Below are 72089 nucleotides of genomic sequence, written 5' to 3'. Positions count from 1 at the left end.
ATTATTCTTCCTGCCAGGTAATTCACTTGAGTCACGAATACTCATTTATTTCAATAATCGATATGAGAAAAACAAGCCTATGTCCTCTTCGGTGTTCCACACTCATTTTTGAGGTTGCCCATGACTCAGTTTCCCCAACGGTCTTCTCTGAGAACTTCCAAGGAAAGCTGCAAGGAGAATGTGTTCTTCCTGATGGTCAGTTTGTCCTGCGTGTCATTCCTTGGCTTGGAAAAGAAAGAGCACTAATTTGAGAAGGAAGTTACTCTTCTCCTTTGGTAGGAATGTGGATAGAGTCGGGAACAGTCACCTCTGGTACTTTTGATTAATTTATGGGCCATCATCCTAATATTTAGTGCTAAATTTATTGAAGACTTACTATGTGCCAAGCATATTGCTAAGTGCATTGCATGCATGCAGTGCATTGACTTCTTTAAGGCTCACTGCTATGATCATCCCATTTTTGTAGATAGTAAGACTGAGTCTTGAAGAGGTTCAGCAAGTTTCTCAATGTCATATACTTAACAATTTGTATAGGCAAGACTCTACCCGGGTCTGTCTGATTCAAAGTCTACACACTCCACAGCCATGCAATATTGCTTTTCAGTCACTCACTCGCTCTCTCATGGAAATAGTTATTAAATGGGAAATTATTAACTGCACCAGCTTTTTTGTTAGGGCAGGAAGTGGAGTGCATTTGTAGTTGTGTAAGTCCAATCTAATGTAAAATGGTATTTCTTCAAAATGTTGAGCTTATTTTATGTCCACCAAAATCTTGAACTAGGAAAATGGAGACTTTTCCTATAATGGAAAATTGTGCCCCTTTTTATAATTATTAAGGGTTGGAGTGCAACATTAAAGAGTCTGCATTCCAAAAAATATCTTAGGTCCATTTTTCTCTGAATAGAGACAGTCTCACATTCAATTATTTCATGCCAAGTGCTTTACTTATTGACAGAATATGTTTATGAGTGACCCTCCCATCCTTCCCACCAAAAAGGAACCAGTTTTCAAGAGGAATAAGAAAGATTTCAATGGCTAAAGCCAACACACACCTCTGCCTTGGTAATGATAATGCAAGTCTTCTATTTCCAGTCAGAGCTGAAAGATTGGTAGGTTCTGCTAGATGAAGCCATAAGGCTGCTTTTCTTGGTGCACGGATGTGTCTGTGGTGTATCTTTCTAGGATCTCCTTGCAACTTATCTTTTTATCATCTCATTAGCATGGGAGGCATTTGATCATGTTTTGTCCCAAGTTACAGAAGGAGAAAAGGAGCCTGAGAGAGCTTGGGTTTCATGAATCACCCAAGATCTTGAAGATCCTTGACTAGAACCTGAATGCATTAGCTAGGGTTCTCCAGAGAGGCAGGAACCACTTTTATATATTTATATATGTGTTTGTGTGTGTATATTTTATACACACACACACACACACACACACACACACATACACACCCATACGTACGTAAACTGGAATTGGCTCATGTGATTTCAGAGGCTGCCAAGTCCCAGGATCTGCAGTTGGCAAGCTGAAGACTCAGGAGGCCCATGGTATAGTTTCAGTCTGAATGCTGCCGGCTGGACATGCAAGAAGAGCTGGTATTTTAGTTGAGTCCGAAGGCAGAGATGAAATGACGTCCCTGCTCAAGTGGTCAGGCAGGAGAACTTTCCCCTTACTCGTGGAAGGGTCAGGCTTTTTGCTCTGTTCAGGCCCTCAGCTGCCTGGATGAGGGCCACCTCCATTAGCAGGGTAATCAGCTCTACACACTCTACCAGTTTATATGTTAATCTCATGCAAAAACACCCTCACAGACACACCCAGCGTACTATTTGACCAAGTATCTGGATACCTCATGGGCCAGTCACGTTGACACAAAAATTAACCATCGAGCTGAGTCTCTGGCTCCATGCCTGTGCCGTATGTGTTCAACTGTGCTCCCTTTTAATGCCCCCCCAACACACACACATATAGTGCAGTAATATAGTAGCCGCAAAACAAACATAAGAGAGATAAAAACAAATAAGCAGATTTTGGGGGGAAGAATATTCTCCTAAATAAGAAAGGAACTCAGAAACAGGATTGCATCTAAACATATGACTTTATTGAAATTATTTGTCATAGCTTAACATTCACCTGCATATCCTGGCCATACACAAGATACAGACACAGGCGTTTTAAAAAATTGGCAATGGAAATCACAACAGAGATTGCTTGTACATTTTAATATGTCCCGAATGTGAATCAATACTTTAGTAAGTTCCTGATTCGTTGCATACCTTGCAGTGACCCAGGGGCCTTTCAGCACTCCAAGTGGCATCCAGCCCGCTTGCCTTGGCCTGGCTGAGAAAACCACAGCTCACGCCTTGCTCCACACACTGAGCAAGAAGACGAGAGGGGACTGGGTGAGAGAAAACACTCCGGGCAGCACCGACTCCGTTTAGAAAGCCCCGGGACAATTGCGGGGTAATGTGTCTTGACTTCTGACACTGTTAAATGCTCTGCTACTACTTTTCTTTCCATTTCTCACCTTCCTGAAGTAGGAGGGAAATGAGGGGAAAGGGAAAATTTGGCAGAAACTCTACCTCGGAGAAAGAAAATCTTGTTTGAATCAAGGTCCTACACTGAGGAGCCCTCATTACATTTGCTTTGATAACTGGTTAACTCTTTTTTAACTAGCCCACAAAAACTTGCGGAGGTTGGTTGGGAGGAGGGGCTAGGAATGCGTAGTTTGCAAGACGCGTGTAAGGAGGGAAACTAAACTAAAAGAAAAGCCAGTGCCTGTATATGAAGGAGGAAGCAGGAGAGAGTCCCGTGCGCAGGACTAACAGAGTCCAGTGGTTTTAGGCAGCTGCGTAGAAGAGTGCATTGAACCTGACGTCTAATCTAAGAGTTTAGGCCGTTTTCTCTTGAGGTCCGTTGAATCCTAAAGTGCTTTGGGTTTGCACTAGTCTTGGGAACCTTTCATCTTCTCTTATTCTCCTCTTGGCTAAGAACATGAGGACATAGAGGTATTTGAAGCTAAGTTGAAAACAAGTCTTACTTCCTGGCTATAAGAAGAAACTTCTTTTTTAACAAGGATACGTTTATTTGATTGCAACGAGGGGACATGAAAATGGCGTCAGAGATGGGAGGTCACCCTGAGCTGGACTCCTCACTGGAAGTTGGGTGTCTTCAGTGATACCTCTGCCGGGGATTGAGTGTGTGCGTGTGTGTAGACGTGTGCTAATAATACGCTAGCAAGTACCAGCTGAGACGGATTGAATCTTTATTGGTTTAGTAATCCAGTGAGACGGGGGATCTATTACAAAATGGGCTGAACAGTTCTGGGGGTCTTGCCATGCAGCAGAAAACTCCCAAGAGCTCTAAGCCTCCACCTATAATGCTTTGTTTTGTCCAATTGCGAAAACTTTCTCTCTAATGCTACTGCCCACTTAAGTTTCTCTGATTAGGAAATTCATTTTGTGGCACTAGATTTAATTATACATGATAGGCCATTGTCGCAAAATAAACTGCCCACGGGAAGAGTTTTATTCTCTTCCTTTTGGGGAAACTAAGGATTTTTAAAGTACTTAGATGATACTTAAGTATAAAGGTCAAAATATGGGTTCTTCTTGATCTCCTGAAGGAGTAGGAGTTTACCAGAATAAACTTGTATAAGTGAGTGTGTGTGTGTGTGTGTGTGTGTGTGTGTGTGTGTGTGTGTGTGAGAGAGAGAGAGAGACAGAGAGAAAGAGAGCGAGCGAGCACAAGAGAGGGAGAGAGAGAGAGCACAAGAGAGGGAGAGAGAGAGAGCACAAGAGAGGGAGAGAGAGCGAGCACAAGAGAGGGAGAGAGAGAGGAAGATGAACTTGGGATAAAAGTTACTAAGGGGGAAGACAGAAGCAGTTCTAGTTAGGGTTGGCAGGAGAAGGACCGATGTTGTAGTGTCAGTTATTTAAAGTGAAGTCAATTCAGAAAACCATCTGTACAGACTTACTTGAGCAATGAAAAGAAAGAGAAGCAGCAAGCACATGATGTGTGTGTGTGTGTGTGTGTGTGTGTGTGTGTGTGTGTGTGTGTGTGTGTGTGTGTGTGTGTGTGTGTGTGTGTGTGTGGTATGGGGAGGGTCTGGAGTGGGGAGGAATCCTCAGGATTAGGGGAAATACAGCGGTCTGTCTGGGTTACTTTTATTCCACATTCCAGGGAGGAAGGCCTGGTATCTGTGTACATGTCTATAGGGTTGCTGAGAAAACAAGACTTAAGCCATATTGAAAGAAAACTCAATAATGCATTTTTCCAAGACTTGGTGTTCCCAATTTTAGAATATCTGGGACTAGGGTAAAGCTGTGTGTCTTCCTGTATTTTTATCCCATGACTCACATCTGTGATTTGTTCCTTTAACTATTGAAAACTGGGGGTCTGGTTGGCAGACCTTTTTTTGTTTGTTTGTTTATCTCTAGTGATGGGTATATTTGTTTCTAACCCTGCTCGCAGTATTATTTTATTTACTTTTAGTAATTTTTAAAAATTGAAGTATAGTTGACTTACAACATTACATTAGTTTCAGGTGTACAACATAGTGATTCTTTATTTTTATGATTAGCAGTGTTATTTTAAATTTAGCGTTTGTCTCCTTCTGAAGGAGTAACATCTTCTAAATGGAATAATAACAACAACAACAAAAACATCAAAAGCAGTAACATCTGCTGCCATCTATCGAGCTTTAATTATGTGCCGGGCACAGCATGAGGGGGTTTGGAGTATGGTAGTCAGCAACCCAGACTCTGTCTTTAGACTGCTGGATTCAAATCCTGACTCCATGTTTTACTATTTAGGGAGCCATGGACATTTTACCTAGACCTTAGTCTCTTCATCTGTAAAATAAGTTTAATATTACTTTCTAGTCTTATGAGAATGGAAAGAAATGATGCAGGGAAACAGCTTGCACTGTGCCCTGCACATGGTGAGCATGTTACACATGTTAGCTATTTACTGTTTTTCTTTATTCTTAGTGTTTTATTTAACCCTCACAACCACACTGAAGGATGTATATTATTATGCCCATTTTACAGATAATGAAGCAGAGACTTAGAGAAGTTGAGTAATTTATACAAGTTTATGCATCTTGTAAATAATGGAATTGGGGTTTGAATTTGCATCCATCCTTACAGTGGCTATTTGCCCTTTGGCTAGACTACTCTATAGCCTGATCTCCTGTGATCTGACTTTTGAAGGCAGCACACATCTCTTGGCAAATCAGCGCTATGGCAAGAAGAAGATTATTTACTTACTCCTATGTATTGGTTACTAAAAATCCAAGCACTTTTCCTACACTAACTCTAATTATTTTACAGGAGTTCTAGGAAGTTTACACTCTTATCCCATTTGGGACTACATGAATAAATGAAACTGAGAACATTATAAAATATTCTGTTAACTGTAGGCTCCTCAGGAATGCCTGTCAAGCTCCTGTCTCAGGGCCTTTGTACTTAGTGCCAGGAATATTTTCCCTCCAGGTAGTCATATGGCTCATACCCTCAACTTCCTCAAATTAGTGATGTCTTCCTTGACTGTCCTATTTAAATTATGAACACTATACCTACCCTTGTCAGTTCCTAAACCCCTTTGTTGACTTACTATATTTTTTACATCACTTAGCCTCAAATGACAGTCTATATGTTACACTTATTTGTTTACTGATGGCATATCTCTCCTCATTAAAAAGTTAGCTCCACAAACAAGGGACTTTTGTCTCTTTTGTTCACTGTTGTAATCACTTTACATAGAAGAGGGTCATACAAATAGAAGGCACATGACATCTGTTTCTTTTTTTTTTTTCTTTAATTAATGAATAAATAGATGTTACCTCACATTTTCCAGTGGTGGTAAACTCTAGGACCTGAGTTTTCTAGTTGCTGTACCAGCATATTTTCTATTATATGTAAGAACTTGAGATTTTAAGTTATTTGATACTGGAGTCTTCAGGCAGTCTACTTGTAATTATCCGTGTAATGAATTTTTTTTTTTTTTTTTTGCAAAAGGGTGCCATGGAGGGCCAGGGGGGCACAGCTAAGTCATCATTTGAAGCGGACCATTAAATACCTGTAATCCACACAGAGCTGGGTGCCTCCTGTTCTGTTTCCACACTGTGCCACGTTCAGATAAACACCAGTCCAAAACTGACATTTTTATCTTTAATGGTATCAAAAATTGCTATATTTTTTACTCCACTTAACAGACACTCCAGAATTTTCTAAAATGTTCCACTCTTACCTCATATACATACTCTCTGCCCACCAAATAAATTCCCTCTCACATTGCCCCAAAATATTTTCCCTAAAGCTCTTTCTTCTTTTTTTCCATCTGCCTCCGTCCGACCTTCCAGATGGAATCTGTGCTTTTTTGCGAGTGGTTCCTTTCTCTTCCCACTGAATTCCCCAGCAGGTCTGTGCTCCTCTCCATTATCTCCTCATCCATTCCCCGGTCCTCCACAAAGGGTCAAGACATCTGGGAGACCCAGTATCTGTAGGAGAGTTCAAGGGAGTAATAGTGATAATTACTCAAATTCATTTTTTTTTCTTCTGTCATATATACTGAAGCCTATTAGGTTTCCTTGAGCACTTCCTCTCCCTTTATTTAGAAGAATGCAGTAATTTGTTAGGTCTCACCAAGACTTGTGCCCACCAGCTTGGTGATAACCTGGGTAGCAACTGAAATGCTTTGTGGACATACTCCTCCGACAGATGGGGAGGGCAGGTGGGAAGAAGGTTTGGAAGTAGGAAGTTGGAGAGAAGATTATATGTTTGTCTTATAGCATTCTCCTGTCCTAGAAAACTTAAAATGGTTTATGTGAGCTCAGACTAACCTAAACATTTTAACCTGTCAATCATAACATGTTTGTTGACCTAAGATGGACAGATAGTAAGATAATTGTTAGAGGGAAAAGTTCTACTCCCATCTCTGTTATCTTGGCATTAATTTCAGGGTTTTGTTTTCCAACTTGGCTAAATAACGCTGAAAAAATAAATGCACTCTGATCATTTTAGCTCTTTAAAGGGTATATATGTTTTTAATGTTCTTTAATTTGTTTATGACAGGGATTCCTGACTCCTCTGGCTTATCTCCTTAAACAGCCTCTTTCCCTATCCTATCTCACTGTTTGGTTTCTTTGTCTGTGTTTTCTATTTAGCAGTCCTCATTTCTGAAGTTGTCTTTGTGTGGCTCTTGCTTTTTTTGCAGAAAATGAGGAGACAGCAATTAGTAAGCAAAGTAAAAGGCACAACCTCTGAATATGTCTTAATTCCTGGGATGGCATGGACTGAGGCCCCTGTCTCATGAAGTTCCCTGATTTTATCTGTCAGGCCAGGGGCACCTTGCTGGTGTTCCTAAGGACACCTCATACCCCTGGCAGAGAAATGGTCCAGAGTTGAAAACACCTGTGGCCAATATAATTTCAGTTTACAAATCTCCTAATTCACCATATGATAGGTTTGTTACGTATCAGCTTGGGTAGGCCGAACTATATTTCCTATAATTCCCTTTCTTTTAGGGTGGCCACATTAAGCAAATAAAAGATCAGGGAACTCAGTTAAATTTGAATTTTACATAAACAATAACTTTTTGTATAAGTTTGCCCCATGCGATATTTGAGACATACTAATTTTTTTTTAATTGTTTATCTGAAATTTGAACTTAACTGAGTGTCCTGTATTTATCTAGCAACCGTACTTCCTTGTATATCTCTGGTTAGGTTGGACCACAAGGAAGATTCTGGGAAGATTTGGAGGGTGGAAAGGAAGCAGCAGCCATTTTGTATTCACATATGTTTTTGCTGATCTGCTGACTTGTCTCATTGATGTGAAGCAACAGGGGCATCTGAAACTTCTCTACCTTTTCTTGGATCCTCCTTCAGCTTCCCTAGCTCTCAGACAGTGTTATGTGTTTAGCTCTCCAGTCAAGGGCCCTGACTTCTACAGGATAACCTCAGCACCAAGGTCAGAGACAACAAGAACTGACATGGGTTGCAGTCCAACCTGGTGAGGTTCCTGGTCATGCTTGTGAGTTCGCACCTGACCTTGACCTCCCCCAATTTATACCCATTGTCCTGTCCCAACTGCCTGCCCAACTTCAAGCTCCAGCACCAGACCCAGAGATAGCAGATTTACAGAGACTGCTTAGCCAGCTCTGACAGTTGGGTAAAGCCAGTCCCTTGCAGCAAATCAGCCGTTCTCATCGGAACTTCAGAAAGAATCCAGGTCAAGGATTTTGCTAAGTGTCTTTGGCCATTGCATACTTCTGTTCCACATAATCAGCCTCAGTGTCCAGAAATGATTCTTTTTCATTAGCAATCATCATACTAACATGCCAAGATGAGTACTGTTACCTTGAGGTGTCATGTATCTCTGAGGGTATGAGGATTTTTGTAAGGGAAAAGAGGAGTAACAGCAGACTGACCATGTCAGAGTTCTACCTTTTTTTTTGCAGAATCATGTGCATTATTAAGCCAACTTTGTCAAGTCTGTCTTTCCTTGTAATTTTCTTCAGACAGATTATTACGTCCTGCCCTCATTTGCATGTTTGTCACAAAGGAACCGTAAAGGTAAAATAAGGAACTGGGAAACAAATACACAGGGTTCCATTTACCTTGCTCACTCATAGAGGTTGATGGCCATTCCTCAAGGCAGTTTCATATTGAACACAGTAACCTGTGGTCCCTGTATCATTTCAGATCATGTCACCAATGTGAGGTACGGAATCCTGGGTGTTTTGTATGTATGCCTTATGACATTGATATATTCAGGTACACAGTATGTGAATGGTGTTGAGGGAAATGAATACTTTAACACTAGAGGCATAGATCCAACATATTAAAAGGAGACTCAGCTGTTAAACATGTGAAAAAACAAAACAAAACGTGTATACTCTATGGTTATTTATCTTTCTACAAAACAACCACTGAAATGCTGCTTCTGATTCAGAGGTCTCTGATCCTTTCCTTCCACTTTAAAGTGATGGTATGTGTTAACCATTAAACCTTTTCTCTCCTCCAATTGCTGACTTACATTTGCAGTAGTCTTCTTTCAGATGTCTCCTAAAGTCTGGGCCAAGTCCACATAAAAGTTCCAGAAAAAGAAAAGATATACAAAGGGAGGAAAATAAAACCCACAAAGCTACCTTGAATTCCAGAGAAATCAGAAAGTATCCCTTTCCCATATGATTAGCTATTAACACCGGGTGCTATAATTACCCTGTAGACCTGTACATCATTTGCTGGACCACAATATTTTTCTTTCTTACAGAACCCTCTTTCTTAAAGACACATTTTTCTGTTGATGACGGCATGAGTTATTCATCCAGAGACTTTCCAGAAAAATGCTTTATTTCCAAGAGTTAGGGAAAAGCCTAGGTGATTCCACCATAACATACTTTTTTGTTTTTCTTTTTGTTTTGGTCTTTCTCCCACCCCTCATAAACATGATGTGAACTTACATTTAACTTGACTGAAATTGGGAAATCATGCAAACCTTAATGGGGGCAAACAGTGGCTCCTGTGTGGAAAGAAAGATGACCCACGAAGTGAGTCTGCAAATTTTCAGCTTTCCGTGTTCAGGCATCCAGTTGTCCATTTGGCCTCACTTTTCCCATTCTTTCTGCTTCTGTTCTTAGAACCTGAACCTTGGGTTTGGAGAGAATCCTTACTTTAAATTCCCCAGAGTTAAGTAGCACAAATACACCTTCTTGGCAAGGTTGGATTTCTCGACCTTGATTATATCACTATTTACATGTTTTAATTAATAAGAGGTTTTTAAAAAGCCAGTGTAGGCTTTAAAAGCATCGTATTCACTTTAATTCGTTTATGCAAGAAGGAAGCATTAAGGTACTTCTGAAAGGTGAATTCTGTTGTTTTAATTAGAACATTATATGATGTGTCAGAGTTGCATTTTCCCCATCAGGTTGGCTGTCAAAGGATCGAAAGGAAGAAACAAAACAAAATCACACCTGAAACTGATAGCAATGGATTATCAATAAAGAAAATGTAATAAACTAAATAGAAACCACCTTTGAAGTCTGGCAAAGAAGTGATTGCAAGTTTAAACAGAATTGGTTTTACAGGGTTTTGCGCTTATGCATCTCTGTAGTAGTTTCACTTTGACATGGGGTAGTGTCTGTGGTCAGAGCCTTCATGCAATAAGGAATTGAGAGAATGAAGGTGAGGAAGTCTCGATAAACTAGAACTTGACCTCAGTCTTTGTGGAAAGGAAGCAAGGGAAAACAGAAGAAGTGGGAGTAAAGGTGGAGAGGGAACTGGAGAGAAAAGCCGGACTCCCCCTCAGCCCTCGACTTTGTGTCTCTTTGCGGCCCGCAGGCAGGTGGTGGGGGGGGCGGCATCCTCACTACCCTCAGGCTTGCTTAGTCTTCCTCTCCCTGCTGGCGTGAGTAAGGGCGAGTGTCTGTGTGGAGGTGCCTGGCCCCACCATTGCCCACGATATCTTTGAAAAAGGCTATCTGCAGGTTTAGATTGGAACCTGACGTGCTTTATTTGGATCATCAAAGTCAGTCTGGGTTAACTGACTGCAGGAGGAGTGCTCTGGCCCTAAGAACTCATTGCACGAAGAGCGATGCCTGGTACGATGCCCAGTTGAGCCTCTTGGCCTCTTTCTTCCGGTGAAAATTGATTGTGTGATCTTTTCAGTGAAATAATATAATGTATTCAAGGGTTACATACGTGTTGCCACAATCAACAGATGATACTTTTTAAGTGACATATTTGTTTTTTAAATAAATGTGTCAATATAATTTCAACCTATTGTCCAAGAAATGGTTACTTCTCCTTGCCAAGGGTTAAATGGAAGCTGTGGAGTTCTTACAGTGGTATTAGCATGGCGTTTTGGCAAGGGTCATAGGTATGCTGGAATCCATCCTAAACCACAGCCACCATTCACCGTGCATTTTCTAATACAGGTATACACAGGAAGGGCACTAGTGACTGGAAGAGGACTACTTCACTGTTGGCCCAGCTCACATCTGAACTCCAGCTCACAATACTCTGCTAAACTGGATTGTAGAATGTGATCTAAGGGATATTTTCCATCTTCCTAAGCTCAAACTCGAATCTGTTAACTGCAGATTGCGTGATGAGACAGAAGGTAGGCTGGACGAGCCAGTCTCAAGTGGAGAGATAAGAGATACAGGCAGTACTTCTAGGTCATCTGTGCACAAGAAAGAGGAGCGCCCCCGTGCCCCAAGAGAGAATTACATCAGTTTGTTTGGCCATTTATACAGTAGTGACTAGATAGCTAGACGTTTGGGCTCAGTTAATCCCGTGGAATCTAAGTCATAGTAAATTCTCTTCTCAGAGGGGATAGGGAGAGAGTAAAATCTTGAGAGTTTCATTCTCTGGAAGTCTATATGACATGTTCCTCAGAAAATGTGCTGGATGTGACCATTGACTAATTCTCTTGTCTATATAGCATATATACATATATATATATATAAAATTATATACAATATGATTATGCCTGTGAAAAATATTTGAAAATAGAAGGAATGATACTAACCCACAGAGTGTTGATAGTTTATCATAAGAGACAAAACATGAAAGATAAAAAATAAAAAGTTAAATGAAATTTCTTAAATTTCTCACAAGCTGTACTTTGATTCTGGGAAGTCTCTCTTAATTTTTCTCATTCTTTCTAACTCCCTAGTAACCACTCTTTATCCTTTAAGATTTTCCATATTATAATTTAGCCTAGAGGTTCCCAATAGAGGACAGTTTGTCCCCTTGGAGACATTTGAGGATGTCAGTGACATTTTTTGGTTGTCACAACTGTAAGTATGCGTTAAGGGGGTATTGCTACTGGCATCTCGTGGGTCCAGGGCAGGGATGCTGCTCCACATTTTACAATGTACAGGAGTCTCCATAACAAAGAATTATTTGGCTTAAAATGTCAATAGTACTGAGGTTAAAACCCCTGATTTTTAGCCTGTGAAATAATCTCTCCACTATGGCCTCTTTGGATCAATATCTCTCATAGATAAATCTCTGGTCATTCTTTTTATTCATAATTCCATATATTTGCTTGGACATAATATAAATAAATACCCATTGATACATACATATACATGGATATGTAAATATATGTGAGTGTATGTAAGAGAGTATATTTGACTTTTATTACGTCAGTACTGTGAGATGGATGTATTTTTCTTTCTAAAAGGGTACACCAACTTTATACTTGGGGAAGGGGAAGTAGAGATGAATCAGTTATTTCAGAAATGCACTTGAGCATTAACTGGACAATGACAGCCTCCCTTCTCTCATCATACGGCACATCTTCCCTGGATAGTCTTCTAGTCATTACGAAACCCTAGTTTTTATTGCTGTTTTAATTAGTACTCCTGGATATCCTGTCCATACATGTGAAAAACAACATTATTCCTTCTCTGACAGGGTAAGCTTAACGTCACCCTGTCACCCTCACCCTCCAGTGAAAGGTTAAGAGACAGACTTGCCAATAGCCATAAAGTAAGTCCTGACAGGCTGAGATTTCCATTTACACTTTCAAGAATTAAATCATCTGTTCGTACTAGGAACTAGAAATATGCACGGAAAATCCAATTTTACTTTGACATTATTTGCCTAACTTCCTTTCATATTCTTAAGCTTTATTTTCAAAAATGTACTTTTTAAAAATTAATTAATTTATTTATTTTGGCTGCATTGGGTCTTTGTTGCTGTGCATGGGCTTTCTCTAGTTGTGGCGAGCGGGGACCACTCTTCGCTGCGGTGCACGGGCTTCTCATTGCGGTGGTTTCTCTTGTTGCGGAGCACAGGCAGTAGGTGCATGGGCTTCAGTAGTTGTGGCACGTGGGCTCAGTAGTTGTGGCACAGGGGCTTAGTTGCTCTACGGCATGTGGGATCTTCCCCGAAAAGGGCTCAAACCCGTGTCCCCTGAATTGGCAGGTGGATTCTTAACCACTGTGCCACCAGGGAAGTCCCTCGAAAATGTATTTTAAAATTATTTTATTGTTTTAAAAATGTGACATGTTCATTACACAAATGCCAAACAAAAGGAGAAGTCAAAACAAACAAAAACTGATTTTCCCCAAATTAACCATTTCACATGTGTTCCTGACTGTTCTCTTGACTTATATACAAAGAGATGGACAGATAATGTATAGATACAAGGAAAGAAGGAATGTTACTATATAGGAGACATCTTCGTGGATTACCTTTAATTTTCCTTGACTTTAATAGAAGAAAAACTGAAGTAAAGCTGGTGAATTTCTAAGCTACAGGTAAATATTTCATAAACACTGATGAGATGAGTTCTTAGAATGTTTCTCTAAGACAGAAGTTTTCAACTTTGACTGTACACTGGGATAATTTGAGAAGCCTTTAAAAATCTAAATACATGTACCCCCCAAAAATCTAAAGACTTTTTTTTGAAGAGCAATTAAATCAGAATCTCAGGGGGTGAGATGCAAGCATTTAGTGTTTCTTAAAGCTCTCAGGTGATTCCAGTGGGCAGCCAAGGCTGTGAACCGTTGCTCTAAGATTAAGAAAAAAATGAACATATTTCAGACTTAAAATCCGTACATCTTTAAAAATTTTTTGAACTTAATCAGTTGAGGTAGTGCTAGGTAATACAAGGAGTTTAACGCTCTTACACTTTCTCCCACTGTTCCTGCTGCCTCCCCATTTTTGTGGTCTATAGCATTTTTGTCAGGGTTTATTGCATTTATTCTGTATGCCACCAAAATTCTCTCAGAGGAGTAGCCAGAGAGGTTTCCAGGATGGGGAAGGATATTCCAGAACAAGAAAACAGCCACCTAGGCATAAAAGAGGGTATCATGGAAGAGTGAGGTCAGGCAGTGGATTGTACATGCAGGGAGAAGTCTCAGCCCAAAGAGACTCTGTGGGGCTTCTTTTTCCATTACTGATGAGTTAATTACGTTTACTTTGTGAAATAAGAAAACTAATCATTAGCTACATCTTAGACATCTCTCAAATTAATTATTTTAACTTTGGGAGATAGGAAAATTAATCAATGACTTCATCGTAGATATCTTTATTTGACAACTTTGAAGTGGTCATCACCTATGCTCTTTTTTTGGACAGGTTATTTTTACCTGTTTTAGGCCTCAGACCCCTTTAACTCTTGATGAACGCTGTAGGAATTCTCCTGATTGACAGGTGGGGTCGAGGAGCACTTGTTCACAGAGTCCTGAGCCACTGAGTCAAGTTTAAACGGTTCACAGACCTCAGGTTAAGAATTCCAGTTTTAAACATTTAGCTTTGCCTGTTCTCTTCTTTGTTTATTCACTAACTAAATTGCATTAAGGTCAATGGGACCCTCCCAGCGTAGGAATAGGTTTCTGATTGAGGAGGAAATGTAGGAATATATTACTATGTGTGCTATTTTCAAATGTATCTTTTTTTTCTTCTTTTTTTTTTTTTTGAGCAATGCTAACTTGTTCTCATCACAAAATATTAAAACACTCACAAAACGTGGCTGGAGGACTTTCCTGGTGGCACAGTGGTTAAGAATCCGCCTGCTAATGCAGGGGACACGGGTTCGAGCCCTGGTCCGGGAAGATCCCGCATGCCACGGAGCAACTAAGCCCGTGCGTCACAACTACAGAGCCTGCGCTCTAGGGCCTGCAAGCCACAACTACTGAGCCTGCGTGCCTAGAGCCCGTGCTCCATAACAAGAGAAGCCACAGCAACGAGAAGCCCACGCGCCGCAATGAAGAGTAGCCCCCGCTCGCCGCAACTAGAGAAAGCCTGCGCACAGACAAAAAAAACAAAAACAAAAGCAAAACGTGGCTGGGGGGCTCTGGCAATTAGAGCTGCAACAAGACAAGTGGAAAGGCCTTCTCTAGAAATAGCAGCTAAAATGCAGCTTAGGATCCCAGGTAGTTATGTCTAGAAAAGCAAAGATGGGCCACTTGTGGGGATCCAGTTAGTCCAGGGAATTTTCAAAGCTGTGCAGGTCTTTCCTGGACATTAGAAGTTACTCACTTCATCTTCCTGAGTCACCTATGACGCAAGTAGGTTGTGATCTGTGGAGAGTTGGGGCACAGATCTCTGGAGTGTGTCAGAATGCTAAAAAGCTTCCAAAATTAAGGCTACTAATACTTCTATTCCTTTCTTTCATTACTGTCCCTTTCACTCCCACCTTGAACCACTGGGCAAGACTAGGAATTGGTGCATTCAGGCTCCATGGCAACTTCCAGACAACTGTCCTACCTTTCTTTTTTTTGAAGATTCTGCCACTATTGACACAGCATTCTTCCAACCTTGAGGATGTTATCATACCTTCCTTTGTAACTTCAGAACAGGTCAGTCTTTCTCTTAATCGTAACCACTAAAATCATCCTTGGTGCCTTTATAGCGTTCTGGGCTCACTGTTACTTTATTTCTTCAGGCCCAGTGCTCTCTCCATGAACCGTTCCCAAATGCGGCTGCATCTTAGATCCCATCATTGTCAGAATTGCCCCACTTAAAATATCTCAGAATATGAAAATCCCTCTCAGAGCATGACCTCCTTTCCATTTGTATTTTCCACCCCATCACTCATGCTAGGCCATCTATTTATTCTTCGAATAATGAAATCTCAGTGGCTTAACACAGCAGAAGCTCATTTCTCATTCGCACAAACCTAATGTGGGTCAGCAGGGCCTCCATCTGGGATCCAGGCTCCTTTCACCTTGTGACGTTGTCTTCTCACTCAATACATGGCTTCTAAGGTCACCTCAATAGTGGTAGAATGGGATGGAGGAGACACAGCAACTTTTTCGCTGCCTCACCCTGTAAGAGATGCACCTCATCTCAGCTCAAAGCCCATTGAGTTGAGCTGATCACCTGGCCTCCAAAAAGGTGTGGTGGAGGCTGAGAGATGCACTGAGCCTGGGGGGTATTTGGTGGGCACTGGCTGTCTCTGCTGCTCCCATTATGCTTTCCAGTCTCTTGAGGTTTTCCCTGAATGTCTCCTTCATTTTAGCTCCACATACCTCCTTTATCAGTTGGACTCCTGAGGCCCATTGTGTCATGAAAAAGCTAACTCTTCAGAATCCATCAGAACTTTCTTCACAAATTTCCCTGTTTTTGCCTTATTATTCCCATGTCCCACATCTCCAAGTAGCCTCCAGAGTGCACTGTCTCCTCTTCCTTCTGTGATCTTCCAAGTGGGGGCAATGTAATGAAATCATGTTGATTTGATCCAAGGGAGATTAATTCCACGCAATTTCAGGTAGTTCACAATTGTTCATTATTCATCTCTAGTTGACTACTTATTCTGTGACTGTGTAGACCTTCTTCATATCTTTAAACTGCTCTCTAATCCATGTCTCTTTAATTTTAGCCTATGGATTAGTATTCAATGTTAACGAAAGGCAAAAGGTCTGTGGCCAATTTGATGTGCTCTTCCTCAACCCTTGTATTCTCAACATTTTCTGTATCTCTGTCCATCTTCTCTTCTTCTGCCCCTATCATATAAGAAATATTCCTCTTTCCTTTTGCTAAAACAAGTTCCTTCATTTGTCCTTTTGATCAACTTCCATACCTTTACTAATCCTATGATGCCTTGTTCTCTTCATATTCAGACTGTCTTAATTGTTTAAGCTTTTGCTTTCCATGGACTTCTCTAGCTGCACACATGCTGAATGTTTGCTTACTCTTGATTTTTTTCTTTACTTTTTACTTCAGTATCCCTTTTAGCTAGTGCCCTGTCTGTCACCTCTTTACCAATGTCAAAGTTTATAATAGAGAAGTCTGTACCTGGTACTCTTGCAAAATAGCTTTACCTCTAGTTGCCAACACCTCCTCTATGTGAAAACTACACATTCAGATGGTTCTTAGTGGCCTCCTAATCACCAAATCCAACAGTGTTTCACCATTCTTGATATAATTCAAGCTTTAGCAAAGTTTAATACTTTTTAAAAAAATTTTTTTAAAATTTATTTATTCATTATTTTTGGCTGCGTTGGGTCTTCGTTTCTGTGCGAGGGCTTTCTCTAGTTGCGGCGAGTGGGAGCCACTCTTCATCGCGGTGCGCGGGCCTCTCACTGTCGTGGCCTCTCTTGTTGCGGAGCGCAGACTCCAGACGCGCGGGCTCAGTTGTGGCTCTCAGGCCTAGTTGCTCCGCGGCATGTGGGATCTTCCCAGACCAGGGCTCGAACCTGTGTCCCCTGCATTGGCAGGCAGATTCTTAACCACTGCGCCACCAGGGAAGCCCAATACTTTTGATTACTCTGTTATTCCCTCTTTCCCTAGCTTTTGTCACACTGTGTATGCATATCTCCCCTTCTGCTTTAGTGATGAATTCTATTTGTAGTTTTTTTTGGATTATCTAATTGCTTCCCTTCTTTCTCCTACTAAAATAATGCCAGTGACTCTGAACTCTATTTCTCTCAGATAGATTGAAATTTTACAGAGTCATTATCCATACTGCGCTGTATTTCAAACTGAATGTTTTGCAGAGGATACTCCGTAAGGTATCCAATGCTTCACTGCCTGAAGCTAAATAGAAATTCCTACCTTTTCTGTTTTTTATTTTCCTGAAACATGTGGTCTTCAGCTAATTCGTAACAGTCTGAGGAAAATCCCACCATTGCATCCTGGATCTTGTGACCTGTGACCCACAAGGGAAGCTTTGGAACCGTGATGTTTTGATGTATGAAAACCAAATCCAAATAAAATAAAACTGAAGTGAAGAATTATTATCTGGAGGTTAGCCATCAGCTAGTCTGCTTATCAGCTCAAAATTGTTGGAGAAAGATTTGTCATGGACCCAATGTCAAGTCTATAGAGTTGAAAGGAAATACAGAATTGGCTATTGTGCTGAAAGCGATAACTAATCAGTATTAATCCAAGAAGAACAAGTGGAAGTGTTGGTCCTTTGTGACACTTGAGAGCTCCTAATAAGAATGGTTTGGCAACATCTTCTTGAGGATTTTTATTTCTTTCCAGGCACCTTATCTGAGGTTTTGGTTGCTATTAGGACAGAATCTTTTGTGAAATTATATTTTTCTTCATAATTCAAAATTTTGTCAGAATTTATCCATCTGTGGGTTTATTTCCATTAATAGCCTTGAAAATAAGTTGAATCTGTTTAATCTCCATTTTAGGGTGTTTAGTTTTGAGTTCCAGTAAGTTTTTCTTAATTATGAATTTGATTTACTGTTTCTTTTGCTAATGTTGAAACTGTGCATTTTTTCCATTCTTGGAAATAACTGTAATTCTTAGCTTCTATATTTGTCATCTGTCCTTTCACTAGATTTGGTCCTTTGTCCTTTACCTCTTTATTGTGGAAGAGGTTACCAAGCTTGTTTTGAAATAACTGATTGGAAATCTCTGCTTTTAAACCTTCTGTCGTGAAGATTTTTGTTTCACCATTGTGATTTTAGTTGCTGTGCTTTCCTTCCTTGTCTGTCTTGTTTTTTGTGCGTGTGTTTTTTTGTTTTATTTTGTTTCAGCTTATTGCCTTTATAGCTAATTTTTTTGGTCTTTCTGATTCATCCTTTCCTTTAATATTATTCTGTCTGCTACTTATGGATTTTAATCTTTGCTTTATAGAAGACAATTCTTTTATACTATTGAGTATTAATTTCTGGACCATATCTTTTTCAGAAGTATGTATCTTCTGAGTTTTCATGAGCTTTTCTTTTATCTTATTCTAAGGTTCCCCCGGTCCTTAGGTCCCGGTTAGTTGTTTTCCTTTTATTCTCTCCCATCCTTAAATGAAGAGAGTCTGTTCTCATTTAGAGTTTGTAAACACACGAGGTGTGTGCAGTGCTCTAGTCTATTCTCTCTGATATTAAAAAGAGAACTTCCAGCCTAGGACCCTGCCCTAAATGAGCTCTCATCTAGAAGCTCTGCTATGCAGAGGTAAGAGGTTCTTCCCTGCCTGAGTCTCTAGAACACACATAAATTTAATGTCTTTGAAATAGGTACCTTTTCCATCAATACCTACGGTGCCCTAACTGTGAACATATTTTGTAGGATGCAGCGAAGAAGTCAGTCGCTGCTCTGTGTACTCCTCGCCCCATTCTGGCCTCATTTCCTTGGAAATACAGTCCCCAATGGATGCAATAATGGAAGAGTTTGTGGGAAAGAGGAAAAGAGGACACAAACAGATTTCTTAATATTTCAAAAAGTAGTATTACATAGTGAAATTATGACTTCCTAATTTTGAAATTGGTAGCTATTTTTCCTCTCAGAGAGTAGCCAAAATGGCAGAAATACAAAGTATATCCATTCATTCCTTCTTTTATTCAGGCAAGGAATCTTTTATCACATGTAAAGAGCCAATTTCCCCCCTATTTTGTCTCTGTTCACCTTGTGTTTGATAACATTTCCTTTCAAATTCAGAAATTTTTTGTCCAGCAATTTGGGATTTCTATGTTAATTGTGAGCTCACTACCTTTTAGGTGGGAGGGGATAGAGAGTCTTTTTAAATATTTTTACAAGAAAGTTGGTAGAGGCAGTATCAAGATGGATACATGTCATTTAGAAACTAAAATCCAATATGTTTTCAATCACATTAGACACTTCTGTAAAATAGATTATGGTTTCTGCTGTGGAGCTGCTCATTGGAATCATCAGAATTTTGGTTGCTCCAGAGATGATCACATCCATCTTCCACGTTCCTGGAACAACTTACCCTAAGTTGCCTTATGGATATGTCTCTATAAAATCGAGGACACCAAAATGACTGACTCCCTCTTGGGCAGCTGCTCCATCTCCCACATCCCATTTCTTCCCAGGGCTTGGTTCTAGGTCTGCAACCCGTGGTTAGATGGAGACGAGGCCCACGCTTTCTGGGGTAGCACATGTAGATCCAAATGCAGGGAGGCCTGTCCCCCACAAGCCTGGAGGCACTTGAGGGCTCCAGCCTTCCCACTCCACCCATAGCAGACCATTAACTCTGCTAATCCCCTTGTCTTTCAATGGCCTGGGTGCTGAGCAACCTGTAATAAGACCTGGGCTTTTTTACAGGGTGCTCCTGAGAAAGGCCCCAGTGCTTTTAGGAATAATGGGGGTTTTACCCACAGGCTCACAGGCCTCATCAACCCAGCCTAACCAAGGTCTGAGAATCAGGCCTTGGAATAATATCCAAATACAAAGATTTCATTTACACTAACAGAGTTTCTAGTACTTTAATAAATATGACTTTTCATTTTTCTCCACACTTTAAAGAAGGCTTGCAAGGATCTGTGAAAAGATAGGCTATATTAATAACTGAAAGAGATAATTTTATATCCCCATATATAATATATCTAGGTAGAGCTTGTGTATGTATGTTTTACGTTTTCTAACTGAAGATCCCGTATAATCCATTGAAACTAACCCTGTTTTCCCATTTTCTCAGAGGGAGAAATGATTTTGGCTGACCCAATAGCAAAAAACTATTTGCTTGTATGTATGTGAACTTTTTGGAGTTTAGGAAGAGATTTTTTTTTTTTTTTTTTGTGGTACGCGGGCCTCTCACTGCTGTGGCCTCTCCCGTTGCGGAGCACAGGCTCCGGACGCACAGGCTCAGCGGCCATGGCTCACGGGCCCAGCCGCTCCGCGGCATGTGGGATCTTCCCGGACCGGGGCACGAACCCGTGTCCCCTGCATTGGCAGGCGGACTCTCAACCACTGCGCCACCAGGGAAGCCCAGGAAGAGATTTTGATAGTGGTGATATTGGTAGTGGTTGGTGACAGCTTTTCTGCAGGCAAGTCAAAGTGGGATAGTAATTTCCAAGACCAGATATAGAGCACTAAGTATCAACATTTTTAGGAGGAATTTGAGGAATCACCCACATTCTTCAGGTAAGGTGGAGGTAAGATGAGGAATGGCCTGCAGAGATCTGTCACTGGGGCAGGAAGAATCAGCACCTTGTAAATCACCAGTGAGGCAGCTCATTTGCAGACAAGAGCAGCTCATGTGTAACCCAATGGAATTGGTTTTATTATGCTCAGGGATCTGCTTCTTGGAAAAGGAGGGTGCTTCTCAGAATCCTTACCAGGACTGGCAGGGGCTTCTATATATTGCAGCTGAGCCTGCTGGCAAGAGTGGTTTTCAGGTCAATCTTCTGTGACATGAGCAAGTTGGGCTGGATGCTGAATGACCTCGAGTCATTCTGGCTGTACAGTGGCTATAAATCTTCCCTTTTTTTCTTATACTTTTTTTTTTGTTTGTTTTTAATTTTATTTATTTATTTTTGGCTGTGTTGGGTCTTCGTTTCTGTGCGAGGGCTTTCTCTAGTTGCGGCAAGTGGGGGCCACTCTTCATCGTGGTGTGCGGGCCTCTCACTATTACGGCAGAGCACAGGCTCCAGACGCGCAGGCTCAGTAATTGTGTTGCAGAGCACAGGCTCCAGACGCGCAGGCGCAGTAATTGTGGCTCACAGGCCTAGTTGCTCCGCGGCATGTGGGATCTTCCCAAACCAGGGCTTGAACCTGTGTTCCCTGCATTGGCAGGCAGATTCTCAACCACTGCGCCACCAGGGAAGCCCCCCTTTTTGTTTTTAGTAGCCAGCTCCTTACTTTATCCTTCTCTGTCCTTCACTGCCTGGGATTTTGAGGGCATCTCCCAATGTCCTCTTGTGTTCTGAATTGATATGATGAATATTGGTAAAGAGAACATAATGGAGAGATATAACAGTGCACCTGGACATCAAAATTTGCTTTTCATGTTCCTGGGCCTTTAAAAGTTCTAGTTAGTAAAGGTCTCAAGAAATATTATAGAAGATGGCCCAAATATAAAACAACACACACACACACACACACACACACACACGAACAAAACAAAAACAAGACAAAAACAAAAAAGCCCCCAACTTTTCTACCAGTTTTTCCCCACCATTTGTATCCACTGGAAAACACTTCTTCTTAAACTTCAAGTCACCCCAGTAGTTGTACTAGTTAAATATTAAGCATGTTTTATTCATGCTTTTAAAATACTATCTTTGATTTTATATTTAATAGACAAATGCACATATGTGGATGGATATGTGTGTGTGTGTATATATATACACACACACACACATATGGATTAACTGTATTTTTTTTTTTTGTGGTACGCGGGCCTCTCACTGCTGTGGCCTCTCCTGTTGCGGAGCACAGGCTCTGGACACACAGGCTCAGTGGCCATGGCTCACGGGCCTAGCTGCTCTGCGGCATGTGGGATCTTCCCGGACCGGGGCACGAACCCGTGTCCCCTGCATTGGCAGGCGGACTCTCAACCACTGCGCCACCAGGGAAGCCCTGGATTAACTGTATTCTTAATAGCTCTCTGTCTTGTATCACCACTTAAGTTTTAAGTTCCAGGTCTGAATCTTACTCTGATTAACCCCCCCTTTAGCCCTTTCATAGTGATTAATATAAACAATACACCAGCTGTATAAGAAACTTAGAGAATGTAGCAGATATTGTTGGTTAACTATGTTGGTTAACAATGATTTCCACCTCTTCCCTACTCCTTTTAAGCAAAATTAGTTGCATTTTTGTTTTGTGTGGACTGTTTAGGAAAGGACATGTGGTACCGTTGTGGCCAATGAGAAGTGAGAGGAAGTATGCCTAAGGAGCTTGTAGGAAGCGTTTTGTGGCTAATTAAGAGAAGACATAAGCAAGAGAAGCCTTGCCTTCCACTGTTGGTCATTGCTGTGTCTGCTTGTGATGGTTGGAACCTCAGCAGCCATATTGTAACACAGAGGGATACAAGCTGAGAACAGAGCCAAACCAGCATGATAAGGATGGTAGAGCAGCAAGATGGAAGGTGACATATCTTTGATAGCATCTTTGAATCCCTTAATGGTCCAGTCCTAGATCTTCCCTGAGAACTTCTTGACATGTAAAATAATGAGGTTTTTTGGCTTAAGTTTAGAGTTTTATTTTATGGAAATTGAAAGCGTCCTAACTGATTGGACGAATGAAACTTACTTAAGCCGTGTGTGTGTGTGTGTGTGTGTGTGTTTGTAGATAATAAAAGAAGAATCTTGTGGTTACTTTGTTCACAAAAAGTAGGTCATCCAGAAATTAAAATATGAAGTTCTATATAATGATTATAACCCCTTCTCCCAAAATTGTTTATGTTGCTGGTGGCAAACAGGTTAAGGAAAATAATGATGTTCTTTAGGTAGAATACAGCTGGGATTTTAAAGCAACAGAGAACTAGGAACTAGAATAGAAAGAGAAGCATCTCTTCTCTTTTTTTACCTGCATACGGAAAACTACATTTCTGCTGCTGTCCAAGAAAGCCCGAGTTAAACCAAACACTTCCATTTTCATGGTGCATATTAAAAAGTAGGAGTATGTTTAGCTGTGGTAATCCTTGTTATCTGTGCGTCTCTTTCTTCTTGGGATTTTTGCAGAGTAATGATCTAGCTCCTTAAGACATAATACCATGTGAATGAATTTGTGACACACCATAACTTTGAATTCACTGGGGTGAATCACAGAGGTCCTGATGGAACTCAAGAATTTGTGTTTAGTTTCTACGTTCAGAGTAGAAACAGTGAGAAGTCACCCACCAGCGTTAACACACCCTCTCTCTAGAGTCCTTCTCAGACCCCAAGTCATCTGTGGAAGAAAAAAAGGTTGCTACTCAGTGATGCTGAAAACTGAGAATGGTATTTTAAGGGAGACCTAAACCCAATTTGAATTTACTTTCATTACTTTTACTCTACTACTGAAATGTACTTATACCTATATAGTTTACCTGGGAGGTCTGGCAACGGTGAAAGGTAAAAGACATTTGTAACCACATGAATCATTATTTCTCAATTAAGTGTCACAAACTCCACTGTTCTACCATAGCACTGTTCAAAGGGCAGTAATTAAGTTGTGTCATAGTTACCATGAAAGTCATCATAGGAAATATGGTCTTCCTGGTGATTAGATGGATTTGGGGTTCAGGAGGTGGTGACCTTTATCAAAGACACCTGACCCCACTAGAGTTACACATACAGAAACCATGACTCACACTCTCTAATAATCATTAATCTACATTCTTTCTTTTCTTTGCATATGTTGGACAAATAACTTTTTTGACGGACAGAAGAGGCTGTTGTCCATACTAATAACATGCAAAATCAATGATATCAATAATTTAGTAAGGAAAATTATAACCGCATTTGAGTGTAATAATGATTAAGCATAACTCAAACCCTAAACAGAGTTATAATTGTGGATGTTTCTAACCTCTGTCCAACCATCACAGTCTTTCCAAAAGGTACAAAATGATGAAAACATTTCAGTATTACTAAAGGCACAGACACACTAAAGATACCAAGGTATAAAGCAGATTCACTCTTTTATATGCAGGGAGATTTGCATATGCTCAGTTCATTATACTTATGACATTTAATATTGTTGAGTCGTATCACCATTTGTCTCCCCTGGAAACTGTGAGCTTTTGTTGCAGAGACCACTGCTTCTTCAAATCTGTATTCTCAGAACTCAGCAAGGCCATTAATAAATGGGTGCCAGATAAAATGATGAGTGGGCTAATGGATGAAGAGCTGCAGATCACGACAGGAACTGCAAATGTAGGCTTGCAAAGAAATTTCTATTTTTCTGTAGGGCTATTTTGAGAGTTTTTGATAATTGCTTTAAAGTAAGATTCTAGGTCAACTCTACCCTAGTAATATAGAACATCAGGAGGACATGTAAATTTATTATATAAATTAGTTATTTCATTTTTATTTAATTTGTGATCTTCATTTTATGAGTTGTTAAATGTCTTATGTATTGGAGTTTCTAATTTGTTTTCCTTTTTAAAAAATTTTGTGTGCTTCTAATGGTAAAGAACAAAATTAAATAACAGTGAACACTGTTTATAATTACTTAAAAAGAATTTTGATTATGATAATGACATGGGCAATGTGTATTTTCCAATACCACCAAGCAGTGCTCCAATTCTCAGAAGAATTGGGTGCCCTACTGACTGGGTGTCTTACAATTCAACTCACTTCTGACACTACCTGGGATTAACATCAGATCTCACAGGTAAGGGCTCAGCCCCACAGACTGTACCCACTTCAGTCACCAGTCTCAAGTCCAGGCTATAAATAGGAAGTTCCTATGACCCCCTCCTCAGATTTGATTAATTTGCTACAGTGGATCAAAGAACTCAGAAAAACATTTACTTACGTTTACTAGTTTATTTTAAAGGGTATTATAAAGGATATAGATGAACAGTCAGATAAAGAGGTACATAGGGTGGAGTCCAAAAGGGTCCTGGGCACAGGGGCTTCTGTCCCCCTGAACTGGGGTGCACCACTCTCCTGGCATTTGGATGCATTCACCAACCCAGAAGCTCTCAGCCCCATCCTTTTCGGTTTTATGGAGGTTTCAGTACATAGGCACAGTTGATTAAATCGTTGGCCACTGGTGACCGATTCAACCTCTAGCCCCTCTTCCCTTCCTGGAAGTGAGGGCGTGGGACTAAAAGTTCCAATCCTCTAACCATGCTGGGTTCCCCTGGCAACTGGCTCTCATCCTTAGGAGCTTTCCAGAAGTCAGCTGGTTAACATGAACTCAGGTGTGGTTGAAAGGGGCTTCGTATGCATAACATGATAACTTCATTGCTCTTATCACTTCCAAGGGTTTTAGGAGGTCTGTGCCAGAAACAGGGACAAACACCAAATATATACTTCTTATAAATCACAGTATAACAACATGATAGTGACAAGAAATGAGAACTTTATTGTGAGGAAAGTGGATGTCAGTAGAAATGAGTGTGGTTTACTTCTTAGCCAAGTGCTTTCTACTTCGCTGGAGACTTCATGCTGAACTGTGCTCACTTTAAGGAGACTTCATTTCAAATATGTGTATGTTTCCAAGGGACAGCAGAGGTTGAGATCTAAATGATTATAGTAACTGACATTGAAATGAGCTTTAGAGCTCCGAAAGTCTTTTGAGATCCATTGCTTCATATCACCCTTACGGTAGCCAGGTGATAGAGATATGTCTGTGACGTTCCCCCAGACAAGCTGTACATGTAAAGAGTCAGAGGTCAAATCTAGCGTTTTGGCTAAGTATGCAAATTGTAAAATATGTTCATTTTTCTCTCAGAAATGGTTATGTTTCTTGCAAAAGCTCTGTACTTAAAAAAAAAAAACAACTTTTCATGGAGTTTCTTGAGCATTAAGACCTCTTAAATGGCTTCTGAATCAGAGTTGATTTGCCATAATTTTTAAGGACTGAGACTACTATATTAAAAAAAAAAGTTTTATTACCTCTTAAAGGACCCCAAAGCCAAGAAAAAAATACTTCGACCTTTCACTTTGATGGCTACGGGCTGAAATACGGAATAACAGAATCTAACAGAGTTTGGAAGTCATTCATATTCAATACGCTATACCACTAAATTCAAATCTACAAATACCAGGAAGCAGAAGAATTTTTGTTACATCCCTTATCCTCTCATTGATTTATGTCTTCTTGAAGATAATAGTCATTACTAAAAAGGAATGCAAAGTAAATATGTAACTTTTATGTTTTCTATTCATTTTGGGTATATGTTCCACTCTCATAAAATGTAAGTGGCTGGGTAGAGATGAATTGCTATTCTTGAAAATTCCTTACGTAAAAGTACATTTTTCGGTAAAGGCCAGTTCAGTAGTGGAAAGTTATCTTTGAGTCTAGAGTCCCCATGTAGTGCATCCAGGTGTGAGGATATGGGAGAATTGTTTGTGCCGAACTGTAGCTGGAAAATGTAAGAAATGTAATGTCAAGGAAGAGAGGAGTACGTTGGTGAGGTTACGAGTTTTCTATCCTATTGGGATTTCTTTGTCATACGTAGAGATATGCACATTGCAGTGAAATGCAAATTAATTCAGCACAACATAGAGTTTAAAAGTGAGAGCTAGGGAGCAGGATGTCTTGGTTTGCATTTTGGCTCCACAGCTTAGTTTGTTTGAACCTCAGCAAGTTATTTAAACCTCTCAGCCTCAGTTTACTCATTTGATAAATGGGAGTAATAATAGTACCCGAGGAATACATGAGATAATGCTCGTAAAATGCTAATAAGAGCCATTACCATTACTATTGTTGTTAATATTTCAAATTTTTTTACATTTCCCTGATGGGAAATCAACATAGGTATAGGAAGTAATGATTCCCATTCTATAATTTTTTCTACACTTTGTATTTCCATTTCACTCTAAACAAGAAACCACCTTCTGCCCTTTTAGTTCAATGTAAACATGATACATACTAAGAATCTCATGATAAGTAAGTTTTGGAGCAATCAGTACAGTTTTACCAGGTAGTAAAAAACACAGCCTAGTTTCAGTGGGCATCATTTGCCTAATAATTGACTTTTAAAACCATTTGTAACATAATTTTGGATTCCACCAGATGTTCCGCGTGATGATAGAACACTTTTTTCTTCAAAGTTAGGTATAGCCCGTGTTTGAGACACACCAGTTTCCCTCTGCCTTCCCTCATCACAACAGGCCTGTGGGGTATGCAGTCATAGTATGATTAAGGTTGCCCAGATGGTCTGAAACCCATGACTAAGCATTTACTGTGGGAAAAAAAATAAGGCTATCGACTTTCAAGAAATGCAAACTCCTTTCCAAAAGCTAAGCAAAATGAAAAGGGGAGTAAACCATCTGTTAAAGGAGAGAAGAGCAGAACGTGGCTCACTGCACTTAGAAAGTGGAACAGTAAGAAGAAATGCTGAAGTGCAAAGGTATGTCTCATTTTCGTACTTTGAGAGTTACACTTTGAGGAAATTTCTGTGTAGTTGCCTTCAAGTTATACTTTGGCTCAAAATGGGTTTTGTTCTTCCTCCAAATCTTATTTCTTTTGCATTGCTTTTGGTGCATCTGCCTTATACATCTGTCATGAATTTAGGAGATTTTTACCAATATTAATCCATCCTTAAGTCTGTCCTCAAGACAGCAGTCAGCTTAATCCTGTTAAAACTTCAGTGATATTATGCCACTAGGGTACTCAAACCCTTTGAAGGCTCTCCATCTCCTTCAGTATAAAAGCCCAGTGTCTGATAATATCCTCGTAATGTGGTCTCCCAGTACCTTACCACCCACCCTTCAGCCTCTCTCTCACATGACTGCAGCCACAGCAGAGGCCTTTGCTGTTCTTGACACTGCCAGGTATGCACCTGGCTTTTACCTCTGCTCCTGCATCTCCTTGGAATCCTCTTCTGCAAGATACTTGCTTTGCTCGGTCATTGACCCCTTTATCTTCTCAGTGAGGACTTCTCTGAACACCCCATGTAAAAATGCAACCTCTTCCCTCCACGCTTAACCCTATAGTGTGCTTTATCTTTCCATGTTTAACATACTGTATATTTCATGTTTCCTTTAATTTTTGTCAGTATCACCCTCTGAAATATAAGTGCCAAGATGGCTAGGATTTTTATATTTTTTCCCACTGTATCCTTACTAAGTTTCAGAATAGTTCATAGTAGGTGCTCAGTAAATATTTGCCATTTTAATTGATTAAATAATCACTTATTCAGCCAAGCAGTTTCAGGGAAAATTGCTTTTCTCCCAGGTTAGCAATGGAACAGAGAGTGGCCTATGGGAGTGATCCTTTAGGTTTGTGATAGATAGAAGTAGCTGTCTATCCCCAGTGGTTCAGTGTTAATGGGTCAACATTACCCTCTAATCTGAAATACCTTGATGAGAATGATAGGGATTAAATGACCTTTCAACTTTGTGACTGCTCATTGCTGCTAAGAAAATGGATAAATTTCACTTTATGATACTAAATTTCTCATTAAAGTTTAATTTTTCTTTCTTATGTTATCACTCCTTTATTTTGCACAGCAAATTTATACTAACTGTTCATGGAGTGGAAGAGGCTAGCTAGATATGCTCTTAAGTTGCATTGCAAATGGAATTCTTCTCCTTTCTCACCGTTAAGATTTACTCCTCTGTTTTGAAGAGGGGGCCTGGAAGTTGATGAGGTCTCCAAGGAACCACTTGGAAGGTGGACAAGAATAATATTCCAAGTCTCAGAACCCAGTCACTGTCAGGCCCAGATTGAGGGGAGGGAGAGTGGGAGGTGTCATTTGAGGTACCTTGTCCATGGTTGGAAGGTTGTCCGGAAGCTCCTGATGAATGAGATGCTAGATTTCATCTGCTGCATTTCATCCCTGGGCCCTGCTGCAGATCCTGCCACAGCTGTGACTGATGGGAAGCAGATGTTTAACTTTGCATGGAGAAAGCATTCAGAAATATGGAGCCTAGGACTCAGACGCCCTTTCTCTTTTGTTCCTCCTCAAAAACAAATCGAGGAGGGAAAATTACACCCAAGTAATGACCCTGCAAGAGGACTTAACTACAACAGGTTGAAACCAATCCCATGTTTTAAGGATTTGTGTAATTTTAAAAGAAAAAAAATAATATGCTTTAAAGTTAAATTCAGCCAATTGGATAGTTTCGGGAATTATTTTTCACGTCAAGTTCTATTACTGCCATTTCCATAATATTTCTTTGTCTCTTCATGTTAATTCTTGTTGTCACTTAGATTCCCTTGACCTCTTTTCTGTATTTTTTACTATAGCTTTTTAACTTGCTTCCCTACCTCCTCTTCCCCGTTACAAACCATCGTATGCTCTGCTGCTAAATTGATTACTTAAATCTTATCTGATCATGCTAGTCTGTTCTCAAGGCTCAGTCATGGACATCTTCCTGATGGAGTCCAAACAGAGGTTAGAAAGATCCTCAGAACTTTGTTGAGTTCCAGGCCCTGGTTGCTGTGATCCCAGCTTCTCCCAACTCCTCACCTGTTCAGACCACCTTAGTATTCTCTCTAGAGCAAGAAAGAAGTGGTCCTTTTGGGCAGCATTCTGCACAGCTGGAGAAGCTAAGTGCGCACTCAGTGTGCTCTCATTTTCTCCCATGGGGGAAGTTGCAGGCTGAAGGGGGTCTGTCTTGACACTGAGCTGTGCCATATTGCAGGAGAAGTGACACAGGTAAAATGAAACTGTTCTCCTTACTTTCTTCAATGAGTCTGTGCTCAGATATTTTGCTAAAAGTATGCTGGAACTCTTTCGCTGGACTTCTGGCTTCCCACAAATATACTCTCATCCGTGAGTGGTTGTCAAAATCAGTGTTCTGTCGGGGGATGACAATAGAAAGCTCCTATTCCGCCATCTTTTGCGCACCTTCTTTTCTTTTGTACGTGGGTAGGATTTTTCATGTCAAGTCTGTATCTTTGCTATATTTGGGTCCTGGACAGGTCTGAGACCATAATAGCACAATAGAAGACACTTCATAGAAACTTGAATCAATAATGATTACTACACATTATACACTGAAAATTTATCTTAAATAATTTTGAACACATAATCTTATATCTACTTTTGTGATATGAAATAGTTAAACACAGATGTATTTCTTGATAGAAGATACTCTGGTACTCGTGGTTTTTGTTTGTTTGTTTTGCTTTGTCTTGCTTTGATTTTATAGAACTGATATGGGAGGTCAAAATAATGTTCAATAGTATGAGAAGCCAAAAGCAAACAGAAGCTCTCTGCAACCGGGACCCTTGATCCCTCTCTCTGCCATAGCACTTGCATGCCTCTCTGCTTCTCAAAATCAGGCTTCTCAAATGTGGAAAGCTAGATTCTTCTAATTTCATATTTCTAGATCAGGCAAAAAATGTACATATAGTGCCTGTACATAGTAGGTGCTTAAAGTATGACTAGAAAAGAACTGAATTGAGCAGTGCACGACAGGACTGGGCTAAACTTGCTGAATTTCACTTCAGGAAATAGAGAGATTTTGAAAACCTATCAAATCCAGTTATTTTGTGGATTTTTTTTCCCCAAAGAAATGATATGTCTGAATGGCTTCACTGTGGGTTTTCCAGTTTACCAGTTGTTTGACCAATCTGGCTTCTCTTACCCCACCTTCAGGAGTAAGTGAGAAAATGCAAATGAAACCCTTAGTACATGACTTAGCAGATGGTAGGTATCCAGTAAATAGAATTATAAATTAGGAGTATTGATTTAGTTCACAAGCGTTGCTGCACACCCTGCCCTGTTCATTGGTACAACGCATAAGTGCACCCGTACCGCTTTGCAATCCAGTAGGCAATCAATATGCATTAATAAAATGAATGAATGGCCCCTGCCCCTAAGACATTTACCATTCTGAAGTTAAGAATATTTACAGGCATTAATAGCCAATGAGCTATATCAAAGCACGGCATTTAATCAAGAGAGAATGTGTGCTGGTATGCCAGAGTAATTGAAAAATAGTTGGATGTCCCTTTCATATTAGTTCTTGACCGTTGTTAGCTTAACAGTCAAGAGGGGATGAGAATGAGCTTCTAAATTTGCCTCTTGTTGAACTTTATGGAAATATATGTAAGAGTTGGGATTCACGGTTATCTTTTGGCAAGCAAAGTTGATAGGTTGATGATCAGCAATCAGCAATCACTGATGATGTGTTAAACAAAGTAAGTCTGTTCATGTGAGAAAAATAATGATAGTAAATGAAGGAGAAGAAGAGGAAGTGGAGGGGGAGGAGGGGGACGAGGAGAAAAACAACAGGATCAGTAGAAGCTATTACCTGCCAGGTGCCAAATTTCCTGTAAGATATATCAGATGAGGGTAGGTTAAATATAAGAAGAAAGACCTGGAAAGGACTTCTTATCTCCTTGGTAGCTAAATATTTGATAGCCTAACTTCCCCGACAGAGGTGGTCTACCAAACCACCTAGGGAAGCCAAGGGTGTGTTTCTCTACAAGAAATATCTCAGAGGATAATAAAACCTTGAACCAGCATCTCCAAATGGGTGAGGTTTTCAAGGCATGCTAAGATTGGCGAAGGGTGTGGGCTGTATGGTACTAGTGTTTATATTGCACGGCAAATAGCTGTCTCAGTTCTACATGACTTAGAATCCTAAACTGTTGTGGGGGAAAAGATATTTTCAACATTCTTTTTCCAAATCCCACACATTAAAAAAAAAAAAACACAACTCCGAGACACATACACCCTGCTGGGAATCCATCCCCTATGTGTGGGCACTGACTACTCTGTCTGGAATTTGCTTGTGTGTAGGAAGCATGAAGTATATTAGTTTTTGGAAATTTGATAACAGACACAGACAGGTAAGGAAACACCAGTCAAGTTCAACTTTATAAAGAAGTGACTTTGTGTATGTTTGGGAAAGTTAAGGATTGTTTTTTGTTTTGTATTGTTTTGCTTTTTGAAACTGAATTTTAAGTACTTAGAACTAGAGTAAAGCTTGTCCTGTTTGATTTCTGTTATCTTCATTCCTCGAGAAAGCCATAAGCATGCCCATAAATTTTGAAATGGAATAAGCACAGAATTCTAACCTCCTCTTTAAGTGTCAGAAAAGGAGAATTTTGGGGGTTGGTGGTGTTTAAAATTTATTTTTAGAATAGCCAATGTAAGATCGGAATATCTTCATGCTAATTCCTGATTTGCTGTGTAATCTTGGAGACATTACTTATATACTATGCAGACCTATATTTCTCTGTTTGTAAAACAGGAGCAAAAATGTCCATTATAACCTGTGTTAGAGAGAGTGGAACACAGAAGTCAAAATGACAGACTTGGGCCAATAGTATAAGAATTTTATGAACTAATTAAAAATCTCTTCATGGACAAGAAGTGGAAGGAACCACAGGTGGGGAAATCATGAATATGTGACTATTTAGAGTGGTAATATTTGGATAATTTTTATCACTTTTAAAAAACTCCATTATAGATTTTTATTCTATTTGAAAGATGTGGAATTCTATTTCCAGCAAGGCTGAGTAGTTCCTGCCAGACCAATCCTCTAATAGGTAAAAACAGTGAATTCTGGACAAAATACAAATATATGAAGGCACCAAGAGTAAGCAAAGATAGGTAAATAATGAAAGGAAGTTGATGCTGGAAAGATGTACAGCATGGGTGAGTTTGCCATTTTTCAGAGCTTTTAGCCTGAGGGCAGGCCCCAATCCGTCTGCATTATGTGGAGCAGCTGAAGATTAGACACAAAACCTTAGTCATATTAGCTTGCAAAACCAAAGGAGAGAGCCTTGGGTGATCACAGTATCTGGAAAGTAGGAAGGGGAAGCTTTAAGTTCCATGTTGAAACTCTTTCCACATCTCTGGTTGACTCGTGGACTACACATGCTCAGGGAAGACCCCAAATGGCCCAACTAAGGCAAAACAGAAGAAAATACAACACCAACAAACTGAACTTGTATTTCAGAGTTGAAGTTTGAATTTAGTTAAACAATGCCTGCTTTAATTTTTTTTTACCCTAGCTTGGCCTATCCCAGGCCCCAAAAGGAGTTGAGTATGTATCATGATGAGGAAGGTGATGAAGGGAGAAGGAAAAAATCCGTTCTGTCCCACAATATTTTGCCATAATAAAAATGCTTGCATTTTCTTTTTAAAGTCAGTATGCTTCAGAGAAACATAACTGAATCTAGAGTCTCTGTAACATATTTTCAATATCTAGGGTACAAATCAAAATTTCATATGAAGAATCAGGAAAGCATAAGCCCTTCCCAAGGAGGAGTTAAAAAAAAATCAATGGAGACTGATCCCAAGATGATCCAGAAATGGGAATAATCAGACAAGAATTTTAAAGCAGCTGTTATGCTTATGATAAAGGACTTAAAGGAAAACATACTGATAATGAATAAGGAGGTAACAGACCTTAGAAGAGAAACTATACCAAATTAAAAGCTATATAAAAAGAAAATATTGTAATAAAAGGGGAAAAACTGGGAGTAAATCTCACGTGTCTCCAACAAGAAGCTATTTGTGAACTTATGACATTTTAATATATATTTGTAAATGTTTACACAAGGTGGGTACTCAGTAATGTGTAATGTCTGTTGTCAGGACATGTGTAGCAGCGGAGAAAGAGAGGCAAGAAAAGTAAAGTGATAGAACAAAGTAAGGGTAATACTACTGCTAATAGTAACAATGCAAACATTTATGTAATGTTTGCTACATTCCATGCCCCATGCTAGGTCCTTTACTTATCCAATTATTTATTATTTAATTTAACCTCTTGGGTACTGTTATTTTTCTCAGATAAAAAAAAACCTGAGGCTTAGAAAATGTAAGTATTTCTCCCATGGTCCCATTGCCAGGAAGAAATTGATTCTTTTAAGCATCACACTGTTGCAGAAGCTTGGTCAGAACACAAACTAAAAGTGTAAACAACAAGAGTGGATTTGTTTTGTTATTAGGACTGTGCTGACCAATTGTGTCTATAAAGGTGAAGGAGGCAGTTACTGGGGAGGGAATGATTGCAGCTATTGGATGGGCCCACTTTCCAAAAAGAATGCCTCTTCCACCTTAGGTTATTATTTTTTTTTTTCTCACAAATTTCTCTAATATTCAGTGGCAAAGTCTGTCATTTCATCCTTAGAGGTAAGAGTGAAAAACAAATATTTCTGGGAGAGGAAATCATCTGACTTTAAACGATATAAAATATTTTTTTCCTGGATGGAATTACATTAATAACAGTTACTTTTTGAGAGCTTGTTCTGTGCCAGACACACTGCTAGACATAAATACTTTATGTTTAAGTATATGTACATTTTTTAACCTTTCATTTAGACTTTATTATGGACTTAAAATAAATTGCAAAAATAGAGTACCTCGGATCCTTCACCTAGCTCCCCACAATGGTGACATCTTACATAACTGTAGTACAATGTCATAACCACAAAATTGACATTGATTCAATACTGTTAATTAGAACATAGACCTTATTCAGTTTTTACCAGTTTTAGACAATTTTTGACAAAAGTACAAATGTAATTTAGTGGAGAAAAAGTAATTATTTTCAACAAATATTGCAAGAACATTTGGGTATACATATACAAATATATAAAAACTAACTAAAATGGATGGTAGACCTAGAAATGAAACCTAAAACTATAAAACATCTAGGAAAAAAAATAAGTGACATATATACTTTACTCCTTGTATCTCTATGGAATACGCACTTTTATCCTAGTTTACACAAATAAAAACAGGTTTGGTTATGGTTTGTAAGACTTCACCAGCTCCAGAGAGCAGTGGTGTCTAAATGTAAAGGAGGAGAAGAACTTGAAGGAGGATGGAAGCTAGTTCATAGTAAAGAGAGACTGGTGACACTGAAGACAGACTTTTCTGTTTGGTAACATTTCCTAAGACTGTGCTGTGAGTGACATAGGTTCACACAGAAAGGACCCTGAAGAGAAAAGTTATAGAAAGACCTTAAAGTGGTATGATTAATGCCTGACTAGTGAGAACTTTCTCCCAACTTCCATATCCAATCAATCACTAAGTCCTTCCTTAGTGATTCTTTCTCCTTGAAGTTCTCAAATACGTCGCTTCATATTCACCCTCATCACCATAATCCAGGCCACTAATATTACTCACTTTTCTAAATATCATCTCTCTCCAAACTGTTCTCTTCATTAGCAAAAGCTAATCTTTCTAAAACAAAAGTCTGATCCCAGAACTCCCTGCCTGAACATTTTGATGACTTCCCAAATTCCTCATGTTAAAGTCCAAACTCCTTTACACAATTTATTGAATCAATTGGTCTCTTAATGTTGGACATTTTATTCTAAATTTTTACTGTTACAGTCAACCCTTTGATGAGCATTTCTTTATATGTCTTTATGTACATCCAAAACTGTTTTATTGTAGGGCTACAAGTCATGCTCATTATTGAGGCTACTTTTCAGTTAGATGATTCCGTTATCTTTACATTTCCTTGGTTTGGCTGAGGATCCAGGGCTGGTCCAATATGGTGACAGTCACAGCCAGTTTCTTCCCAAGACACACATCATAACAGTCAACAAGGATGAAACTGTGAGGAGGCAAGAAGAGTAGCTCAGCACTCTTTGGTGTAGAGGCCTATTTATCCTTGCCTCTATTATATGAAATCGAAAGGATATGGAGAAAGAAGAAGCAAGTGTAACCGCCAGAACTTTGCTTGCTTTGCCCTCAAGAAAGACATCTAGGTAGACCTCAAGAAATACTGTGAGGAAAGTGTTTTGGAATTGATAGAAGGGGCAATGGAAACTAAGAGGAGCTATAAACGCTGGAACACAAATAAAACTAAAATTGAAAAGATAGAAAGAAACTCAACCCACAGTGTCTTACAACTTACTATAGAAAGAACCTCAGTCATTCATCTTTTATAGCTTTCTGTTTAAAGATGATGATCCTGAGTTCAGAGAGGCCCAATGTCTAGCTGAAAGTGGCACAGTAGGGTGTAAAGGAAAGAAGAACCATATTGAATGCACTTCAGTAACGCTAAACTTCTACTCCTTCTGGAAATGGTACAGTGGAATATAGCTCCTAGGAAGACTGACTGATGCAGAAGGTAAAGAGAAAGGTATCACCTTCATTTTCTGAAAAAGTTCCTTCATATAAGCATGCCTACCATTTCAGCTTCTCTTCATCGAAAGGGAAGAAGTAAATCGAAGCAAATATATCAGGAAGATGTGCATGGAATTTAAGAAAAACACTACAGATGATTTAAAGTAATCAGTAGAACTGGGCATTTGGTAAAACAAAGATAAATGGTTTTATTAGAAGCCCAATCAGAAGTTACAAGTGCAAGATGTTAACGATATTAAGAGCAAGAAAGAAATCTAGGGATATAGCCTACATGAAAGTGAAAATGAAAAAGAAGCAGAAAGTCTACTGAGCTTTAAAGAAGAGGCATGCATATATATATTAGGAGAAGAGGTTGAAGTTAGACTCTAAGACTCGTTACCCTAAGAATAAAGTCAAATGGAATGTCGCCTTCTTGCTTCTCCCTTTTCTTTCTTTCATTTCATTTCATTTCCTTGGAACACCTTGGCCTTTCCCTTCCCACCCCCATAACATAGTGTTAACTCATAAGTGTTTTGAAATTATAGACAGATGATAAACAGAGAGGAGAGAATGAGATAAATTTACCCAAGTTGATAGAAGCTTTGAAGATTTAAAAGCAAAACCAACTGCAGATGCATCACTAAAGCCTTAATGGCTTTAATGGAATAGAAGTGTTCTTGAGTAGATGAGCTCATTGCTGAACTTAATAGGGAACTTGCAGATTTTTAAATAAGCTGTTGGCTGAGAATTATATTCAAGTTTATGAAACGGGGCCTATTGGTTTGAAGAAGGGGAAGGATAAACACCCTAAGCTGTATTGAACACCAAATATGAAATATTTGTGGTAATATTATTATAAAGTCTAGCAGCAGTAGGTGGCAGAATGATGCATGAGACTCAAGCAGCAATGAAAGGAAGATGGCGTGCTACTTACTTACTTTAAGAGAAATGGTGAAATAACTGCAAGAAGGAAGATGGCCAGATCACCCAGGGAGCATGGACCAAGACCAGACCAAGTCTCCTCTAGAAGACAAGGACGCTTGTGTGCAGGTCAGTGAACTGTGTGGGCAGGACTCAGGAGTATGTGCTTTTTCCATGTTTCCAAAGAGTATAGAGAGAATATTAGGAGAATAAGCTCCGATGGCTTGAAATCATAGACCTTGTCTTGTTTTCCTTTGTAGAATAGGTCCAGGCCCATCCTGGATCCAGGGCAATTTTTCTAGACAGTTTCTTCCCTCTTACCACTACCCACCACCCTCCATCCAGCAGTTTATAAGTCCTATCCACTTTCCTTCTTTAAAATATTTCAGATTCACTCAGCAGTGTTACTGCTCTGATTCAAGCTTTTATTATTTATCATCCGTATTGATGCAATTCTCACATGTAATGCTGCAGCCAGACTAATCTTTGCGACAAGGCAAATCAAATTAAATCTTACTGGCCTCCGACTTAAATTTCCCCAACAATTCCCCATTACTTTCAGGATCAGATTCTCCATCATGACATATAAAGTCTTCTATGATCTAGCTCATACCTAGTTCCACTTCCATCAGGCACGAAATCTTGCCAAAACCACATACATGTACAAGTGTCCACACACGTATACACATATAGTCCCTACTATTTTGAACTGCTGAGCTACCTTCAGTTCTTTAAACACACTGTGAAAAGTGCATGCTGCTTTGGGCAGGAAAGCTGTTACCACTCTTTTCCACGCAAAATCTCAATGTCTGTGTGACCTCTTCCTAGGAACTTTCTCGTGGCAGAATATTCAGTGATTATCTCTATCACAGTATTGATCATAGTCTATTAAAATTAAATGTTACTTCATCCACTCTCCACCTTGTGGCATGAGTGTCTGGAGAGTAGAGATGGTCTCCTTAACTCTCTCTACAGATCTCCAATAACTGTTAAGTGAATAGATACATCAAATACAGCTCAAAGCAAAATGTTTTTCTTATAAGTTATACAGTTTTATGTATGATCCTGAGTTGGATTTGTACTGGGATAGAGAGGAGAAAAGCTATAAAAAACATTACTGGGAACATTGGCAAAATTTTAATATGGACTGTGAGTTAGATATTAGTATTGTATCGGTGCTAAAATGGATTTTGATAGTTTTGTAGCTATGTAAGAGAATATCCTTGTTCCAAAGAAAAACACGTATAATAAAGTGGTGTGATATCTCCAAAGGTATATATGTATTCTCAAAGGTACATAAAAATGATATAGATGTACCAGTAGAGAAATTGCTGCTTTTGCTATTGGAATTTTATCATATCTCCGTTGCTATAGTTGCCTGTAATGTTATCATTTGTCTTTAGTTTAATGTGCCTAAGGACATGAACCATTTTTGATGTTTCCACATTGACTAGTTAGTTCTGATGTAAAACGTTCTAGACCTGCTGAGAAACCACTGACAGCAAAAAATATTGTTCAGTTGAATGGGTGAGCAGCAGTTTGTAGTGGAAAGAACAAAGGACAGGGAGCCAGGAAACCCAGGTCCTCAACTCTGCTCTTCACTAAGCAATTCTAGGCCCCTGGGCAAGTCATTCATGTCCTCTTGGTAGTATCATAATTTATAAAAAGAAGACTGGAGTATATGACTTACAAGGTTCTGTTAGTTCTAAAGCTCTGTGCTTAAACATGCAGTGCAGAAAGATAATAGCAGAACACTCATTCATAACACAGTATGGAAATAAACCAAAAGGAAATAAAAACGTGAATTATTAGCCAAAGCAGACAGCTGCAAGTGGCATTCTGTTGCTGCCTAAGATGAAAGGGACATATCAAAGAGAAAGCACTGGAACCAGCCCATAAAAGTCTTAAGTGATCATAGATGAAAAGAAAGAAAAACAGTGATGGGAAAGGAGTGCAAATGTTCATCAGAAATAAATTAGACAAACTGTCATATATACATTGGAACACTATACTGTCATTACAGTGAATAACTTCAGTCTACATGTATACTGATGAGGCCCAAAAGACTGTTTTGCATAAGCAACCAAACAATGAAACAAGTTACATAAGGATATGTACTGTGTCATACTATTTTAAAATATTATCTAGAGATAGCCTCATCCATCAGAGGGCAGAGAGAAGAAGCAAGAAGAACTACAATCCTGCAGCCTGTGGAATGAAAACCACATTCACAGAAAGACAGAGGACTATGTATCAGATGAAGGAACAAGATAAAACCCCAGAAAAACAACTAAATGAAGTAGAGATAGGCAACCTTCCAGAAATAGAATTCAGAAGAATGGTAGTGAAGATGATCCAGGACCTCAGAAAAAGAATGGAGTCAAAGATCTAGAAGATGAATGCAATGTTTAACAAAGACCTAGAAGAATTAAAGAACAAACAAACAGATATGAACAATACAATAACTGAAACGGAAAATACACTAGAAGGAATCAATAGCAGAATAACTGAGGCAGAAGAACAGATAAGTGACCTGGAAGACAGTGGTGGAATTCATTGCCACAGAACAGAATAAAGAAAAAAGAATGAAAAGAAATGAAGACAGCCTAAGAGACCTCTGGGACAGCATTAAACACACCAACATGCGCATTATAGGGGACCCAGAAGGAGAAGAGAGAGAGAAAGGACCCGGGAAAATATTTGAAGAGATTATAGTCAAAAACTCCCCTAACATGGGAAAGGAAATAGCCACCCAAGTCCAAGAAGCACAGAGAGTCCCAGGCAGGGTAAACCCAAGGAGAAACATGCCGAGACACATAGTAATCAAATTGACAAAAATTAAAGACAAAGAAGAATTATTCAAAGCAACAAGGGAAAAATGACAGCATACAAGAGAACTCCCATAAGGTTAACAGCTGATTTCTCAGCAGAAACTCTACAAGCCAGAAGGGAGTAGCACCATATATTTAAATTGATGAAAGGGAAGAACCTACAACCAAGATTACTCTGCCCAGCAAGGATCTAATTCAGATTTGACAGAGAAATCAAAAGCTTTACAGACAAGCAAAAGCTAAGAGGATTCAGCACCACCAAACCAGCTCTACAACAAATACTAAAAGAACTTCTCTAAGTGGGAAACACAAGAGAAGAAAAGGAACCCAAAACAAACCGAAAACAATTAAGAAAATGGTAATAGGAACATACATATCGATAATTACCTTAAATGTGAATGGATTAAATGCTCTAACTAAAAGACACAGGCTTGCTGAATGGATACAAAAAGAAGAACCATATATATGCTGTCTAGAAGAGACCCACTTCAGACCTAGGGACACATACAGACTGAAAGTGAGGGGATGGAAAATGATATTCCATGGAAATGGAAATCAAAAGAAAGCTGGAGTAGCAAATCTCATATCAGACAAAATAGACTTTAAAATAAAGAATGTTACAAGAGATAAGGAGGGACACTACATAATGATCCTGGGATCAATCCAAGAAGAAGATAAAACAATTATTAATGTTTATGCACCCAACATAGGAGCACCTCAATACATAAGGCAAATGCTAACAACGATGAAAGGGCAAATAGTAACACAATAATAGTAGGGGACTTTAACACCCCACTTACACCAATGGACAGATCATCCAAACAGAAAATAAATAAGGAGACACAAGCTTTCAGTGATACAATAGACCAGATAGATTTAATTGATATTTATAGGACATTCCATCCGAAAACAGCAGATTACACTTACTTCTCAAGTACACATGGAACATTCTCCAGGATAGATCACATCTTGGGTCACAAATCAAGCCTCAGTAAATTCAAGAAAATTGCAATCATATCAGGCATCTTTTCCAACCACAATGCTATGAAATTAGAAATTACAGGGGGAAAAATGTAAAGAACACAAACACATGGAGGGTTAACAATACATTACTAAATAACCAAGATGTCACTGAAGAAATCAAAGAGGAAATCATAAAATACCTGGAGACAAATGACAAAACATGATGATCCAAAACCTATGAGATGCAGCAGAAGCAGTTCAAAGAGGGAAGTTTATAGCAATACAATTCTACCTCAAGAAACAAGAAAAATCTGAAATAAACAATTTAACCTTACACCTAAAGGAACTAGAGAAAGAAGAACAAACAAAACCCAAAGTTAGGAGAAGGAAAGAAATTATAAAGATCACAGCAGAAATAAATGAAATAGAAATAAAGAAGACAATAGGAAAGATCAATAAAACTAAAAGCTGGTCCTTTGCGAAGACAAACACAATTGATAAACCTTTAGCCAGACTCATCAAGAAAAAGAGGGAGAGGACTCAAATCAATAAAATTGGAAATGAAAAAGGAGAAGTTACAATGGACACCGCAGAAATACAAAGCATCGTAAGAGACTACTACAAGCACCTCTGTGCCAATAAAATGGCCAACCTGGAAGAAATGGACAAATTCTTAGAAAGGTATAACCTTCCAAGACTGAACCAGGAAGAAATAGAAAATATAAACAGACCAATCATAAGGAATTAAATTGAAACTGTGATTAAAAATCTTCCAGCAAACAAAAGTCCAGGACCCGTTGGCTTCACAGGTGAATTCTATGAAACATTTAGAGAAGAGCTAATACCCATGCTTCCCAAATGCTACCAAAAAATTTCAGAGGAAGGAACACTCCCAAATTCATTTTACGAGGCCACCATATCACCCTGATACCAAAACCTGGCAAAGATACTACAAAAAAAGAAAATTACAGACCAATATCACTGATGAATATAGATGCAAAAGTCCTCAACAAAATACTAGCAAAGAGAATCCAACAACACATTAAAAGCATCATATACCATGATCAAGTGGGATTTATCCCAGGGATGCAAGGATTTTTCAATATACACAAATCAATCAATGTGATACACCATATTAACAAATTGAATAATAGAAACTGTATGATCATCTCAGTAGATGCAGAAAAGCTTTTGACAAAATTCAACACCGATTTATGATAAAAACTCTCCAGAGAGTGGGCATAGAGGGAACCTACCTCAGCATGATAAAGCCTGCAGCAAACATCATTGTCATATACGACAAACCTGTAGCAAACATCATTGTCAATAGTGAAAAACTGAAAGCATTTCCTCTAAGATCAGGGACAAGCCAAGGATGTCCACTTTCGCCACTATTATTCAACATAGTTTTGGAAATCCTAGCCACGGCAATCAGAGAAGAAAAAGAAATAAAAGGAATACAATTTGAAACAGAAGTAAAACTGTCACTGTTTGCAGATGACAGGATACAATACATAGAAAATCCTAAAGATGCCACCAGAAAACTATTAGAGCTAATCAATGGATTTGGTAAAGTTGCAGGATACAAAATTAATGCACAGAAATCACTTGCATTCCTATACAGTAACAACAAAAGATCAGGAAGAGAAATTAAGGAAACAATCCCATTCACCATTGCAACAAAAACAATAAAATACCTAGGAATAAACCTACCTAAGGAGGTAAAAGACCTGTACTCAGAAAACTATAAGACACTGATGAAAGAGATCAAAGATGACACAAACAGATGGAGAGATATACCATGTTCTTGAATTGGAGGAATCAATGTTGTGAAAATGACTATACTATCCAAAGCAATCTACAGATTCAATGCAATCCCTATCAAATTACCAATGGCATTTTTTACAGATCTAGAATAAAAAATCTTAAAATTTGTATGGAGACACAAAAGACCCTGAATAGCCAAAGCAATCTTAAGGCAAAAAAACAGAGCTGGAGGAATCAGACTCTCTGACTTCAGACTATACTACAAAGCTACAGTAATCAAGACAATATGGTACTGGCACAAAAACAGAAATATAGATCAATGGAACAGGATAGAAAGCCCAGAGATAAACTCACGTACCTATGGTCAACTAATCCATGACAAAGGAGGCAAGGGCACACAATGGAGGAAAGACAGTCTTTTCAATTAGTGGTGCTGGGAAAACTGGACAGCTACATGTAAAGGAATGAAATTAGAACACTCCCTAACACCATACACAAAAATAAACTCAAAATGGATTAAAGACCTAAATGTAAGACAAAACACTATAAAACTCTTAGAGGAAAACATAGGAAGAACACTCTCTGACATAAATCACAGCAAGATCTTTTTTGACCCACATCCTAGAGTAATGGAAATAAAAACAAAAATAAACAAATGGGACCTAATGAAACTTAAAATCTTTTGCATAGCAAAGGAAACTATAAACAAGACAAAAAGACAACCCTCAGAATGGGAGAAAATATTTGCAAATGAATCAACAGACAAAGGATTAATCTCCAAAATATATAACAGCCCATGCAGCTCAATATTAAAAAAACAAACAACCCAATCCAAAAATGGGCAGAAGACCTAAACAGACATTTCTCCAAAGAAGACATACAGATGGCCAAGAAGCACATGAAAAGCTGTTCAACATCACTGATTATTAGAGAAATGCAAATCAAAACTACAATCACCTCACACCAGTTAGAATGGCCATCATCAAAAAATCTACAAACAACAAATGCTGGTGAGGGTGTGGAGAAAAGGGAACCCTCTTGCACTGTTGGTGGGAAGGTAAATTGATACAGCCACTATGGAGAACAGTATGGAGGTTCCTTAAAAAACTAAAAATGGAATTACCATATGACCCAGAAATCCAACTATTGGGCATATACCCAGAGAAAACCATAATTCAAAAAGACACATGCACCCCAGTGTTCATTCCAGCACTATTTACAATAGCCAGGTCATGGAAGCAACCTTTATGTCCATCGACAGACGAATGGATAAAGAAGTGGTGTATATACACAATGGAATATTACTCAGCCATAAAAACGAAATTGGGTCATTTGTGGAGACATGGATGGACCTAGAGACTGTCATACAGAGTGAAGTAAGTCAGAAAGAGAAAACAAATGTCGTATATTAACGCACACATATGGAATCTAGAAAAATGCTACAGATGAACCAGTTTGCAAGGCTGAAAGAGAGACACAGATATAGAGAACAAACGTATTGACACAAAGGGGAAAGTGGAGGTGAGGAGGTTTTGGTGGAGGGGTGAATTGGGAGATTGGGATTGACATGTATACACTAATATGTATAAAATAGCTGACTGATAAGAACCTGCTGAATTAAAAAAAATTAAAAAAAATACTATCTAAAAATATAATACATATGAAGGAGAATAATAGTAAATACAAAATGTTAGACAGTCGTTATCTCAGGAAGAAGAGGTAATAAAGAAAAGGGAGAAGCATGATAATTTTGGAGACTAATAGAGAAGAAACAACAACTTTAGAATAATTTCTTAAATTTGGACCAGTTTATAAAAATGGTAAGATTTGATAATAATGGTAGAAAGAGAAAAAGTGGTGTTTCTTATGTTATTAGTTGTAACTTTCTGAGTTTTCTGAATATTTTATAATGAAAGACTACATCCCAAAACAAGAGAGTGTGTAAAAGTGGAGGATGAAATTGTCCTAAAGTGCTAGGAATAAAAAGTTGGAAAAAGGTACTTAAGAAAAAGAGTGATAAGAAAATAAAACTAGACATAATACAAGAAGTGCTTTTGCAAGTTTCGTCAAATAACTTTGAATGTAGAATAGAGGGTCACCCATTTGTATTTTGAAGTCAGATAGCTGATACCTTTCTGTGTATTCAGAGAGAATTGAGCTGCATGTTTCTGGCCCATGCTGTCTGAATTCCGGCATCTAGATTTTAGAGTATAAATCAAGCTTTCTCTTCCCCATGCTTCTTTGATTAAGTTTTATAAAAAGATGTAGCTTTATTTGGGATATGGGTTTTTCCTCTTTGGGGAACAGGCGCAAATGTGTTGCGAGGCCATTGTTTCTGATGGTTCATTTATGCAGATGAAACAATCCATTCATTTGGCGAATCCGTGGAGTCAGTGGCTTCTACTTTGTACTTCTTGAAAAATATACAGCATTTCAGGCCCCTGGATTTACATTCCACAGACTTTCTTGTATAATGGAATAGTTTTGGGTCCCTTGAGGGTAGGCATATGGCTCTGCAAGAGTGTTGATGGCTTTCCTATGACATGGGCATGTGTGTTTCTAAATGTTCTCACTTGGAGCAGTTCTTTTAAAAGTTCTTTGACGTATAACGTGGTAAGAAATGTTCCTCAGTGACCGTTTATGAGGAAAGTTGCTTGTAGACTTAGGTCCTAGGGCTAAAAGGTGGCCAGCTCATCCTCTTCAGACAGGGATGTTTCTAAATTGAGAGTATCACTTTTAAAGCAGTTTTATTTAAACCTTTCTTTGGAACAAACATCTCTAAAACTCTATTTTTCCCTTCTATGTCTAATTGGGTATCTCGGGAAATGAGTATTTCTAGCATACTGAGAATTAACAGAAAATAATCATAAATGGGGTGGGAGAGAGTTTACAATTAGCCACTGTCACACATTGTTCCACAAAAATAAGATAATTCCCTATTATATTTAATAATGATGTTATGGTTGGGGTTATTCTTATATTACTTTATCAGGGAGATAATTGCATTGCTACTTCCAGGGTCCTACCAGGTCTCTGCTATCTGGTAGCTGTGAGCAGCTTGGCTACTTTGCACCATGAGTAAATAATTCGTGACAGATCTGTAGCATTTTTAGATAAAAATTCAGTATCATGTTCATGACCTTAAAAGATATTTGCATGTGTATAGAAGACCTTGAATACCAGGATTAAAAATTTGTTTAAATGGCTGATTAATGAATGAGGTAAAGATATTGCTTTCAGCTCCAATCTGCTTGCAGTTTCACAGCCAAAGATACTAGACAAGCTCATCAGTCGATTGAAGGAAATACACGCCATTCCTTCCCCAGGATCCTTGATAAGACGCCATGATTCCTCATCCTTGGAGATGATTGGCTTGAACAAAGATTATGGAGAAGAAATAAAAGATCAGAAGCCTTAATTGCATTTGCAATTAAGGGACACAGAAAGAGGTGGTACAGAGAGAGGTTCATGACCAGCCTGAGCCATGAAAGGGGAAAATGGATAAAGAGATTCATCCTCTGTTGGAATTAATTACTCTTTGCTGTGCCCCTAAAGGAAAGCAATTATACAGCCATTATCTTAAAAGCCCTCTTTAATAGTCAATTCTCTAATGTCTCTCTGCTTTACTATGAAGCAGGGAGCCCAGAAGCCTTGCGGAACAGTGCCCCATGTGTTCAATGACTGACTACCTAGTTGAATTATTGAAACAATTATGTAGGGCTCTCCAGAGAGCACCAGCCACCTTAATCACTCGAGAGGCTCAGTGGCTCACAGTGCCCTGTCGTCTCCTGATATTGCTCTAATTTACCCATGGAACCAATCTCAGGCTGTTTTCTTTAACATTATTAAAGCATGGCATGGTGGTTTGAGTAATGAGTTTGGAAGTCTGATCGTTTAGTTCAAATCACTGCTTCACAACCGACTAGCTTGGGAGACATAGAAACTTATTTTACCTTTATGAGCCTCGATTTCTTCACCTGTGGAATGGGGAAGACAATGTTATTTATTAAACACATTGTGTATTAGTTGCAGGAAACCCCAATTCAAACTGGCCTGCCTAGTAACGAAATTTATGATCTCACACAAGTGGAAGTCAGGGTGAAGTGTAATCATAGTGCCTCTCAGGACTCAAATGTTTTCTATTTATCCTCTCGGCCATTTAATGGTGGCATTGTGGTTGCATTATCTCCAGAAATAATGATGTAATGTGAGAAGAAAGATTGTCTCATTCTTATATATCCTTTTTAGGAGTAAGAAAATCTTTCCTAAAAGTCCCTCACCAGATTTCCTTTCATATCTTATTGGCTAGGATTTGGTCACATGCTCATGCCTAAATCAACACTGAAAAGAAGAATGACATTACAATGGTTATCTTAAGATAATCACTTAGAATAGATTTCAGAGAGCAACCACCATGACTGCTGCACAAAGGATTTTGTTAATTATTCAGTGAGGTACTGCACATAAAACACTTCATACAATCCCAGGCACAAAAACAAACAAACAAACAAACACAACCTCTCAGTGAATTGTTATCTATTATTTGTTATTGGTCAGTTGACTGACTGGTACTAATATGAAAGTACAGATACTACTTCTCTAGGAACATTTTTGTTCTAATGAGCCATGAGACTTTAAATGAAAATAATAAATATTTAATGGTGGATTTGTAGACATCAATGAGCTGAATTAGGAATCTATTTTGTGGGGCTTGGGGTACTTTTATAGAAATGCATACATTTGTGTAAATAGAGGAGTTACCGCCTTAGAGTTTCATCTACTGTTGTGACTGGGAAGTTAATGAAACTACCAGGAAGAAGAAAAATAAGAGCAGAACAAAATTTCTCAACCACAGCTTGGCCGTAGCCCCTTCTCTTCCTCTTAGCATAGTAAATTATCTGATCTTTATGGCGCCTTCAGCCCAAAGGCCTCTAAGGTTTCTCCCAGCAACCCTCACACTCTCCTGCTGTCCCTTGATTTCCCTGATGTAACTGGCAGGTTCAGAACAACATCAGGTAGAGCACATTTAGCTCCAGGCAGTGGGGAGGTGTTCCTGCACATAATCACTGTTGTTCTTGTATTGTCTACAACTCCTGCAGAAATCTAACCACGTACTAGAGAAAGAGAAGGAATAGGCCCGAGGGTTTAAGATCCCTTGGTGTGGACTGAAGCAGGACTATAAGTGAGCTCCCTCACAAATCATTCCCTCACAAAGCTCTGAGGTGAAACAAAGGATCTGTTCATTAGACTAATGAGGTGTCATGAGTTTTCCCTCCTACTGTATGTTTTATTTGTTAAGAGGATAAGTTCTGAATAGGAAACAGGTTATAGTCTGACCTCAGGGTTTAAGTAAGGGTCCTCATTCGACTGCAAGCTTTAAGATACTTGATAGGCATTTTCTACATTTTCTCATACAAACCATGTGCAAGGTTGGTTGGGGCAAGCCTTGTAGTTTTTGCATGACCTCCCTCCACTCAGGATCACGGCTAATAAATAATGAGGGGAATTTCTCAGGCTTAATGATGGGAAGTTTGGTTGAAAGGGGCAGTGCAGGTGCTTCTAAAACCCTTACCTCAAATGTGCCAAGACTCTGGTGCCTACAAGATGGGTCTGGGACTCTTACAAGGCCAGCCATTCTCTGGGAGGTTTCCAAGAACTTCCTGTTACTAGTCAGGCAAAAAGAGAGAGATGAAGAAAAAAGTAAAAACAACTTCATTTCTTTTGGGGAGTTCAGCATAATTTTTGTGGTTCAAGACAGATTCAGAAAATGCCAAGCTTGCAATAAATGTCACCTTTTTGGTAGTGCTGTGGGTAGACAGATGGTTCGTGGTCCTGCTGCTGGGGGCGATGAAACTGTGGGAGTGGTATGGAGAAAATCTTTCATCAGACTTTTTCAGAATACTTTCAATAACTGTTCCTTGACATCGGCAAACTCCTGTTGATTCTAAATTTAATTAGAGGCTTCTCTTTACGGCCTTGAGTTTCGTTGCATAATTATGTATTGATCTTCTTTCTAATATTTAAATACCATATTAATAAAATAAATATATCTCATACATACTCATGGAATTACTGCTTTCAGTGCTTTCTTTGGGACCTTAAAAAAAAAGGATATAGAAAAGGCGGCTCCTTTTGTTATTACAAAGTCTCTTAAAAACCTTAAACTTTTTTTTTTTTGCCATGAAGGAAAGGAATATTGTTAAGTGTCTTAGCTGCTGCTGGTTGCTACAGCTCAGGAAGCACTTATCCCTCCTTTTTGACAAAGTTAGTCAAGACGTGTTGTCTTTTAGAAATGAATGTTTTGCTTCCTTTCTTAACCGCGGTACTGCATTTCAGAACTCACAGGAGTATTTAATGTATAGGAGTCTTACTGTATTTCAATGTAAAAAAAAAAGCAAAAATTATTCTAAAAATCTGTTCAAGACAACATTGTATAATGCTATTTATTTATTTTAGATTTTTTTATTGAGCTAACATTGGTTTATAATATTATATAAGTTCCATGTGTACATCATTAAAACAGAGTCCTCTTGGTAGTTGGACTATCAGGAAGAAAGAAAACAGATATTGTTGACTTTGGTGACCAAAAGTCTATCAGTACCGTTCTGTCTGTTTCAGAGCCTCCTCCCTTGCTTCCCCTACTTCCCCAAACACACACACCCTCACACACATTTTCTAATTGTAAATGAGTGGCCAGTTTATTTGGAGGTCTGCTATGGTCAGCCAGACACATAGAAAATAGAGCTTTGTAGAAAAGAGAATGATCTTTGCAGAGCATATTTATAATAGCCTCCAGCAAGGACCCTCAGTGCGAGGGTGGCTAAAATCTAAGCAGCCCTTCATCCTCATGTAATTAGGAATCCCAGTTAGTCAATTAGAAAGTATGAATTCCAGTATCATTTAAAATGTTATAAATTACTATAGTCACAGCCAGTATTTACTCATTCATTCATTTATTCACTTACCTATATATATATACAGTAAATATAGATTGAATTTAAAGTATCTCTAAGTTACTGTTCAAGAACTGGGGATGCAAAGATGATACAATGCACTCTGCTCCCAAGTATCTCCCAGTTTCTTTCTAGGGGATAGAGAAGGGGAGATACAGACTCACAGTCATAACAGAAAATAATAAATTCAGTGATAGAAACATGAAGAGGGAGCTCTCAGTGACTAGAAGAGGGTGAGTAGTCATCATAGCCTAGGGGTGATCAGAAAAGAATTTCTGCAGAAAATGCTGTCTCAACTCTACAGTGAACTATGGGTAAAGAGACAGTTGTGCAAAACAAGGGAATCTAAGGTAAGAGACTCCAAGATTCTGGGATAGTTTATGCAAAATCACTGAGTCAAGAATAGCCTGATATATGGGCAATTACAAATAGTTCCATGTTGCCAAAAAGCATCCATCAATGAGGGGAAATGTTAGCAGATAAGGTTTATAGGAGGAGATGGGAGTAGATCTCAGAGAGCCTTCCTATGACATTTTAAGAGCTTGGGTTAATCTTATGGGAAATTAGGAGCAGAATGGTTTAAATCATGGCATGACTAAATGTTTGTTTTTAATAAATTATTCTCTGTAGAAGATAGATTTGAGCAGTGAAATGCTTGTAAATGTTTAACAACTGCCTGTCTGAAAACAAAAAGTCTTGATTATAACATTTGCCAATTTCCGTGGTGTACATACTCCCACCATGGCCCATGGCAGATTTTAAGGTACCAACTTGAAGCCACTGAACCAGGAGTTGGGAGGAGAAGAGCACAGTTGACTCTCATGAGCCAATACAGCCAACTCCAGCCCACCACAGATTGGAGGGAATAGATTGGGAGAAGTAAAACCTGTTAGGAGGCTTATATAGTTCAGGCAAAAGATAACATGGGCCCGAACTAACAGTGAAGCAGGAGACGTAGAGGAGAGATGTAGAGGAGAGAGCATGGCTTGGCTAGCCTCGGGGATTGTTTGGGTTATGGAGGATGTGAAATGAATAAAGAAAGACGACTCCTGTGTTTTTAGTTTGGATCACAGGCTTAACTGCCACCCAGAAGAGCAGAATCTGGTGGAAAGCACACTTTAAGGGGAGGATATAGTCAGATGTGGAACATTCTTATAACATGTTCAGTGTCAGTGGTGGTGCATACCATCCTGAGTCCTGGGAACTAAGAAAGGGGTAGATGTCTGGAGAAGAGGCATGGATATGGGAGCTGTCATTCTCTAGGTGCTGATTAAAAGCATGAGTGGGTAGAATGCACTAGAGAGGTACAGAAGAAGAAGAGTAGAACACAGCTTCCCAGCTACTGTGCTGTAGTATCCTGGGGTGCCTTGGATGGGTTACAAGTTAACAGACATATTGATTCCTTTAGTCCTGAGGCTGCCACTGAGTGTCCTGAAACCACAGAGCCGGGCTTGGGCCAGCAGAACCCCAGGACCAATATCCTAGGGCCACTAGCAGCTTTATCATTCCCCTTTCCTTCGTGTACTGTACAAATGTTATCATCTTCTAAAGTGTTTCCTGATATGGAAAAACAAGTGAAATATTAGTGTATTTCACAACCACTGAATATATCTTCATTTGAGGGGAAGGTAAATGAAAATAATCTTGAGAGGGAGACAAGAGGGAAAGATCAGGGAGGGAGGGTCAAGGAGAACCTGGAGAGAGTAAATATCAGGGAAACTAAATGTTTAAATTTCCAGAATGAACCTTCTTGCTGGTGGTCAATTACCAAAGCATGTCAGTTCATTTGCTTATCATCTGTGTCATTCATTTATTCATTTATCATTCAGATAGTCACATGCATGTATCAAGCCCCTGTGAAGTGTCAGGTGCTGGACTTTTTGAACATTACTTATTCATTTGGTTCTGGCTTATAGCATAGAAGAAATGAACATTGCAGCAAGCGAGAGGGCAAATCAGTTCTTGTTGATTTAAAGATTTACATATCACCTTAGTATTCCTGTTATTTGGAGGAAAGTCCAGATGTACTCATGAGGCAGTTCCCAGAGATCAAGGGGATTCTTTCTGGCATCTTGTTGAGAACCCCCTTGAAAGGGTTCTTTATTCCTTCGGGAAAACTTGAGTGCATACTATGGGCCAGACAGTGGGCTGAGAATTCAGTAGACAAAACAGACAAAATCTTTGCCCTTATGGAGCTCACATTCTAGAGCTGAGAGATAGACTATAAGGAAATGAATAACTACAACGTATGGGATGTCAGATGACGATGAGTGCTATGGAAAAAGCTAAAGCAGGAGAGAAAGAGTGGCTGGGGAGAACCTGCAATTTAAAATAGTGCGGTCAGGGCAACTCCAACACATACTAAATGATAACAGGGAGGTCTCCTGAGTCATAATGACCAAACTCAGCCAGTAACTCACGTGAAAAGCCAATGCATTGTTCCTTTCCCAAAGGAACTTATTTAAGAATGCTCTAGGGCCTGATTTTATATCCCAATTTTGGCCCATGAGTCCATGAGCTTATTTTGTATTTGTATTAGTTAATGGCTAAACCTCTCTTTGCTCAGTATTCCAGAATTAATGCCTATCATCAAGCTGCCATGTGTTGAGCAAACAGAACATTAGAAGTGTCCCTAAAACAGTCTTAGGTCTCCTGTGGCTTTGAAATGGGATATTTTGAATATCTTAAATTTTACCCTCTGTACCGTCTCACCCATTTTGCATCCTTTTATTTCTGAAGGAAGGCCCACTGGCAATTTGATTTCCTCTGCTGACAGTATTCTCCCAGAGCCTGGTTACTTTCCTGGATGAGAGCTGGCTGAAGCTAAATCCTAATGTGTGGGCTTCACTGTGCCTGAGTATCCTGGGACCTGGTGGAAAGCTGCTGATGGGAGTCTGTGCTGTGGGGCGTCTGGGTCAGAAGGAGCAGTAGTTATTATGAGGTCCCTCTGGTCCTTTGAAAATTAGCCTCCCTTGGATGGGATTCAAGACAGATTTGTATTGGACCAAGTTTGGCAATACAGGTGTACCTCATTTTACCTGTCGTGTACGTTCATGAAATAGTGAATGAAACGAAGTTTGGCAACTCAAATCCCATCTGAAATGATCTAATGAAAAGCACTAAGTGAATCCTTTTGGAAACTGAATAATAAACTTCAAATTTATATTCGTACAAGACACAGATTTGTGTATTTGGAGTATGTCTGTTAGTGTTATATCTCTAATGAAAAATTTGGGAGCACCCAAATCGTGGACTGATCAATGTGATAGTTAAGGCTTTATTGCATGAGATGTTTCCTAGAACAGGGTTGTTGGCTAGAACGGGGGTCTGCAAACATCTAATGTAAAAAACTTAATAGTAAATATTTCTACTTACTATTTGCAGGTCATAGGGTATCTGTTGCAGCCATTCAGCTCTTGCACTATACAAATGAATCAGCATGGCTGTGTTTCAGTAAAACTTTATGGATACAGAAATTTGAATTTCATGTAATTTTCAGATATCATGAAATATTCTTCTTCTTCTGTTTTTTCCCTTTCGACCATTTAACAATATAAAGCATATTCTTACTTTGCAGGGCATACAAAAGCAGTTGGTGAACTGGATTTGGCCCATAGGATATAATTTGCCAAATCTTGAGCTGGAATGTAATGTTATTCAGAGTGCTGCTCACACATCATTTTCTCCAGGTTTACATGATTTTGTTGAGTGGAGGTTTGGGGCATTGTTTATATTTTTTATTTTATTTAGCCAGACATCATATAATTTCTTTTCTTTAACATCTTTATTGAAGTATAATTGCTTTACAGTGTTCTGTTAGTTTCTTATGTAAACAAAGTTAATCAGCTGTATGTATACATATATCCCCATATCCCCTCCCTCTTGTGTCTCCCTCCCGCCCTCCCTATCCCGCCCCAATAGGTGGTCACAAAGCACCAAGCTGATCTCCCTGTGCTGTATGGCTGCTTCTCACTAGCTATCTATTTTACATTTGGTAGTGTAGATATGTCCATGCCACTCTCTGACTTCGTCCCAGCTTACCCTTCCCCCTCCCTGTGTCCTCAAGTCCATTCTCTATATCTGCATCTTTATTCCTGTCCTGCCCCTAGGTTCTTCAGAACCAATTTTTTTTCTTTTTTTTCTTTTTTTTTTAGATTCCACATATGTGTGTTAGCATACGGTATTTTTTGTTTTTCTCTTTCTGACTTACTTCACTCTGTATGACTGACTCTGGGTCCATCCACCTCACTACAAATAACTCAGTTTCATTTCTTTTTATGGCTGAGTAATATTCCATTGTATATATGTGCCACATCTTCTTTATCCATTCATCTGTCAACGGACATTTAGGTTGCTTCCATGTCCTGGCTATTGTTAACAGAGCTGCAATGAACATTGTGGTACACGACTCTTTTTGAATTATGGTTTTCTCAGGGTATATGCCCAGTAGTGGGATTGCTGGGTCGTATGGTAATTCTATTTTTAGTTTTCTAAGGAGCCTCCATACTGTTCTCCATAGTGGCTGTACCAATTTACATTCCCACCAACAGTGCAAGAGGGTTCCCTTTTCTCCACATCCTCTCCAGCATTTATTGTTTGTAGATATTTTGATGATGGCCATTCTGACTGGTGTGAGATGATACCTCACTGTAGTTTTGATTTGCATTTCTCTAATGATTAGTGATGTTGAGCATCCTCTCATCTGTTTGTTGGCAATCTGTATATCTTCTTTGGAGAAATGTCTATTTCGGTCTTCTGCCCATTTTTGGATTGGGTTGTTGTTTTTTTGATATTGAGCTGCATGAGCTGCTTGTAGATTTTGGAGATCAATTGTTTGTCAGTTGCTTCATTTGCAAATATTTCCCCCCATTCTGAGGGTTGTCTTTTTGTCTTGTTTATGGTTTCCTTTGCCGTGCAAAAGCTTTTAAGTTTCATTAGGTCCCATTTGTTTATTTTTGTTTTTACTTTTATTACTCTAGGAGGTGAGTTAAAAAGGATCTTGCTGTGATTTATGTCATAGAGTGTTCTGCCTATGTTTTCCTCTAAGAGTTTGATAGTGTTTGGCCTTACATTTAGGTCTTTAATCCATTTTGAGTTTATTTTTGTGTATTGTGTTACGGAGTGTTCTAATTTCATTCCTTTATATGTAGCTGTCCAGTTTTCCCAGCACCACTTATTGAAGAGGCTGTCTTTTCTCCATTGTATGTTCTTGCCTCCTTTATCAAATATAAGGTGACCATATGTGTGTGGGTTTATCTCTGGACTTTCTATCCTGGTCCATTGATCTATATTTCTGTTTTTGTGCCAGTACCATACTGTCTTGATTACTGTAGCTTTGTAGTATAGTCTGAAGTCTGGGAGCCTGATCCCTCCAGCTCTGTTTTTCTTTCTCAAGATTGCTTTGGCTATTTGGGGTCTTTTGTGTTTCCCTACAAATTGTGAATTTTTTTGTTCTAGTTCTGTGAAAATGCCATTGGTAGTTTGATTGCATTGAATCTGTAGATTGCTTGGGTAGTATCTGACTCAGTTTCTTCACCTATTAAATGGCGAGGATGAAACTTGCCTCAGGTCAGTGGTAGGAAGATTAAATTATCTGAAGTCATAAAGCAGGCAACACAGTTTTTGTACATAGTAATCACTCAGTAAATTAAAATTCAGTGTATGATAGTAGATGCTTAATAAAAAGTAACATCTACTAATTTCCCCTCTTATTGGAAAAATGTGCTGCTCTTGGAGATTACACTGAGAGTTAGCAGGTATGTGGCTTACAAATATGAGGACGATTTGTAGCCAACACCATCTTCCTTCTTTTTGTTTTGGGTTGTCTCTTTCCCTCTGTTCCTGCTTCCAGAAAATTTGCCCCTTTTGAGTATTTCTGGGTATTCATGACTTGGCCATGGATCTGGCAGTATGCGTTGGCCTTCCCTGTCGATGGATGTTTTAACTTGCCATGCTGATTTAGGTCCCAGCTGCATGGGAGACCTCCTAATTTTATTAGCCAATTTATCAGGCAGCCAGTTTCTCTTCAACAGGGGACCACTTAGTTCTCTTTTACCAATCACAAGGCCTTCTGAACTTTTGGTTGCTGTTTGTTATCATTACATTATAAAGGGCACAGTTTGAAGGGCTGTTTCTTCCCTGACACTTTTCTTTTCCTCTTCCTTGAATATATATGTTAGGTCACTTTGATACATTTTTAAATAGGTAGAAAAACTTCACCATGGAGAACTCTATCCTAGATTGGAGACAGAAAATGAGTACATGGTGGAGGATACCAGTCAGTTTCACAGCAGGATGATGAGAGCAACTGTGGAAAATAGAGCTCATGCAGGAATCTACAGGTAGACTACAAAGTAGGAAAGTCTGAAGATCTCAAAGACAGTGACATCTGCCTAAGAGGAGACAAAGTGGAGCTTGCTTTTTATCACTCACTTTTGCAGGTGGGGTGCAGCTATAACAGCTGTGGTTCTACTGCGTGTGTGTGTGTATGTATCTATGTATCTTATCTATATGTCTATTATGCATATAATTTCTATATGTATAATTTGTAATATAAGAAAAAAATAACAAAAACCCCAAATACTTTATCTTTGCTATGTTAAATGTAAATATATATATATATATATATGTATTATACAGAATAGACAGTAAAGCCAATACCAAGGGGTAACATAAAATATTAAGTGTGGGCTCCCTACTGTCCAGGGGCCTGAGGCAATAAAGATGAGTGAGGAGGTGGTACTAGGGACTGCTGTTTTATGGCCACCAACAAGGAATTGCTTTACTTCAACATTCCTTCCAAGTTTGATCATTTCTTTTTGCTGTAGAAGTGGTTTTAGAGTAGATTCCTGTCCACTGATGGCTGGATTATCGTTAAGAATTATTTTCACCAAGCCTGTAAATGCTGAACCTCTACTCTCAGATCATGGAAGGCTGTTTCAGGTTTAGTAATTTGGAGGTTACATTTGCAAGCTTCCTCGTGTTCTGTATCAAACTTCCAGTTCAACTTGGGAAAGAAGAATCAACTGAGAGTCCTATCTAGTTAGTGTTGGGAAAAAACTCTCAAGAATAATAAAAGATGGAGTTGCTTGAAACTTAGCAAACAAAAGAGTAGTGTTATGATAAAAGAAAAATAGTCCAGAAAATAATAAATGTTCCTGAGGACGTGGAGAAATAGGAACTCCGGTGCATAGCTGGTGGGCATGTAAAATGGCGCTGTTGCTATGGAAAACCAGGGTGGCTGTTTCTCAAAAAATGAAACATAAAATTGCCATATGATCCAGCAATTCCATTTCTGGGTGTATATCCAAAGGAGTTGATAGCAGGGACTCAGATATTTGTACACCCATATTCATAGCAGCGTTATTCACAATGGCCGAAAGGTGGAAGAAACCCACATTTCCATCAGTGGATAAATGAGTAAGCAAAATGTGTTATATACATACAATGGAATATTATTCAGCCTTAAGAGGGAAGGAAACTCTGACACATGCTGCAACATGGATGGACCTGGAAGACATATACTAATTGAAATAAGCCAGTAATAAAAGGACAAATACTTTATGATTTCACTTATATGAGGTACCACGAGTAAGTAGTCAAATTCCAAGAGACAGAAAATAGATTGGTGGTTGCCAGGGACTGAGGGGAGAATAGGGTGGGGAGTTCTTTTTTAATGGGTACATAGTTTCAGTATGGGAAGAAGAAAAGAGTTCTGGAGATGGGTGGTGTTGATGATTGCCCCAAAATGTGAATATACTTAGTGCCAATGAAGTGTACACTTAAAAATGAGTAAAAAGGTAAATTTTATGTTTTTTATATATATATATAAACCCACAATGCAAGCAAATAAGAGAGAAGAAAAGAGAGAAGGAGGAGTGGGGGGGAGAGAGAGAGAGGAAGGAAGGAAGGAAGGAAGGAAAGAAGGAAGGAAGGAAGGAAAGAAGGAAGGAAGGAAGGAAAAGAAAAATGTCCTAAACCAGAAAATGTTTAGTCATACAGACAATGGAACAGGAGCATGAGGTCCAGAATCAGGCTAAAGCCAAATTCCTCATAGGAAATTCTTTTTGTTTAGTGTTTTTGCAAGTTGGGATTAAATATTTCATCCCTACCTCCCTTCCATGGGTAGAGAGCTGGGTTTAGGCAGGGAAAAAAAAAATCACTGTGCAACAATCCATTGTTAAAAAAATATGTTCTTTTTGTTCAGGACATAGCATATATATTGCTGGATATAATGTGATACTGAATGCCACTGTGCATGGTACATAAGAACCAGGAAATTCTGTTCTAGAATAACTTGGTATGCTGAATGATCAAGGAGTTTCCAATAGGAAAAAGACTTGCCTGGTGCAGTCATGTTCTCCGTGTTGCCAATCTCCATTGCAAACACTCATCTCCCTCACTTCCTCTCAAATGTCAAACTGCAAGCCTACTCCCACCTACTTATCACCTGTCTTTAAAAACATTTTGTTTTACTCTAAGGTTGGTGTGGAATATCTGATGAGAAAGCTGTAGGTCTTCATTTGTAGTGAGAAGATATTATCTTAATGTTCAAAAAGCCTTTGATTTTCCCTGGTTGTTCTGACCAGTTGACATAATCATGAGATGCAGCCTCGCTCCCAGCTTTGAAAACAAGTGTCAGGAGGAGGGAAACAAGAGTGCACGCATCTTATGCTTTCTTTCATTACTTCCTTTCTCTCTCCCTCTTTCTCCCTCTTCTTTTTTTTTTTTTTTTTTAAGTAAAGATTGGTTTAAAGGAAGAATAAATAAGAGTGAAAGAAATGGTAGTAAAGAGAAGGGTAAGGGTGGAGAAAAACACCAGGGTGTTTTTATTTCATTTTATTTTTTTCTATTTAGCACTCTGGGAAGTTTTGAAGGGGAAAAAGAAAGATTTAAGAAGTGATACTTTTGAACTTCAGCCAAAAGTAACCATCAAAATGGGACACTGTCTCTTTAAGTGCAAGTCTGCACAAACGAAAGGAAATTAATTAAGTATCCGACGCTAGTATGGCGCCATGGAAAGAATACACAATCTGGGTCCCGCATGCCAAATCTGAAATGGAAATGAAGGTGATCCGTCATATTTGGCTGTTTTTTTAAGACAGAATATATAGTTTTGAAAGTTGACTAAGCAATTACCCAAATTAAAGAAGCTGGAAAAGCAAACAGTGGTAAAAATGCTTTAATTTTTTAGAAGGTAAATTAGTTTTAAAATGTGTGCCTTTTATTATCTTAATACCAAAGAGAAAGAAAGAAAAAAAGCCAGGGAGTTCCTTAACTCCTTAATGCGGCATCTAGGAGAATTTATTTACTGCCTCTGCCAATGGTAAATTTTCCAAACTTAAGGAAAACTTAAGAAGGCTCAGGCTGCTTCTAAGCTCTCAGGAAGAGACGCTTAGTATATGTTTCTGAATCTGAGATTTGTTAAAGGTGCTCTTCCTTTATTATGCCTGGGTCTCCACGCTTCACTTGCTTGCCTTACATGTTGTCAGCAGCCAGATGGATTCTCTCCGCATCAGCAGTCCCTACCCTCTGGACCACTCAGCTTGGGCCCTGCCATTTGGCAGGTAAGGACAGTCTGGCATTGCCATGTTTCTGTATTAGTCTCTGGTAAAGGCTAAGAGAAGGGATGAAAGGTCTTTGGCTAGAAAAGGATACACCCAGAGGACAAGAGAATCATGTGCCAAGTGGATTGTGCCACCTGGTCTTTTATTGTCCTTCTTCAGCTTGGAAGAGGATATCAGAGATAAGGCTACTGTGAACTCCATCGTATTTCTCAATATCCCAGAGCTTTTCCCGATATAGTAGGTGGAAGTAGCTATCAGGAGACACCTTCCAAAGCAAATACAGTATTTATGGAGATTGTTGAAGAGAAGGCTATTTTAGGTTGGACTCTCTTGGGTGCAACATGACATGACAGATGGTCTTGAGACAAAAAGTAGTTTGTTGTCTTTGATAAGTTGAAAGATCTACCAAAGATCTGGCTCCAACCATGGTTAAATTCAATACTTAGCTATATGTGGTGTTGACTGGAGTCTTCACTTCATATTTTTGGTGGTTCTTTCTCGTTGTGGAGCTTTATCTTCCCTCCTGTAAGTCTAGTGAGAAAGAAGTTGTTTTTGAGGTATCAAAGAAAGGCTTTGGAAATTTGCTGACCTTGACTGGTCTAACTTGGGGCATGTACCCACTTATAAATTTTTCACTGTGTCCAGGGACATGAGATGGCCACAGAGGATTACCTTTGTCATATGTTTCAGAAGCTTGGAGCAGAATTGGCTTCATCAAAAGTGCCTGGGGGAAGAGAGTTTGCCTTGACTGATTACTACAAGATAGAGGTAATATTAGGAGTGGCAAAAATAAAAATGCTTGCCTTCTAAGTGACCTTAGGCATCATTACATGTTTTAAATTACCAAAAATTTTTTCACAACAAGTTCAGAGAGTTAGGGATGGAGGCAACAAACTCCCATCAGCAAACACAATGTGGAAGGATGGTTATTGTAGGGAAGTTGCCGGGAGCTGGCTTTGTGATGTTACCAGCCCCTGATTTAGAGCCAAGCAGGCCTGGGTTTGCGTATCAGCCCAACACTCTCTAGATGTACAATCTTGGTCAAGTTATGTAGCCTCTCTGATCCTTGGTTACATCACTTGTAAAGTGAGGACAGCACTACCTACCTTGTAGGGTGGGTTAGTTTCCTAGGGCTGCTGTAACAAATTACAACAAATTGATTGGTTTAAAACAACAGAAATTTATTCTCTCATAGTTCTGTAGACTAGAGGTCCCAAAATCAAGGTACTGGCACAGCCATTCTACCTGAAGGCTGTAGGGTTAACTGCTCCATGCCTTTCTCTTAGCTTCTGGTGCCAACAATCCTTGGTGTTCCTCGACTTGTACACACATCACTCCAGTCTGTCTCTGTTGTCACCTGGTATTCTCCCTGTGTGTTTGTGTCTCTTCTCTTCTTACAAGGACACCAGTTATATTGGATTAGGGTCTACTCTCATTCAGAATGACCTCATTTTTTAATATTGAGACATAATTGACATATGCCATTGTGTCAGTTTAAGGTATACAGTGTATTGATTTGATAAATTTATATATTGTGATATAATTACCACCATAGCTTAGCATTAGCTAATACCACTATCATGTCACATAATTATTATTTCTTTTTTTGTGCTGAGTACAACTAAGATGTAGTCTCTTAGCAACTTTGAAGCATATAATACAGTATTGTTGACCGTAATCACTATGCTATGCATTAGATCTCTAGGACTTACCTACTAGTTTGGGGTTTATACTCTTAAACAGTATCTCCCCAATTCCCCCATCCTCCAGCTTCTAGTAACCACCCTTCTACTCCTTATTTTTATGAGTTTGGCTTTTTTAGATTCCACATGTAAGTAATACTGAACTTCTGGCTGTATATCCAAAGGAAATGAAAACAGGATATTGGAAAGATATCTTCACTTCCATGTTTATTGCAGTATTATTCACAATAGCCAAGATATGAAAACAACCTAAGAGTCTGTCAACAAATGAATGGATAGAGAAGAGATATATGTATATGTATATATATGTGTGTGTGTATGTGTGTGTGTATATACACACACACATACACATGCACACTCATAATGGATGTTATTCAGCCATGAGAAAGAAGGAAATCTTGCCATTTGGGACCACAGGGATGGACCCTGAGGGCATTATGCTAAGTGAGCTAAGTCAGACAAAGACCAATACTGTATGACCTCATTTTAATTTGATTATCTTTGCAAGCACCCTATTTCCAAATAAGGTTACATTCACAGGTACTGGGGGTTAGAGCTTCAACAATTTTGGAAGAAATAATTTAACCCATAACATAGGGTTACTGTAATTATTTCATGAGACGATGCATTTAACCACCATTATTAGCTGAGTTCCCAAGCCAGACATTCACAACTTGCAATGTTAGAATAGAAGAGGATTAAAAAACAAGTTTTATGAAGTATAACAAATACACAGAAACATGTTCAGAGTTTAAGTATAACCTCAGCAGATTTTCAAACTGAGTACAACCATGTAAATAGCACCCAGATCAAGAAGTAGGACATTGACAGGGCACATCCATGGGCCATAAGCTATGCGTATGTTTAGCCTCAGCAGATAAGACTAAACAGGATACCAAAGAGACTGTACCAATTTATACTCCCACATCAAGATATGAGTTCCATTTGTGCAACATTCAGGAGAGGAATCTTATAAGTGTTTCTTTTATTCTTTCCTTGATGTCTAAAAATCTTATCAAGATCTGTGAAAAGTCCACCAAAGAAAATCTTTCTCTTAAGATATATATATATATTTTTTAATGGAGAGGATGCCTAACACAGTTTCTGGATCTTGAGTCTAGTTGGTCTTTTGCAAACTTATATAACTTCCTCACATCACTGCATGACTTACCCGATTTCCTGGGATTTAAAGTTCTTGGAGGCTTGGGATATCCTTTTTCTTCACCTTTGTGACTTTTAATTTAAATATAGATGACTCATTTTTATTTGGACCTGGGAAGAAGGGACATAAAATATATTGGTGCATTAATGGTTTATAACTAGAGAGTCTGAGATCCAGAGAAGACAAATATGTTGCCTAAGGTCAGCTAACATGTGTCGGTGACTGAACTGGGGTTAGAAATCTTGAGTATAGCTAGGTGACTTTTAAACTTAAATGCGCATGTGTTTCCATCTACTTGAGTCTTCTCGTATATGATCCAAGGGATCACACAGTTATTAACTCAGGAAAGTTTCTTCTTTTATTTTCATATGCTGGAGTAATGTATGCAGATAGCTGAAAATATAAGAAGCTGTATCAGGACTTTCCCATGCTGATTGCTACCATTCTCTTCAGGTCTGTGATTTGACATGCTACTAATCTCTTCTTGGTTTGCTTCCACAGTCCAGTTGTGTTAATCCTCTTTTCACTGCTCCAGAAAACTTATACGAACAGAATTGTTTTCACTTATCTTTTCCAGAACCTGTAGGACTGTGAAGAAAATCACAAGTAGGACTTTAACTGGCTTTAACCATAGAAAGAACCACACAAAGAAGGAGATAGTTTAAAATGGGCACAGGTACAGACTTCTGAGATGCTGCTTCTTACAAATTCAGTGTATGAAGAGGATGCCCATAGGCTTAATGGAAATAGCAATAATTTTGAAATCAATATAGGGGAGTTCAAATCCAGGTTTTGCACCTTGCACCTTTGCACAACCTCAATTTTGTCATCTTTATAATGGGGACAAAGTTGTAAGAATTAGAGATAATATATATAAAACAGCCCGATATCTTACAGTGAGTGGAAATCACTGAATTTTAGCCATCTTTATTACTATTATTATTATTGAAGTAAGGTATATTCCTGTCACATTGATGTATTTTATATCATTAGAGCAATGTGCTTATTAAGCTTTGTAGAAACTACCTAAAACAAAATAAAGCAGGTGTATGAACAGCCTTTTCCCTAAATGGCCTAACACTTAATGTGATATTAGCACAGATGTTAGAAGAACCACAAACTGGTTGTCAGTGTACTTTTTGAACAGAAATATGCTGGAACAGTGGTTCCCAAGCCCAGGTGAGTGTGAGTATCCTCTAGAACTTTTAAAAACATACAACATTCTGGGCACCTTCCCTGAAATATTGATGGATATGCCAGCGAGGTGCCCAGCTCTTGAGCCAGAGTGCCTAGACGTGGATTCCAACTCTTCCATTACTAGCTAGGTCACTTTGTGGAGTTAATTTAATTTTCCTGCCTGAGTTTTCCCATCTGTAGCATAGAAATAACACTTATATTTGCCTGGTACATAGGAAGAACTCAAAAAATGCTTGCTTTCATTAGGAGGCATGAGTCTGTATTAAAGACAAAACAAACTTGTCTGACAGGTCTGGGATTCAGCCTTGTTTGAGAAACACTGACCTAGAGACAGAATGTAATATGGTATTCCAGATAAAAATATTATACTTCAAACTATAACTTCTTAAATTCTTCGCTCTTTCTGAGGTCTAAAGACAATTGAGGTGTTTGAAGTTGAGAGAATGAGAGATCCCGTTGTCTTGAGGAAAGTTAAATTATATATGTAGTTTGAAATATATATATATATATGTGTGTGTGTGTGTGTATGTGTATAAAATTTTCTATTTGCAGGATTATTTATCCATATGTAGTTCTGTCCTTTATTTAATTACATTGAAATGACCTCCTTAAAAAGAAAGAAGAATGAGGGAGAAACAGTGATATATTTCAAGTTACAAGTTCAGCATTATACACTTTCCAGAATTCAAAAGTTGATTTTCCCTAATGGCAGAGGCCACTTAACCCACATGTCAGTTGCGTTAGTTTTTAGGACATGTCCTGACCTTTGCATTAGGGATTAATGAAACTTCAGCTTAATATTTGAAGTATTAGCATCATGTCCCTTTTGTGGCTCTCTGGCTCAGAATTTTTACACTGTTTCTGATTACTAGGTTCTGCCTTTTCTCTTCCTTCGGTGCCAGCTGTGGAATAGGGATTCCTGTCTCGGTTTCCCTGTTTGAATCCTTGTCTTAGTTTTCCTGCCCCAGAGCATATAGATTTGCCACAAGTTGGTTTTCAAATTTCCAGTGCTCTTTCCTGTACCCCACCCTCGGGTGGAGTCCTCAAACTATTTAGATTTCCCTGTCTGCCTGAATATTTGACCATTATCTGCTCTCACATCCACTGGCTTCATGTTTTGTCTACATTTTATGATTTTAGTTTTTTGAGTCTACTTTTTTTTTTAACTTAATCAGTCTACCTAAAGTTCTGTCAATCTTGTGTGTCTAACTATTAGCCTTATTGATTTTCTTGACTGCTTTTCTATTTTTATCAATATTTTACTAATTTCTGTGCTACTACTTATTATTTCCCTTGTTTTGTTTACTTTGGGTTGAGTTTATTCCTCTTGTTCCAGTTACTTAAAGTGGAAGATGCAATTATTAATTGAGATTGTTCTTTTTTAAATATAAGCATATATAGCTATAAATGTCTTTCTGCTTTAAATTTTCCCTATATGCTATAATATGTTGTAACATTTGCATTCATCTCAAAGTATTTTATAATTTCTCTTTTGACTTCTTCTTTGACATGTTGGTTATTTATGTCTGTTACTTTTGACATATTTGTGAGTTTCCTAATTTCCATCTGTTATTGATTTCTCATTTAATTCTGTGTGGTCAAAGAACATACATTTTATGATTTCAGCCCTTTTAAATTCATTGAGGTTTGTTTTATGACCTAGTATATCCTGCAGAATATTCCATACTGTCTTGAAAGTGATGTGTTTTCTGCTGTTCTTGAGTGCAGTGTTCTATTAGATCTCCTAGGTTTATTTGCTTCATGTTGTTGTTCAGGTCTTCTATACCATTGTTGATTTTCTGGCTCATTGTTCTATCCATTATTTGAAGAGGGTGTTGACATCTCCAGCTATTATTGTTGAATTGTTTATTTTCCTTTCAATTCTGTCTTTTTTTCCCCTTGCTTTATGCATTTTGAGGCTCTGTTGTTAGGTGCATATATGTTTATGATTGTTATATCTTCCTGATAGACTGATAAACTCTTTTCATTATAAAATCTCCCTCTTTATATCTAGTAATGTTTTCACTTTTAAATTAATTTTTGTCTGATATTTGTATACCAGTATATATTAATATATCACTTCAGCTCTCTTATGGCTGCTATTTGCAGTGTCTCTTTTTCCCCCCATTCTTTTACTTACATTTTTGAATCTAAAATGTATCTCCTATATACAGCATATAGTTGAACCTTGTTGGATTTTTGTCCCAAGGTGATAGTCTTTGCCTCTTGATTGGACTGTTTAATCTACTTATATTTAATGATATTAATGATGTGGTAAATTACTTCCTTTGCTTTTTGTTTTTTGTATGTCTCAAGAAGTTTTTGTTTCTCTGTTTCTCCTTTATTGCCTTCTTTTGCATTAAGTGGATATTTTCTAGTAAAATTTTTAATCCCTTTAGAAATTTTAAACTATTTAAAAATTTATGTATCTTAATGTATCAGAATTTACTCCAGATTTATAATCATTTAATTTCTGTGAGATATAGAAACTTTACTTCTACGTAGCTTTATTTCTCTGTAATCTTCTTTTTTGTGCTGTTATTTCACATATAGTATCCTTATATATGTTACTATGCATTGTTATAATTATTTCTAGACTAGTTCAGGAAAGTCTATTTCCTCCACAGCACGCAACCACTGATGTTACTTCTCAGAGAGGGCAGCTTTGGGAGATTATGGCGTAACCTCCCTGACAAACAGGGTTAACTATGGTTTTACCCAGGCTATCCCCTTCCCTGACCTGTCCCTTAAGCTTCTGGCTGGTCTGCCTCTATTGATATCACACCCAGCTGTTAGCTTCCCCTAACTGGTTGATTGTTTTATTGTTTTAAACAACATGCTCTGCCTTAAATTGATCCAAAGTCTAATCCAGTAAATTCAGGCGTTTCTTCCAGGTTAGTGTGTTGCCAGTCTTTAAGCCTTGCTCCAACTGGAGGAGAAGTCTTCCGAACTATTTTTACCCTGGTTCTCTCTGTTAAGCTTCTAGGGTTCTACTGCTTCACTTTCTGCTATCACGCATCTATCAGTGTCCTCTTTATTGCTCCCTGCTAACATCTCCATTGTTTTAGACGGAGTCCTTAGGCATAAACTTCTCCGTAGTCTGTTCCATATAATGTCAATCCCCTTAGAAGATTTACAGAGCTCTCTATTCTTACGAACTGCCTATCCCTCCATCCGCCCCCACCCCCTGGGAAGAATCTTTGCATGCCTGCTCTGGAGTTGGGAAAAGGAACAGCAGCCCACTTCTACCACTTCTGCACTTGCCAGCTGTGGTAGCCCCTGGTCATCTTGACTAGCTCCTCCATGTATGGAGCCTCTGCTCTGTGAGCAGGTGATGGGAGGGAAGATCAGAGCCCAGTATTCTTATTAGTCTACCAGGTCTTTAGTAGACCTTCCACCTGTTGCACCCCAGTTCTTTCAACTCTGTCTTCCTGGAATAGTTCTGAGATATGGTGCTAGGGAGTTTGAGAGATGCCCGTGACCTGCCTCTTTTGGGGTAAAACTGCAGCAATAGACTGGGAACTGAAGGGGAGAGGAAATTTCATCTTCATGGCTACCACTGTCCAGAGTATGCTTCTGTCACACTAAGATGCGGGGGAGGGGTGTCATGGCTCAGATGCCACAAGTTTTCACTCTTTTGCTGAGATTTAGTAAATTTTTGAATAAATTGTTTTCAACTTCTGGAGATATTACATTAAAACATAATTTTCACTAATTAAAATGGTTGTTTCTCTGGGGAGAGAGCCTGCCAGCTCTTCACACTGCCATTCTAGAAGTCCTAACTCTCTCGTATTCTTTTTCTTACATCAACGTAATTTCTTTTTGACTTGATGCCACTAATTGCCCTTTGCCAGGTCTAATTTTCTTTTGACTGTGGGAACACTTGAGCATGTGCTGTGAGAATAAGAATGCTGAAGGTAATCACAACACTGTGCATTAGCTCTCTAGATCTGAGGCCCTTCCTGCCTGATGGAGGGGTGAGGTTTCTCTACTCAAGCTCTGCTAAAGGCTTAAACAGGAAATGCTTACTATTACCCAGAGAAACATGCCATAAGCTGAATCCCTATCACTAGGCTTGTACTACAGAATTTTCCAAGCAAATAGCTTCCCTGACTTTCTCCAGGCTTCTGTCTGTACAGTGTCTGTGTTACTTTATTTCTTGACTGTGCTCAGATAGTGAAGGGACAACTCAGGGGACTGTCTGTAGGGAAGTTGTTCAGTAATGTGTTGGAGGAGGGGGTGCATTAAGAGGAATCTACTGAGAAGCAGTTTAAAGTCACTGGCCCAAGCGCACCACAGATCTGTTCCAGATCTGGCCTCTTTCCTCTCTAGGGACCAAAGGAATATATAAAATATATTCTTTTTAGTGTTGCCATCCTCCCCAATAACTAAATACCACACAATTGATAGAAATGGAAATAAATCAGTGGATTACGAAGATATTTAGGACCCTGTAATGAAATGGATATGGAGGGTTATGAGGAATGGGGGTGTGTCAAGAATGACTCAGAGTTACAGGATTGTGCAACAGTGTATTAAATATCCTATGGACAGAATAGAGAGAAAGGGAGGGAGGGAGCAGGGGGGAGAATACACTAGATATTCCCAGGAATTAAAAGCTGTGGTGAAGCAGATGAGCCCACAAGGAAATTGAGAAATGGAGATGGAAGAAAGAATTTCAGGAGGTTCTGGGGTAAGATAGTGTTTTAAATGAGGAAAGTGGTCAAAAGTACGATTTGCTATTGAGAAGTTATGATAGAAGAGGGCTGAAAAGGACCATCTGATTGTGTGGCATGGAAGTACTTGGTGACTTTGCTAGGAATTGTCTGTGTGAGGGACGGGGAAGACTTGTATTACAGAGGGTTGAGGAATGAATGGGAGTTGACTTAGTGGGCAAGACATGACTGATACAAACTCCTCTTCCTTCTGAACTCAGGGGAGACATTTAGAGAGCAGGAAGGAGCTGAAGGAGTGAGGAGTTAGGTCTTAACTGTGGAGAGAAAGTTCATCCCAAGATAGGGCTGAGGGTATTAAAGACTAATTCATCTACTGTGCATGGGCTGAGCACAGAGTAGAACATATTGGAACTAGACAGGTATCCTGGCCCTGACATTTGTTACCTGTGTGACTCTCTGTAAGCAAGACATTTAATCCCCATGTGCCTCGGTTTCCTGAGATGAGAGTTAGTAAACCTACTCTGAAAATTTCCCATGACAAATGAAATTGTGTATGTCCATCAATAGGTGCATAAGTGTTAATCAGTGTTTCCTTCCTTTCTTGCCCCATTTTACTTACCCTATTTAATTTCAAATGTATACGAAGATATTATTAATATTTTGTTCTGTACACAGCCACCTTTGCAAGAACACTGGTTATCCAGACAATAAACAATATTTATTGAGCATCTGTATGAACAAAGAGAAACTTTGCATGCGTGGTTCAAACATGGAAGTGACACAGATTTATATTTAAATACAATTACTGCATTTCAGTTGTGGGGGAAAAAGCTATATAAGAGAGAGTATAGGAGCGTATGCAGTGATCTAGGCTACATAGGATAGTATCCTGTGGATGAGGATTGTTGTGGAGAAGAGGGAGGTGAATTGATTTGGGACATTTTATATGGGAGAGTGGACAGACATGGAAATTAACTAGGACCAGTGGGTAAATGGAAAGAATAAGACAAAGATGATGCTAAAAGTTTTGACTGGGGCACCTGGAGGGATGAGCAAGTAGTGTCGCTCACTGAGAATCATCTTGACTGGCGACTGTTCTGACAAAGCTGTATGTTGAGCAGGACAGAGCATCAGCGACACCCTCCGTGTAACTTCAGAGTATTTCTAACAGTGAACGGTGTAGAACTAGACGAATGCTTGATGTAATCTATACAAGAGAATGTGAAATATATGAAAGGTCTATACAATAGACAATAACGCACTAAGGTGTTCCAGAACCAATTATGGCCATATTCTGTTTCACAGAAAATTTTTCTATGAATACTGCCAATCATGTAAAAACTCCATGCGTTTTGACACGTGTCACTTACAGAAAAAGTTACTACAGGAAGTTAGCAGCCTTCCCCATGTCTCTCCAGACGTTGAAAGCTCAGCTGTGGCTCAGACTGGGGGCAAACAGTAGGAACAACATAAGATTCCATTGAGTGCTTTTTCTTCTGTCTGTGTTTTGACTGTCATCCTTTCAGCTTGTAACAAAAGGAATGGGTTTTCCTGTGGTTAGATGGGCCTGGGAGGTTTGAAAAGTAAATCATTAAAGGGTTTCATGATGAGATTGGAATATATTATTGATATGCTGAACACCACATGGGTATAAAACAAAAGCAAAGCAAACAGGGAATGTCTCCCCACTGACCCAAGTGAGGAATTTCCAGATGCTGTCACAGCAGGCTCCAAGGATGGAACCTTTGCTGCTTCCAGGAGGTCAAATTTGTGACCTTTCCTGGAGACACACACACACACACACACACACACACACACACACACACACTTTTAAATTCGGTGTTTTAAGCTTCTAATAGCATCTGTTGCTTTCCTGCCTTGATTGGACTTTGGACTATTAAATTGAATTTCAGGCTACATAGGTGATTTGAAGAGACAGAAGAATTTCCTTCTGCCAGAGGGAGAATAATTTCTACATTAAAATCATGATAGACAACATTGAGGGTTTTTTTTGTTTTTTTGTTTTTAATCGTTCACAGTCTAAGAGAACATCAGAATTAGAAGGGAAATCTGAGAGCAGACCCTCAATTTTGCAGATGTAAAGTAGCAGAAGGTATAAGTGGCTTATCACTCCCAAGCTCAGGCAACTGCTTAGTGGCAGAGCACAGATAAAAAAAAGTCTTCCGGGCTTCCCTGGTGGCGCAGTGGTTGGGAGTCCGCCTGCCGATGCAGGGGACGCGGGTTCGTGCCCCAGTCCGGGAAGATCCCACATGCCGCGGAGCGGCTGCGCCCGTGAGCCATGGCCGCTGAGCCTGTGTCCGGAGCCTGTGCTCCGCAAGGGGAGGGGCCGCAACAGTGAGAGGCCCGCGTACCGCAAAAAAAAAAAAGTCTTCCTATTTCCTTTCTGTATGCATTTTATCATATTGTGTTATCTCCTTTTCATTTTTTCTTAATGATGATCTGAAAAATGGTATAAATACTCCCAGACAGAGAATAATTTGGGAGTTATTTCTTCATTCCCTTTGTTTTCCCTATAAAAGTTTTATGCCAGGTTTTGCTTACTTTAGATGATTTCAAATTCTGGGTAACCGATCATTGATGGGATCCATGTTCTACAAGCATACCATGTGACAGAGGAAAAGCCATCCAGGGTCTTAAAAATGGATTTCTACCTATGGAGTTCAGTGGTTTAGTTATCTGGGATTAAACACAATTGCTTTTCTGTTTTATTTGCTAGAATATGCAAGCTTTAACGTTAGAATATGCATGTTTGAAGGAGGGTCATTGTACCTCAGAACTGTGTTCTTTCCATCATAAAATTTTCCCTAAGTATATTTATTTCTAAAATGCATTAAGTATATTTATTTTCTAAAACATAGTTTATGACAAAATACACAAAAATAAAATAAATACGAGGTAGAAAGAAAGAACGTGGGTTTTTGGATAAGGATAAACCTGGTTTCAAATCCTGGCTCCTCTGCTTCCCAACTTTGAGAAACTGAGCAGGCAAATCCACATCTCAGGATGTGGACCCCATAGCATGTTGTAAATAAAATAAGGCATTTGAAGGACTCACACATTGTAGGCAGTTGGTAAGAGGAATAATAATACAGCTATTTAAGCAGTTCATTCCTTTGCTTGGTTTAATATTCCATCACAGTTCTAAGAGCTACATTTGGGTTAAGTCATGCTGTGTGAGAAATTAATAATAAAAGTGCTTTGAAAGGAAAAATACTGTCTAATATAAAGTAAAATTAAATGAGGTAGTGATTGTCATCCTTTTGGCATTCATGAAATATTTAGATTATTTTTCAACACTATTCCAGTCTGGAGAGAACATGGATGCGAAGGGAACTTCTAAGGAATCGTAGTTTCCCCGTTTAACTCTGTTAGACATTTCAGTCCTTAACCTCATGGCTTTAATGTAGGCTGGTCAGTTCTGATGCGCTGTCACAGCACGTCTTGACTGCACAAAGGACCATAGTTGCCTTTCAGAGCTTGAGGCACGTGCATGGCCTGTCGGTGTCGGTGAGGAAAGGGCTCTAAATCATAAGAGCTGGTCAGCACTCTCAATGATTCAGTCTAAATCTCTCATTTTACAGAGATGGACATGAGCATATACAAGTTCCACTTGAGAAGTCAGTGAATAGATTTGGGATCTAGCAGATAGATGTTGAATAAATATTTGTCCAATTAAAGTGTATGTCTTTTGGACCTAAGTAGATTGTTTTGTGGTGAAGCAGGTTAAGCAAATTATCAAAAAATGTGAAATGACAATGTGTTCAGATTTTAAAAATTCCTGTCTTTAGTTTTAATTTCTCTGGGCATGTACCTTTGTTTTCCTTGACTTTAATTTTCTTTCAACATGTAGATGTTACATAGACAATTCCAAAACAATGGCAGATCTTTTTTGTTCGTCCCTTACTAACACAACTGCACCAGACAATTGCCGCCCTGTTTCTCCCCCAGGCCCCCACCACCCCACCCCATGAGTGAGTAGTTTTTTCCTTCCACAGATTAAAAATCAATCTCAAGGTTAAAG

The sequence above is a fragment of the Grampus griseus genome, assembly GCF_964374135.1.
Source record: "Grampus griseus genome assembly, chromosome: 20".
Classification (NCBI taxonomy): domain Eukaryota; kingdom Metazoa; phylum Chordata; class Mammalia; order Artiodactyla; family Delphinidae; genus Grampus; species Grampus griseus.
The sequence above is the reverse complement of the archived record's forward strand: the minus strand, read 5'-3'. Positions refer to the sequence as shown.